Consider the following 72,089-nt stretch of genomic DNA (forward strand, 5'->3'; position numbering starts at 1 on the left):
CAATACTCGTACATATTAATTCAAACACTCGTCCGGGTTAATTCTTTTGATACTCGTCAGTAACATTCTTCAATACTCATACGTATTGATTCAAACACTCGTCCGTGTTATTTTCTTTGATACTCGTCCATATCTTTTTTCAATACTCGTCCGTATTGATTAAAACACTCGTACGTGTTAATTCTTTGGATACTCGTCTGTATCTTTCTTCAATAGTGGTCTGTGTTGATTCAAACACTTGTCCGAGTTATTTTCTTTGATACACGTCCGTATTGATTAAAACACTCGTCCGTATTGATTCAAACACTCGTTCGTGTTATTTTCTTGGACACTCATCCGTATCTTTCTTCAATACTCGTCTATATTGATTCAAATACTCGTACGTGTTACTTCTTTTGATACTTGTCCGAATCTTTCTTCAATACTCGTACGTATTGATTCAAACACTCGTACGTGTTAATTCTTTGGATACTCGTCTGTATCTTTCTTCAATAATGGTCTGTGTTGATTCAAACACTCGTACGTGTTAATTCTTTTGATACTCGTCTGTATCTTTCTTCAATATTGGTCTGTGTTGATTCAAACACTCGTCTGAGTTATTTGCTTTGATACTCGTCCGTATTGATTAAAACAATCGTCCGTGTTAAATCTTTTGATACTCGTCTGGATCTTTCTTTAATACTCGTCCGTATTGATTCAAACACTCGTGCGTGTTATTTTCTTTGATAGTCGCCCGTATTAATTCAAACACTCGTCCGTGTTATTTTCTTCAATACTCGTCCGTATTGATTCAAGCACTCGTACATGTTAATTCTTTTGATACACGTCCGTATCTTTCTTCAATACTCGTCCGTAATGACTCAAACACTCGTACGTGTTAATTCTTTCGATACTCGTCCGTATCTTTCTTCAATACTCGTCTGTATTGATTCAAGCACTTGTACATGGTAATTCTTTTTATACTCGTTTGTATCTTTCTCTAATACTCGTCTGTATTTATTCAAACACTCGTCCGTGATATTTTCTTTGATACTCATCCGTATCTTTCTTCAATACTCGTCCGTATTGATTCAAACACTCGTACGTGTTACTTCTTTTGATACTCGTCTGTATCTTTCTTCAATACTGGTCTGTGTTGATTAAGACACTCGTACGTGTTACTTCTTTTGATACTCGTCTGTATCTTTCTTCAATACTGGTGTGTGTTGATTCAAACACTCGTCCGAGTTATTTGCTCTGATACTCGTCCGTAATGATTAAAACACTCGTCCGCATTGATTCAAACACTCGTCCGTGTTATTTTCTTTGATACTCGTCCGAAACATTCTACAGTACTCGTCTGTATTGATTCAAACACTCGTACGTGTTACTTATTTTGATACTCGTCCGAATCTTTCTTCAATACTCGTCCGTATTGATTCAAACACTCTTACGTGTTAATTCTTTAGATACTCGTCTGTATCTTTCTACAATACTGGTCTGTGATGATTCAAACCCTCGTCCGAGTTATTTGCTTTGATACTCGTCCGTATTGATTAAAACAATCGTCCGTGTTAAATCTTTTGATACTCGTCTGTATCATTCTTCAATACTGGTCTGTGTTGATTCAAACACTTGTCCGAGTTATTTTTGTTGATACTCGTCCGTATTGATTAAAACACTTGTCCGTATTGATTCAAACACTCGTACGTGTTAATTCTTTGATACTCGTCCGTATTGATTCAAACACTCGTACATGTTAATTCTTTGGATACTCGTTTGTATCTTTCTTCAATACTGGTCTGTGTTAATTCAAACATTCATCCGAGTTATTTGCTTTGATAGTCGTCCGTATTGATTAAAACAATCGTCCGTGTTAAATCTTTTGATACTCGTCTGTATCTTTCTTTAATACTCGCCCGTATTATTTCAAACACTCGTCCGTGTTATATTCTTTGATACTCGTCCGTATCTTTCTTCAATACTCGTCCGTATTGATTCAAACACTCGTACATGTTAATTCTTTGGATACTCGTCTGTATCATTCTTCAATACTGGTCTGTGTTGATTCAAACACTTGTCCGAGTTATTTTCTTTGATACTCGTCCGTATTGATTAAAACACTCGTCCGTATTGATTCAAACACTCGTACGTGTTAATTCTTTTGATACTCGTCCGTATCTTTCTTTAATACACGTCCGTATAGATTCAAACACTCGTACGTGTTACTTCTTTTGATACTCATCTGTATCTTTATTATACTGGTATGTGTTGATTCAAACAGTCGTCCGTGTTATTTGCTTTGATACTCATCTGTATTGATTAAAACAATTATCCGTGTTAATTCTTTTGATACTCGTCTGTATCTTTCTTTATTACTTGTTCGTATTGATTCAAACACTCGTACGTGTTAATTCTTTGGATACTCGTCTATATCTTTCTTCAATACTCGTCCGTATTGATTCACACACTCGTCCGTGTTAATTTTTTTGATACTCGTCCGTAGCTTTCTTCAATACTCATACGTATTGATTCAAACACTCGTCTGGGGTAATTCTTTTGACACTCGTCTGTAACTTTCTTCAATACTCATACGTATTGATTCAAACACTCGTCCGTATTATTTTCTTTGATACTCGTCCATATCTTTCTTTAATACTCGTCCGTATTGATTCAAACACTTATACGTGTTACTTCTTTTGATACTCGTCCGAATCTTTCTTCAATACTCGTACGTATTGATTTAAAAACTCGTACGTGCTAATTCTTTGGATACTCATCTGTATCTTTCTTCAATACTGGTCTGTGTTGATTCAAACACTCGTACGTGTTACTTCTTTTGATACTCGTCTGTATCTTTCTTCAATACTGGTCTGTGTTGATTCAAACACTTGTCCGAGTTATTTGCTTTGATACTCCTCCGTATTGATTAAAACAATCGTCCGTGTTAAATCTTTTGATACTCGTCTGGATCTTTCTTTAGTACTCGCCCGTATTAATTCAAACACTCGTCCGTGTTATTTTCTTCAATACTCGTCCGTATTGATTCAAACACTCGTACATGTTAATTCTTTTGATAAACGCCTGTATCTTTCTTCAATACTCGTCCATAATGACTCAAACACTCGTACGTGTTAATTCTTTCGATACTCGTCCGTATCTTTCTTCAATACTCGTCCGTATTGATTCAAACACTTGTACGTCTTAATTCTTTTTATACTCGTTTGTATCTTTCTTTAATACTCGTCTGTATTTATTCAAACACTCGTCCTTGTTATTTTCTTTGATACTCATCCGTATCTTTCTTCAATACTCGTCCGTATTGATTCAAACACTCGTCCGTGTTATTTTCTTTGATACTCGTCCGAATCTCGCACCACCTTTAACTCATCAATTCTAACTTGATTCTCAAAAGACAATGACGCCATCAACGAGAACATTTGTGCTTCGTCTTGCATCAATTGCCTCAACTGCTTACCAGTCAACAAACCAACTCCTTCTTCTTCAGGAGAAGAAAACCTCAAGGACTTGTTAAAACAGTTGATATGAACATAGTTATACTCTAACCAATTCATACCCAAGATCACATCTAATCCACTAAACGGCAAACAAATCAAGTCAACAGCAAAGTCTTTGTCGAAGATCGACAAAGGACTCTTTAAACACATCAGAGAAGTAGTCACCGATCCCTTAGCTGGAAGATCGACAACCATCTCTCCATTCATGGAAGATAACATAAGACCCAATCTTTCAACACAATCAGAAGCAATAAAACAATGAGTAGCACCAGTATCAATAATAGTGATTAAAGGAGTACTATTAATGAAACATGTACCTCTGATGAGTCGGTCTCCACTAGCTGTAGGAGTCCTAGCTAAAGCAAACACTTTTCCACCAGATTGTGCCTTCTTCTTTGGACACTGGCTACCAATGTGTCCCTCTTCGCCACACGTGAAACATACCATGTCCTTATGCTTGCAATCAGACATTGCATGTCCCATCTTACCACATCTGAAACACTTCCTCGCATCAGCAGTACAAGCATTGCTCTTATGACCAGGTTGACCACACTTGAAGCATACAATCCTAGCAGGAGCATCTCCCCCACTAGACCTCTGACCATGAGTAACTCTTTGTTTCCCTTTACCAGCATCATATGGTTTCCCACGGCTTTGTTGATTCTTGCCCCTTCTATCACTAACCATCTTGTGATGAGCATTACTATCTTCCTCAAAGATCCTACAACTGTCAACCAAATCAGAAAACAAACGGATCTTTTGGTACCCCACAGCCTTCTTGATCTCCGAGCGTAACCCATTCTGAAACTTGATGCACTTGGAAAATTCAGCACCTTCGCCATCAAAGTGAGGATAGAACTTAATCAACTCAGTGAACTTGGCAGCATACTCGGTCACGGACTTGTTCCCTAGCGTCAACTCTAGGAATTCTATCTCTTTCTTACCCCGAACATCTTCAGGATAGTACTTCCTCAGAAATTCCCTACGGAACACATTCCAAGTGACTTCCTCACCTGAAAACTCCAACCTAGCAAGCGTCTCCAACCACCAATCATCAGCTTCCTTAGCTAGCATATGGGTGCCATATCTGACCTTCTGAGTAGGAGTGCAATCCATAACACGGAAGATTCGCTCGAGCTCCTTCAACCAATCAAGAGCACCATCAGGGTCATGCGTACCCTTGAACACCGGCGGATTCCCCCTTTAGAAAGTCGCCAAACTACGAGATCCAGCATTCTCGTCAGCATTCGGTTGGTTCTGCATAGCCTGAGCCATCGCTTCCAAAGCAGCAGCTATCGCAGCATCATTCCTCGCAGCCATAGCGTCACTACAACACAAAAATAATTCAGCACAAACAACAATACACGATTGTTAGACTACACTACAACTCGACACTTGGCCGGACAAGACCGACCTGCTCTGATACCACTAATGTAACACCCCAAATCTACCCCAAGCATTTATGCGGAAAATATCAGAGTATAAAAATTCTCAACAGAGTCAGGATGTCACACATTCAACATAAACATAAACCTGTCATGCTTTTTTAAACTAATACATAACACTTTCAGGATTGGAGTGAACAAAACTCATAACATGTATCTCAACTTATGAATAGCATAGTATTCATAGCATATTCCAAACTTATGTTCAACATGCAACGGATTCATAATGATTCAACAATTAAGACATAGCATCTTTTGAATCATAAAAAGCAACAATACAAACAACTCCTCAAATAAATCATAAGGTTCAATCAACAAATAACAACATCAAGCAAGTGTTCATTTTCCCCCCGAGTGCTACGTATCAGAGCAATGACACCAAAAACTCGACTATAAGCGGAAACAGCTACTCATCTGGATTACCTGCACGTTACCCACGTGGAGGCAACATTCAAACAGAAAGGGTGAGATATCAAACTATATAAATAGGATTATGATAAATCATATATTAGGTAAGGAATATAAATGAATCACCGTTTCACACAACATCAACATAAACAACACAAAGAACATCATCAAAGAATAGTCTTGATATCAACACATCGGCATCTTCAACAAATCAACACATAAGCATCACAATGCATAGACAACAACTTCAACCAACAACAACTCGAATGAGACTCAACTATGCATATGCATGTGGTACCATTGGAGTAAAACTCCCAACTTAGAACATTGCCAGTAATTCCGAGGCATAAGGCAAAGCCTTCAACACGGTCACATATTTACATCACACCGTTCAACTTTATGTTATGCTATGCTATGCGGAAACATACAACGACCACGATTCGACAACGAAACAACGACATAATAACAACACAACCACGGTCACATATCAACATCACACCGTTCCATTTTAGCCAAAGGCTCACAACACAACTTATCAATTCATAGCGTTATATACAGAATATCAAAATTTGCTATAATTCACACTATGAGGCTATTCACATAACAATGCACAAAATAATCATATTAGCAATCACAACATTAATCGCAACCCAACATCAAAAACAAAATCACAAATTGCGGCCAATTCGTAAAATAATCGCAATATGCCAAGTAAGCCAAAACAACCTCCAAACTAACATCTAACTAATTAGATATCATGTTAATTATCAAAACAACATCATTGCATTAACAATAGTTAATTCTCAACTTAATATTCAACCAAAACTCGGTTACGGTCAAATTCTCAAGATACCGTTATTTATCGAAAAACCGAATAATTAATCTAAGTCCAAATTTATTCCAATTAATATACTTATTGAAATTAATTCAACTATTAATTAAATAAACCAATTAATAATCATATTATATTTCTTTCAAATAAACATCTAACTAATTATATGTCATATTAATTATCAAAGCAATTTACATTAACCAATTACTATTTCTACTAATTGTTAATTGTTTCTAAATACCAACATATTTAGTGATAAAGTGAAACAGGGAGTATTATACCACTACTACATGCATCATGCCACTTTTGTTGTTCTAAGTTTATTGCCATACCTCTTTTATTACTTATACATACCATAATATATGCATCATATCTTAAGTAGTAGTGATACATCATGGAATAGAAAAGAAAAACAAAACAGCCACAACATAAAGCAATGAAGTAGTAGTAATACATCATGGGATAGAAAAGAAAAACAAAACAGCCACAGCATAAAAACGAAAGTGATTGGTTAATTAGTAACAGTGTTTGTAACAATTGGCACTAAAATAACAAGAAAAAAAATCAGCACTTGGTACTTATCTTTAAAAAAAACGAAACTTAAGCTAAGCACATCATGAAAATGAAGCAGCATCAAGTCATTTTAACAGTATTAGAAAACAAAATTAGCACCACACATGACTAATCTATACCCTAAACTCACATAAAATTCATCATATTCTCATTTAGGTAGTAAGAATCCCCCCTTACCTTGGATTGAGTGCAGCTCTAAGAAGATTCAATTGAAAATTGGAGAAAAAATGCACTTTAGAGCAACACTTTGGGTCTCCTCTTCAAACCCTAACCCCTCTTTTCTTTAACTCTCTCGGTTTCCTCCTTCCTCTCTCTTACTTCTCTTACTGCTAACACTAGTATTCTACTTCAATTTTAAAAAAAAAGACTATATGCTAATCATTCAATACACAAATGGGCCTAACAAAATATACCCCCTTAATACTTAGAGATGTCATTAATTAAGCCCAATATTATTTCCACACTTAATATAAAAATAATACTTCCACTTAAACTCCATTAAAATAAAATTCGATTATTTTAATATACCGACTTATTACTCAGTGTCTCACATTTCCGGTCTAAACTTAATTACTCAGAAAATTCTCAAAACGCTAAATATTAACTCATTAATATTTCTAATACTAAAAATGTTAAAATCTCCGATTAAATATCGATCCGCTATCCCGAACTAATACCGACTAAAACGCCCCAAAACGCAAAAATTTCATAAAACATCACAAATGTCTAAATTAAGAAAATAATTATTTTTCCGGGCGTTACAACTCTCCCCTACTAGAATATTTTCGTCCTCGAAAGTAGAAATTTACCTGATTCAAATAACTCGGGATAGGAATCTCGCATCTTGCTCTAACCAGACAACTTTCACCAACGTAATCTCTTTACCTCTTAGAATCTTCATCTCACGATCCACAATTCGCACAGGCATCGTCTCCACTGTGAGATTATCACGCACTTGCACATCGTCCATCTGAATCACATGAGACGGATCGAAAATATACTTTCGGAGTTGTGACACATGAAACACATCGTGCAAATTAGCAAGATTTGGCGGTAACGCCACACGGTAAGCAACTTTCCCAACTCGATCCGATATCTGATATGGACCAATAAAACGAGGAGTGAGCTTTTTAGACTTCAGAGCTCGCCCAACACCAGTCACAGGTGTGACTCTCAAAAATACATGATCACCAGCTTGGAATTCCAAATCTTTCCTCCTCTTGTCATGGTAACTTTTCTGCCTACTTTGAGAAGCTTTCATCTTATCTCGAATAACCTTCACTTTCTCAGTAGTCTCCCTAACAATCTCGGGTCCAAGTACCACACTCTCACCCGATTCATGCCAACACAACGGAGTCCTACACCTCCGACCATACAACGCCTCAAAAGGTGCCATCCCAATACTAGAATGGTAACTGTTATTGTAAGTGAACTCAATCAACGGAAGATAAGTATCCCATGAACCTCCCTGCTCAAGAACACATGCTCTCAACAAATCCTCTAATGATTGAATAGTCCTCTCGGTCTGACCATCTGTCTGTGGATGATACGCCGTACTCAACCTCAACTTAGAACCCAACGCCTCTTGCAAACTCTTCCAGAAATCGGAAGTAAACCTCGGATCTCTATCTGACACAATCCACAAAGGAACACCATCCAACTTTACAATCACCTTGACATATATCTCTGCTAACTTCGCAATCGGGAATGTGACGTTAATAGGTATAAAGTGTGCCGACTTCGTAAGCCTATCAACAATCACCCAAATCGAATCAAATCCTCTCAAGGTATTAGGTAATCCCGTCACAAAGTCCATTGAAATGCTATCCCATTTCCATTCTGGAACTTCTAACGGTTGCATCAACCCTGCAGGCTTCTGATGCTCGATTTTTGACTTCTGACAAGTCAAACAAGCATACACAAACTGTGCCACATCACGTTTCATTCCAGGCCACCAAAACAAACTCTTCAAGTCTTGATACATCTTTGTAGCTCCTGGATGAATACTCAAACTACTTCTATGACTCTCTTCAAGAATCACTTTCTTAATCTCCTCATCATCAGGAATACAAATACGATCTCGAAATCTCAACACACCATGCGCATCTAACTTGAAATCATCCTTCTCAATTCGATCGGTTCCTACCATCAAATCCACCAACTTCACATCTAGCTTTTGAGCCTCTTTGATATTGTCGAGAAAGTCATTGTTAATCTTTAACATTCCCAACATAACACTATGCGGTGTCACTTCACAAACTAAGCTCAAATCTCGGAACTGCTCAATCAAATCCAATTCCTTAGCCATCATAGCCGACATATGCAAGGTCTTTCGGTTTAAAGCATCGGCCACAACATTAGCTTTTCCGGGATGATAATTCAAACCGAAATCATAATCCTTCAATAATTCTAACCACCTTCGCTGCCTCATATTCAACTCTTTCTGATCAAAAAGGTACTTCAAACTCTTATGGTCACTAAACACTTCAAATCTAGAACCATAAAGATAATGTCTCCAAATTTTCAACGCAAAGACCACTGCAGCCAACTCTAGATCATGTGTAGGATAATTCTTTTCATGAGTCCTCAACTGCCTAGACGCATAAGCAACCACTTTACCATTCTGCATAAGCACACCACCTAACCCCATCAGACAAGCATCACAGTACACAACAAAAGGCTCTCCCGGATTAGGCAAAGTCAAAACCGGAGCCAACGTCAACCTCTTCTTCAACTCATTGAAACTTTATTCGCATCGAATATCCCACACAAAAGCTTTTCCCTTGCAAGTCAATCTTGTCAACGGAAGTGCCAATTTAGAGAATCCTTCGATAAACCGTCTATAGTAACCGGCTAAGCCCAAGAAGCTTCTAATCTCAGTAGCTGATTTCGGAGCTTCCCATTGTAACACAGCATCAACTTTAGAAGGATCCACGACAATGCCATGACCAGAAATGACATGACCAAGGAAACTAACTTCATGCAACCAGAATTCACACTTAGACAACTTGGCATACAACTGCTTCTCTTTCAGAACTTGCAACACAATCCTCAGATGCTCTTCATGCTCTTTTTCAGATTTAGAGTAAATCAGAATGTCATCAATGAATACCACTACAAACCGATCCTAGTAAGTATGAAAAATCTGGTTCATGTACTCCATGAATACTCCTGGTGCATTAGTAACACCGAAGGGCATCACCGAATACTCGTAGTGTCAATACCGAGTCCTGAACGCGGTCTTCTGAATATCATCTTCTTTTACTCTAATCTGGTGATATCCTGACCTCAAATCAATTTTAGAAAACACACTAGTACCCACCAATTGATCCATCAAGTCATCAATTCTTGGAAGTGGATACTTGTTCTTTATCGTCACTTTATTCAACTGCCGATAATCAACACAAAGTCTCATACTCCCATCTTTCTTCTTTACTAACAACACGGACGCTCCCCACGGCGATACACTTGGTCTTACAAACTTTTTCTCAAGCAACTCTTCTAATTGCTTCTTCAATTCAGACAACTCAGATGCAGACATCCTGTACGGTGCCATAGAAATAGGTCTGGTACCAGGTACAAGATCAATCGCAAACTCAACTTCTCTCTCTGGAGGTACATCAGGAATTTCATCAGGAAACACATCAGAAAATTCTCGCACCACCTTTAACTCATCAATTCTAACTTGATTCTCAAAAGACAATGACGCCATCAACGAGAACATTTGTGCTTCGTCTTGCATCAATTGCCTCAACTGCTTACCAGTCAACAAACCAACTCCTTCTTCTTCAGGAGAAGAAAACCTCAAGGACTTGTTAAAACAGTTGATATGAACATAGTTACTCTAACCAATTCATACCCAAGATCACATCTAATCCACTCAACGGCAACAAATCAAGTCAACAGCAAAGTCTTTGTCGAAGATCGACAAAGGACACTTTAAACACATCAGAGAAGTAGTCACCGATCCCTTAGCTGGAAGATCGACAACCATCTCTCCATTCATGGAAGATAACATAAGACCCAATCTTTCAACACAATCAGAAGCAATAAAACAATGAGTAGCACCAGTATCAATAATAGTGATTAAAGGAGTACTATTAATGAAACATGTACCTCTGATGAGTCGGTTTCCACTAGCTGTAGGAGTCCCAGCTAAAGCAAACACTTTTCCACCAGATTGTGTCTTCTTCTTTGGACACTGGCTACCAATGTGTCCCTCTTCGCCACACGTGAAACATACCATGTCCTTATGCTTGCAATCAGACATTGCATGTCCCATCTTACCACATCTGAAACACTTCCTCGCATCAGCAGTACAAGCATTGCTCTTATGACCAGGTTGACCACACTTGAAGCATACATTCCTAGCAGGAGCATCTCCCCCACTAGACCTCTGACCATGAGTAACTCTTTGTTTCCCTTTACCAGCATCATATGGTTTCCCATGGCTTTGTTGATTCTTGCCCCTTCTATCAGTAACCATCTTGTGATGAGCATTACTATCTTCCTCAAAGATCCTACAACTGTCAACCAAATCAGAAAACAAACGGATCTTTTGGTACCCCACAGCCTTCTTGATCTCCGAGCGTAACCCATTCTGAAACTTGATGCACTTGGAAAATTCAGCACCTTCGCCATCAAAGTGAGGATAGAACTTAATCAACTCAGTGAACTTGGCAGCATACTCGGTCACGGACTTGTTCCCTTGCGTCAACTCAAGGAATTCTATCTCTTTCTTACCCCGAACATCTTCAGGATAGTACTTCCTCAGAAATTCCCTACGGAACACATTCCAAGTGACTTACTCACCTGAAAACTCCAACCTAGCAAGCGTCTCCAACCACCAATCATCAGCTTCCTTAGCTAGCATATGAGTGCCATATCTGACCTTCTGAGTAGGAGTGCAATCCATAACACGGAAGATTCGCTCGAGCTCCTTCAACCAATCAAGAGCACCATCAGGGTCATGCGTACCCTTGAACACCGGCGGATTCTCCCTTTAGAAAGTCGCCAAACTACGAGATCCAGCATTCTCGTCAGCATTCGGTTGGTTCTGCATAGCCTGAGCCATCGCTTCCAAAGCAGCAGCTATCGCAGCATCATTCCTCCCAGCCATAGCGTCACTACAACACAAAAACAATTCAGCACAAACAACAATACACGATTGTTAGACTACACTACAACTCGACACTTGGCCGGACAAGACCGACCTGCTCTGATACCACTAATGTAACACCCCAAATCTACCCCAAGCATTTATGCGGAAAATATCAGAGTATAAAAATTCTCAACAGAGTCAGGATGTCACACATTCAACATAAACCTGACATGCTTTTTTTAAACTAATACATAACACTATCAGGATTGGAATGAACAAAACTCATAACATGTATCTCAACTTATGAATAGCATAGTATTCATAGCATATTCCAAACTTATGTTCAACATGCAACGGATTCACAATGATTCAACAATTAAGACATAGCATCTTTTGAATCATAAAAAGCAACAATACAAACAACTCCTCAAATACATCATAAGGTTCAATCAACAAATAACAACATCAAGCAAGTGTTCATTTTCCCCCCGAGTGCTACGTATCAGAGCAATGACACCAAAAACTCGACTATAAGCGGAAACAGCTACTCATCTGGATTACCTACTGTCATACCCCAATTTTTGACCCTAAGATCATACATCAATTGCATTTAATCATCGATCAAAAGCACCATTGTGAGGCTTTGTCTTTGATACTGTGATTATCTCTAAGGGGAATCATCAAGCACTTTTAGATTTTTATTTGTTTAGTGCTAACCAAAAATCAAAAAAATATGTGTTTTGTCTCTTTTGTTTATATTTTACAGGTGAAAGATCGGGCAAAAGTCAAAACAGTGCAAGAAAACAATTTTTGAAAATTTGAAGGTGGAAATCGATTTACCCCTGTGGGAAATCGATTTCCTGTGCGCAAAATTCAAAAAAATATAAGGAGGGAAGCTTGACATCATTTTGGCACCTTTTTATTTGATCACTTTACCAATTTTCCACCTCATTAAAATTAACTCCTTCATTAAACCCACTTAAACATCATTTCACCATTTAATTCCCACTTTAATTACCAATTTAATTACCAAACACAAAAAGACCAATTTGCCACTACTCTTGCTCCAATTCTATAAATAGAGACCTATACTCTCTCATTTCTCAAGCTTTGAGAGCCAAAAAAACCCCTTGCAATTTCTCTCCTCCTCCCTACCAAATTCACCAAAGCTCCTTATTCTTTCATAAAGTTTGTGAGTCACACCTTGAACCTCACAAACTTTGAGCTAAACCACCATCCATTTCACTCTTTTCTTCTTCAATTGTTGAGAGATCAAGATTTGTGTTGGTGATTATTGAAGTGGATCTAAGTTTTGTTCAAGAATTGGTAATTTTCATCATCCTTTTCCATCTACCATAATGTGATTCTTTGTTGTTTGTATTCAATGCATCTTTGATGCTATATTGGTCTTATTTGATGGTGATTTGATGGAAAATTCATGCTCCAATGGATATGTGATCATAAGGTGTTTGTATGTTTGCCTAAATCAAGTTTCAAAGTTCATAATGCCGTTTTTTTGAAAACTGTACGCAGGAAATCGATTTCCTACAGAGGGAAATCGATTTCCACTCTGTTTTTTGCGCCAGATCTGAATTCTGCAGGCAGGAAATCGATTTCCTACAGAGGTAAATCGATTTCCAGTGAGGCAGAATGCTTGTTTTTGCTATTTTTGACTTGTTTTTGGTTCTAACTCTTCTTCTACTCCATTCTTTTGATACTTTCTTTGAATCACAAACTAGAGGCCTAATTTCTCTCTAATTTCAATGGACTTAGGGCGTCGATAGGATGAGAATCCAAATCCGCAAAATTATGTGATTGAAATTATGGATGAAAGGAGCTTTTAATGTGGTTCCATCTTTTGTTTCTCTTTATTTTGATCGATGAAAGTCTTAATACTTTGAGAATTCTTATGGATTCTTGGTAAAGACTAGATCACTCACCATTTTTCTTTTCGTGCGGTATTGCTTTCGGAGAATGATCTACATATCATTCCTCTCGCATGCATTAGCACATAAAGTTTTGACCGGCCTCGTTGTAGGGTGATTTCTACATAAATCACTTGGCGATCTGCTTAACATAGCGCAATATTTCGTGTCCCGAATCAAAAAGATCAAACATGGAAGAGAATTGTATGCGGTTGATTTAAGACTTATGAAGGTTTATCGTGTAGTCGCTATGATTTTATCAAGCTTCTGATAAATGTTCATTGAAATTAAATCCGAGTACATCCTTCACTCACCATCGATCTTCATTACTAACTTTGATAACATACTTGACAAGTTTCAAGATGGTTATCTTTAACATCTAACAACTGACTTTAATTTTCGCACTTTATTATACCGCTCTTTATATTTCTCGCTTTATCGCTTTATTTTATCATTTCATCATATTTACATTCCGCTATTTTCTCTTTGTCCATTTGGACACTATGTTTATGTTTCCGCCATTTTCTTTTGTCCACTTGGACCATACTTTACTTTTATGCTAAAACACTAATAAATAACAAAAATCTAAAAAACACCTAAGGCCCTCTTTTGGACTATTGGTTACTATCCCTAGCATTTTGGAGATTCGGACTTATGGACTTAGCGCCTCTGGACCCTTATTCTGTTAATTACTCTGCTGTTATTCTGTCTGTCTGGCATTGGATTGTTGTCTGTTTATGTGTGCAGGTATTTCCTTGAAAGCCCTTGATGGTTAATTCCAAGGCATTGATATAAGGATTTTACCCGAAAACAGCCGTTACTCTGCCCGATTTTCGTCAGAATATTAATGTGCTTAATGCAAAGTGGAGCTAAGATAATAAATTCATCTGGATCCCCAAGTAATAATGTTGGTTTAGTATTGATATTCCAAAGGATGGGAAATCTACCTTGACTCATAATGTCAAGTGTTGGCTTCTTATTTCGGTTAGACCGTTTCTTTCCTTAGCTTTTATTTTACGCAATAGGATAGCCTCTTCATCTCCTCCCATTCTTAAATTTTCAAAATCTTCTCCCTTTTTCAAAAACCTTCTTATGTTTGCAATCTTTTCAAAACCTTTTCTCTTAAAATATCTTTTGCCCTTAGTGGCCTTTTCCTCTTTTCTTCAAAAGTTTAGACACTATTAATTGTCGAAACGAGTCGTTATACCCCACGATTTTGAAATTGATTGATATAATGAGATCTTTTCCGCATGAGAGAGCTAGTGGCATACTCGTTGATTTCATCCGAGTTGGAGCCCTTCTTTCATTTGCGATGCAAAGAACTTGTTTGTTCTCATGCTCAAGATCAATGGCTGAGTATTTCTCTCCGACGACGAGAAAGTGTTTATTCGTTTTTTAAAACGTTTTCCCCTTTTAAGCGGAACTACATTAGCTCTGACTTCTCCATTGCACCGAGGAGGTATGTAGGCACAAGGCTTAACGTCTTGCCGAGCTTATTTTAAAAATAAAACAAACCGTTTTTTAGCACACACGACACAGATTTTCAAAAAGGTTCCTGTGGAGTACCACAGATATGAGGGGTGCTTAAAACCTTCCCCTTGTATAAATAACACCCGTACCTGAGATCTCTTTCTTGTTTTAAAAACAAAACTTTGGGTTTTTCGTTTTTTTCCCTTTTCCTTTGAAAAAATAAAGCGCGGTGGCGATTTCAAACGAAATATTGATTCGAGTCAATCCTATGGCTTCGATATCAGATTTTCCCCGCTACAGAAAAATGGCGACTTCACTGGGGATCCAGTTTTAAGTGTGTTAAGCCTATTTTTGTTTATCTGTGTTTTTTTTATTTGTATATATTGTTGTGTGCTTTGTTTGTTTTTTTTTCTTTTTTTTCTTTTTGGTGCTCGATGGTTCCTCTGTGATGAGATAAAGTTCTAACCCGGACTTTGGTGAGTAACTTGAGATAGGAGGTGGTAAGACCAATAGTCGCATGTCAGGAGCAATCCTTACCATGAGCGTCATATGGTGGAACCCCAATCAGTGGAGGCCTCATGGAAGGTAGTAGAGGTTGTTACGAACCATCGTGATAACTATATTACTTTCAATAGTGAGTGTCCGTAGAAGCTGAATGGCCTAGAACCCTTTTAACCAATCTAAGCCTTTTTAGGATGTAGTGCAGAAACAAGATCAAGTACCAATTTGAGCTTGTTGTCATGCGATACTACGCTCAGACGAGGTCTTTTTAGGCATATTATTGGCGCCCATGAGCAATTGTGCGTGCCGGTAATATCTGATAGAAGATTGAAAACTCTGGGAACCTTTGTAGAACCCGACTGGCAGGTACAAAACTCCTTAGAACACACCTTGTGGGATGGGTAGACCCATGGCTCCATGCTCGTGACGTCGAACCTAAGAACCTGGATTGTGTGATTTTGTGTGATTTGCTGTGATCTTGCGTGCTCTTGATTGTGGTTGATGCATAAACCATGCATTCATGCATTCATAAAAATGACATTCACAAATGGTTTTCAAGGAACTTAGAGACTTTCTTTGTAAACATAACAGGTACCATGGATCAAAAGAGAAGCATCAAGAAGTACACTTTCAGGAATTCAAGCGCAAAGGAATTGAAAGAGCTAGCAACTTTGGTTCCTAATATTGACAACTTCAAAAGCCGTTATGGGAAATTGATCTCTATCTTGAAGACCAAAGTGGTGAAAAGCGAAAGAGACAACAAGAGGATTTATTTTCCTCTGGTAGTCATGAAGATTCAGTTGCATGGAAGGAAGTTGCTGATAAGCTGATGGTCGAGAATGCTCATTTGAAGGCCTTTTATGAAGATGAGTTGGAGAAGCTCCGTAGGAAGCTGCAGAGAGGAGTTGGATCTTCATCAGAAGTGTTCCCTTCTAGTTTTTAGATTTTCCATTGTTTTGTAATTTTGGATCTTTGAATCCTTTTGTAAGCTTTTCTATTATTAATGAAGAATGTTGTTATGTTTTATGTTTTTGCTAATGTTTACAATCAATGTCTTAAAGTTCCTTGAAAACCAATAAAAATAAAAATCATTTGCATTGAATTTCATGCATCATTCTGCATTTTTGGTCTTGCTTCCGAGGGTATTTCCAGAGGTCTTATTCAGTGTTCTTCATACAGAATTGAATCAAGCTGTCTCACCGGTATAACACTCGAGCTAACTGCAAGAAGAAGATGGAAGGTCTTGAACAAGAGAATCGTGAGCTACGTGAAGAGGTTATTACTTTGAGATCTGGTGTGGATCGTCTCACTGCTCTGGTTGAGACATTGATGGCTGCTCAGAATCAGAATCAGAATCAGGTTCCTCCTCCCAATGCCCAAGCTCAGGGTCAGACCACTGTGATTTCTGAAATTGCTGCTATAACTATTCCTGCTATTCCTGTTAGTGCTACTCAGCAACGTATGCCTAATGGATATCCCTGGGGCATGCCTGAAGGTTATTTGTTTGCTCCTGAGATGACTCGTCCGTTGACTCCTGTTATGGTCAACACATCTCCTGTTGTTCATACTGTTCCTTTTGTCCCAGAGCCCATTTATGATGCTGCTCCAAGTGAAATTCATGACAGAATGGATGGTTTCCAAGATCAGTTTGAAGAATTGCAGAAAGAAATGAAAGCTCTCCGTGGGAAAGAACTGTTTGGAAAGAATGTGCATGATCTTTGCCTTGTTCCCAATGTGACAGTACCTGCTAAGTTCAAGTTGCCTGAATTCGAAAAGTAGAAAGGAAATTCCTGTCCTCAGGCACATCTGGTGATGTATGTAAGGAAGATGTCCACTCACACTGATGACCAACGTCTGTTGATCCATTATTTCCAAGACAGTTTGACTGGAGCTGCTTTTAAGTGGTATATGGGCCTTGATAGCACCCATATTCGCACTTTTAATGACTTAGCTGAGGCGTTTGTGAAGCAATACAAGTATAATGCGGACATGGCTCCCGATAGAGATCAATTGCGAGCTATGATGCAAAAAGAGAAAGAATCCTTCAAGGAATATGCTCAGAGATGGCGTGAGGTTGCCGCCCAAGTGATTCCTCCGATGGAAGAAAAAGAGATGACTAAGATTTTTCTGAAGACTCTTGGTCCGTTTTACTATGAGAAGATGATTGCAAGTGCTCCTGTAGACTTCACCGAAATGGTGGGTATGGGTGTCCAATTGGAAGAAGCTGTGCGAGAAGGTCGTTTGGTTCGGAATGACAATTCGTCTGGTGGTGCGAAGAAGTTTGGTTCTTCATTCCAAAAGAAGAAGGAATTAGATGCCAATGTTGTTTCTCATGGGAGGAATAGTCGATTCAGAAATCAATCTCAACAAGTGGCGTCAGTAACCCCTGTTGTGAATTCAGTGCCTGTAGCTCCTGTTAATCAACAACCAGCAAGGCGGAATCCGTATCCTCGAGTTAATGTTGATCCTATTCCCATGACGTACACTGAACTGTATCCTGCTCTAATTCATAAGAAGTTGGTTCAACCAAGGTCACCACCTCCTGTTCCAGAGAAACTCCCTTGGTGGTACAAAGCTGATGCCACTTGTGCTTTTCATCAGAACGCTCCTGGGCATGACTTAGAGAATTGTTGGCCTTTGAAGAATGAAGTTCAGAGATTGGTTCGTTCTGGTATGCTTTCCTTCCGTGATATTGGCCCAAATGTGCAGAAAAATCCATTGCCGACTCATGAAGCGTCTGCTGTGAACATGGTGTATGGATATCTTGGGAAAACTCTTCCAGAAGTGAACGCTATTATTAAAGACGAACCAAAGCCAGAAGTGCCAAACTTTGTGACCCATGGAAAGATGATTAAGAATTGGATCGCCATTGACATTCCTGAGTGTACTCATGCTTCAAAGTAATTTGCTTTTATGTTTTTCAAAAATCCTTTCATTCTGCCCAAGATGAAAGTGAAGTTTGTTGGGGCTTTTTTCTGTTTGTTTTAAACATTAAAATCATCAATAAAAGTCATTTTGTTTCTGCATATACATGTTCTTATCTTTTTGCTTTTTCTGGAAAGTGGTAACACAAAAAAAACCTTAAAAAATGTTTTCATTTGCCATAATCTGCATGATTACATGTTTGCATATATCTTTCCTTTTTCTGAAATAATAATCACTTGTGCAGATTAATCAATAAAACCGTTGATAGTAATGACCCTGCACCCTCTCCTAACTTCGAGTGTCCTGTGTATGAGGCGGAAGAAGAGAGTGATGAATGTATTCCTGATGAGATTTCCCGACTGCTTGAGCACGAGGAAGACACCATTCAGCCATATAAAGAGCCGTTAGAAGTCATCAACTTGGGTTCTGAAGAAGATAAGAAAGAAGTCAAGATTGGGGCACTACTTGGTCAAGATGTTAAGAAGAGGATGGTAGAGCTTCTTAAAGAGTATGTTGACATTTTTGCATGGTCCTACCAAGACATGCCTGGGTTGGACACAGATATTGTGGAGCATCGTTTGCCGTTGAAACCAGAATGTCCTCCTGTCAAGCAAAAGTTGAGGAGAAGTCATCCTGATATGGCGGAAAAGATTAAGAATGAGGTCTTGAAGCAGATTAACGCAGGTTTCCTCGTCACTTCTGTATATCCTCAATGGATTGCCAATATAGTGCCTGTTCCGAAGAAAGACGGAAAAGTTCGTATGTGTGTTGATTATAGAGATTTGAATAAAGCCAGTCCGAAAGATGATTTTCCTCTACCTCACATTGACATGTTGGTAGACAGTACGGCAAAGTTTGAGGTTTTCTCCTTCATGGATGGTTTTTCAGGATACAATCAGATTATGATGGCACTTGAAGACATGGAAAAGACAACCTTTATTACGCCATGGGGGACATTCTGTTACAAAGTGATGCCTTTTGGGTTAAAGAATGCTGGCGCGACATATCAAAGGGCCATGACCACTCTTTTCCATGATATGATGCACAAAGAAATTGAGGTTTATGTGGATGACATGATTGCCAAATCCCAGTCAGAGGAAGGGCACATGGAGGATCTGTTAAAGTTGTTTCAGCGGTTGAGAAAGTATCGTCTCCGTTTAAATCCAAACAAATGCACTTTTGGTGTCCGTTCCAGAAAATTATTGGGTTTCATTGTCAGTCAGAGAGGAATTGAAGTAGATCCTGATAAAGTCAAAGCAATTCAGGAAATGCCAGCACCAAAGATTGAGAAACAAGTAAGAGGTTTCCTCGGACGTTTGAATTATATCTCCAGGTTCATTTCCAATATGACTGCTACCTGTGAGCCAATCTTCAAGTTGTTAAAGAAAAATCAGGGATGTGTGTGGAATGAAGATTGTCAGAAAGCTTTTGACAACATCAAAGAATATCTGCTTGAACCTCCCATTCTGCTCCCTCCAGCTGAGGGAAGGCCTTTGATTATGTACCTCACAGTGCTTGAAAATTCAATGGGATGTGTGTTGGGTCAGCATGACGAGTCTGGTCGAAAAGAGTATGCAATATACTACCTTAGCAAAAAGTTTACCGAGTGCGAAACAAGATACTCGCTGCTTGAGAAAACTTGCTGTGCTTTGGTGTGGGTTGCGATTAATGTTGTGATTGCTAATATGATTATTTTGTGCATTGTTATGTGAATAGCCTCATAGTGTGAATTATAGCAAATTTTGATATTCTGTATATAACGCTATGAATTGATAAGTTGTGTTGTGAGCCTTTGGCTAAAATGGAACGGTGTGATGTTGATATGTGACCGTGGTTGTGTTGTTATTATGTCGTTGTTTCGTTGTCGAATCGTGGTCGTTGTATGTTTCCGCATAGCATAGCATAACATAAAGTTGAACGGTGTGATGTTGATATGTGACCGTGTTGAAGGTTTTGCCTTATGCCTCAGAATTACTGGCAATGTTCTAAGTTGGGAGTTTTACTCCAATGGTACCACATGCATATGCATAGTTGAGTCTCATTCGAGTTGTTGTTGGTTGAAGTTGTTGTCTATGCATTGTGATGCTTATGTGTTGATTTGTTGAAGATGCCGATGTGTTGATATCAAGACTATTCTTTGATGATGTTCTTTGTGTTGTTTATGTTGATGTTGTGTGAAACGGTGATTCATTTATATTCCTTACCTAATATATGATTTATCATAATCCTATTTATATAGTTTGATATCTCACCCTTTCTGTTTGAATGTTGCCTCCACGTGGGTAACGTGCAGGTGTAGCGGGGAAAATCTGATCCATAGGATTGACTCGAATCAATATTTCGTTTGAAATCGCCACCGCGCTTTATTTTTTCAAAGGAAAAGGGAAAAGAACGAAAAACCCAAAGTTTTGTTTTTAAAACAAGAAAGAGATCTCAGGTACGGGTGTTGTTTATACAAGGGGAAGGTTTTAAGCACCCCTCATATCTATGGTACTCCACAGGAACCTTTTTGAAAATCTGTGTCGTGTGTGCTAAAAAACGGTTTGTTTTATTTTTAAAATAAGCTCGGCAAGACGTTAAGCCTTGTGCCTACATACCTCCTCGGTGCAATGGAGAAGTCAGAGCTAATGTAGTTCCGCTTAAAAGGGGAAAACGTTTTAAAAAACGAATAAACACTTTCTCGTCGTCGGAGAGAAATACTCAGCCATTGATCTTAAGCATGAGAACAAACAAGTTCTTTGCATCGCAAATGAAAGAAGGGCTCCAACTCGGATGAAATCAACGAGTATGCCACTAGCTCTCTCATGCGGAAAAGATCTCATTATATCAATCAATTTCAAAATCGTGGGGTATAACGACTCGTTTCGACAATTAATAGTGTCTAAACTTTTGAAGAAAAGAGGAAAAGGCCACTAAGGGCAAAAGATATTTTAAGAGAAAAGGTTTTGAAAAGATTGCAAACATAAGAAGGTTTTTGAAAAAGGGAGAAGATTTTGAAAATTTAAGAATGGGAGGAGATGAAGAGGCTATCCTATTGCGTAAAATAAAAGCTAAGGAAAGAAACGGTCTAACCGAAATAAGAAGCCAACACTTGACATTATGAGTCATGGTAGATTTCCCATCCTTTGGAATATCAATACTAAACCAACATTATTACTTGGGGATCCAGATGAATTTATTATCTTAGCTCCACTTTGCATTAAGCACATTAAAATTTTGACGAAAATCGGGCAGAGTAACGGCTGTTTTCGGGTAAAATCCTTATATCAATGCCTTGGAATTAACCATAAAGGGCTTTCAAGGAAATACCTGCACACATAAACAGACAACAATCCAATGCCAGACAGACAGAATAACAGCAGAGTAATTAACAGAATAAGGGTCTAGAGGCGCTAAGTCCATAAGTCCGAATCTCCAAAATGCTAGGGATAGTAACCAATAGTCCAAAAGAGGGCCTTAGGTGTTTTTTAGATTTTTGTTATTTATTAGTGTTTTAGCATAAAAGTAAAGTATGGTCCAAGTGGACAAAAGAAAATGGCGGAAACATAAACATAGTGTCCAAATGGACAAAGAGAAAATAGCGGAATGTAAATATGATGAAATGATAAAATAAAGCGATAAAGCGAGAAATATAAAGAGCGGTATAATAAAGTGCGAAAATTAAAGTCAGTTGTTAGATGTTAAAGATAACCATCTTGAAACTTGTCAAGTATGTTATCAAAGTTAGTAATGAAGATCGATGGTGAGTGAAGGATGTGTCGCTACCGCGAAAAATGGATAGAGTCGCCACTAATATATTTATCCCATAAGGGAAAGGAATACCAGAAAACCTAACTCAGAACAAGAACAAGGTCTTTCGACCAGAGAACAGGGCACGGGAGTCGGTTACGCGAGGGGAAGGTGTTAGCACCCCTCACGCCCATCGTACTCGATGGTATCCACCTATGTTTGTTTCTATTTAAAGGGTGTCTAATGTCTAAAACCTAAATGCAAATGAATGAAAAAGAAACACGGGGAAAAGAAGGAATTATTTACAAGTGTGCTCGCTTAGGCCCCGCGACCCAATGCCTACGTATCCCTTACAAGGAATCAGAGCGACCGTAGTTCGGCTCCATAGTTTCCATTTGTTTTGTGTTTTTTAGTTGAACAGCGGTTAAGGTCACAATCCACGATGCTCGACCTTTGGAGACTTATACGCCTATTTTGGAAAGGACTTAACTTGTTCTTAGGCGCCTAACAAGGCAAAAGAAAAGCAAAAGTTTGGTTTGTGTCTTTTATTGTAATTCCACGATGACGAAGACCCTCTACAGGGCTTCGCATCGCTTCCTTACTCTGTTTTAAGTCAAAGCCTTTATTAATCATTTTGAATGTTTTCTGGTTGAGTATTTTTTAAGGGAGATTTACTTTGCGACTTAGATCACACCAAGAAAAAGAGTTTTGTTTTTGACTATTTAGAGAATGCTCATCGAGGTCTACACCACAATCGATTCTCTAAATAACGGATAAGAAATACATCGAAATCTACATTCCAATCATTTCTTTTCCGTTTAGTAGAAAAGAACGTACATCGGGGCCTACACCCCAATCATTTCTTTTCTACTAGGTGAGAAAGAACGTACATCGGGGCCTACACCCCAATCATTTCTTTCTCACTATACATCAGAAAAGTCACAGTGTGATCTTTGTCAGGTTTTTTTATTAAGTATTTTAGAGTTGAAAAAGAAAAAGAAATGAGCAAGGGGAACTAACCTATTCTCTAATCTAATTGTTGTTATTCTAGTCTAAGTCTAATGTTAACATACTAATGGGATATATTCTAAGAGGAGCATACAAATGGTATTAACAACATGGGCCAAAAATATGGCTAAAAACAAGCAACAAAATCACACAACATTTATACGAAAATAATATGGAAATGGTACAAAAGAAATACAAGAAGCCATTCAAAAATTAGTACAAAATTAGTCTAAAAAAAAACTACTATTTTTATGAGTTTTTTGTTAATAAGGGAAATCTAATTCAAGCTTAACTATGTTAAAAAAATCTATTAATCCTAAAACTAACAATTTTATTGTTTTCTATGTCATTTTTAATACCTAAAAATCAAACAAAAATTATGATTCTAACTATTATTATTACCTAAAAATCTAATGAGAAAATTATGATATTTTTATATGCTTTTTATCAAAAAGAAATTTAATAACCAAAAATTATGTCGATGCCTAGATTCTAACAAGAAAGCATGTAGTCAGGGGGGTTTGAAATCAGAAATGATGTATGGATTAGGGAATCAGGCGCAGGCCCTTAGCATTTGGCCCAAGGGACTATTTTTATTCATCTTGCTTCAGATTTTAGTTATTATCATTTTTTGCTATCAACAATAATAAAAACAATTAATTAAATAAAATAAAATGAAAAATGAAATGGGATTAGGGTTGAATTACATGTGACCTTTCAGATTACATCTTCTTCCTCTCACCGCGAGAACGGCGCCGAAACACCCCCTCACCGATTCTCTCCGATCAAGTCTCTCCGATCAACTTCGGCCGCGCCGCCTCACCTACCTCGCCACTCACACATCTTCCTTTCTTCGTCTTTGTCTCACACTCAATCCTTCTCCGATTCGAATCCTCACCTTGACTTCGATGCAAACAAATTCATACGAAAGTAAACACGAAGAGATGCTCCGATGACGATTCAAAGACGTCGGCCATTAGAATTCAAGGTAATCATCTGTGTTGTTCTTTTGCTTGTTCCCTCTGATTTGCGTTTCTTATTCTTCTTCTTGAATCAATCTCTTTCTCTGTGTTCTTGCGATGTGATGATGATTGATGTGTGTTGTTGTTGGTTGATTGAAGGAATGTTGATGACGATTTACGAAGAGGGTGGAGTGCGATGGTGATTTTCAGAGAGAGAGAATTGAAGATTCAAATAGCATTCTTTTGATGAGAGAGCTCGGTTCAGAGAGGATAAAGATAAAGTTGTTACAGGTGAATTCCCTCCTTGTTCTGTTACGACTTTCTCTGATATTCTGTTACGCGACTTTCCTCTAATCTTTTCTCTTTTTCATTTTTCGGGTGATTGAATGGAGATGATGAAGGTTCAGATAGAGGTTAACAATGGAGAAGATTGGGAGTGTAGTAGATGATGATTGAGGTGGAGAGATTGAGAGGTTGAAGATGTGATTTGAGGTTGAAGAATTCAGAGAGGGAGAAGAGTGTCAAGAGAAGGTTGGAGATGATGATGAATGAATGGTGAAGAAGATGGTAGAATTGCAAAGATGAATGAAGGTGATGGGGGAAGTGGTCAAGAGAGAAAATGAAAAGGATGGTATGTGTTTGATGAATGATGGATCGAGAGTCTGAAGAAACTGAATCATAGAGCAGTGCTTTTGTTATATAGAGTCTCTCAGGTCAGTGTTTACTCTGATTTTTCTCTTTTAATCCCTCCTTCTTTCCGTTATGAGCTGTTAGATCAAATTTTCTGTTGAGAATTCTGTTAGGAGTATGATGCTGAGCTGGATTTCAGTTAGGAGTTGGTTATAGTTAGTACTAGGTTGTTGATAGGTAGTTAGGAAATTCTGTTACTGTTAGTTTTGATTGTTGTTTCTGCTTAACTGCAACTACAGGGGGCTGTTAGCTTTGAAAAGTTAGTTAGTTACAAAAGACTTTGTTAGTTAGTTATAGGGAGGTTAGAATTCTGTTGCAATTCCGTTTGAAAGTTGGTTATAAGGTTGGGATTCTGACTGGTTATTGTTAGTGGTTTGGATTTGGTTGTAATTGTGTGGAATGGGTTTTATGCGCGTGGCTATGTGTGATATAGTAGCAGTAGGCTTTGGTGAAAATGCACTTGTATGGGCTGCTGTAGTAAACGATGGAGGGACCTATTTTGAATTGTTGAGAATGTTTATTTATGGACTGTGTATGGTATGGTTTGCAGGTTTTATGTGAAATTTTCTTTTTGACTGTTTTTTGTGTGTGTGTAGAATATGATTGACTGCGCAGGTTTCCTTAAGGCTCATTGTAGACCAAAGGTTCAAGAAACATACAAAATACAATGCCGGTGTAGCAAAAGGATCGCCAAAGAACGTATTGCCCGTAGAAAGGTCACACACCAAGCCGAAAACAACACAGCCTCTTTGAAAAAGAACAGAGCTAGGCAATGTCAACGGAAAGTTTCCAAAGGAAGGACCGTCAATCTGAGACAAGCCAAGAAAGATAAGCACCAGCATAGGCGGGCCAAGAAATTTCAAACCACAAAGCACAAGTGATGATTATGCCGAAACATCTTTGCTCTACTGTAATCCAAATCAGGAACCTTGCTACCATGAAGTCTTTGGTACCAAGACAGTAAAGCCTCAATGAGATACATTTGTTATAGTTTTTGTTTACAAAACTTTCAGCCAAAGATGTAATCCACAGAAAGGCCACGAAAATAATGTGACTTGCATATGTATTATGAACATGTTTTTTTTTTTTGTATGACTTGTAATTACACCCCTGAATTTTGTATTTATGAATTTTGACTCCTTTGAGATGTAATGTTGCCTTGAGTTTTTCCTCAACTTGTTGAATTCAAATTTCCAAAACTTTTCACATTATTTTTAATTGTCCCTTTGGATGCACCACAATATCAGTTGAAAATCAGTCAGAAGATTGAAGTAGCCTTCGGTTGAGAATTAATTAGCAAGATTTGGTCCACATAAAGTCAACCTTAATCAACTGCATATCTTTGTAACGCTTCTTCTACAATGATTCAATGAGAGGTCCAGACAAACAATAACCGAGTCAAGATGGATTGTAACACAAGCAACCCAACAAAAACTAGGATCACTATACATAGCATCTTGATTCAAATAAGGTCCTTTGTACCAAGTCTTTACTACTTAGTGGGTATAATCATAAGGAGATAGAATCATCAATTTAATGCAAACACCAATACAAGTCAGCCTTAATTGTGATATCCTTGAGTATAGGACCCTGACTTTTCAATGTCCTGCATCCCATGTCGATGTTATTGATTAAATGAATGCATGAGTGTTAGATGACCTAATGGAGGTATGTATAGAATGCAAAACTTAAGCCAATTAGAAATAAAATTATATGGGCAAATTTTGGGGTGCAACAGCTGCCCCTATTTAATCGTCTTAAACCTGAAGGTGAGATTGGCGTTAGCCTTTCGAACATTCGAGGTAGAAGAAGATTAAATACTAAAGTACCAGAAAATTTGCACTCCGGGTAACGGATGGATGACACTTTTTTTTTTTGGCTGCCTCCACTTAACAAGCTTCGGCAAGTAACAATATGATATTCCCATAGGATTTCCTTAAAAGAAGGAAGAATTTGTGATGCCTATTTGCAACAGGCAAGTGCAAGAGATTGGTTTGCCATGACACTTTTTGGGGAGTATATGACAAACGTCCACAACTCGAGGGGTGGGACACTTATGACTCGTAAGTCGGGAACTAACGACTCGACGGTCGGGATTCACAATACGAGGATTCAAAAGCTGACGACTCGAGGGTCAGAGAGCAAAGGATTCACAACACGAGGGTTGGAAAACTGACGACTCAAGGGTCGGAAAGCAAAGAATTCTCAACACGAGGGTTGAAAAACTGACGACTCGAGGGTCCTCTCAACACGAGGGTTCTGATGACTCGAGGGTCGGAAAGCAAAGAATTCTCAACACGAGGGTTGAAAAACTGATGACTCGAGGGTCGGAAAGCAAAGGATTCTCAACACGAGGGTTGAAAAACTGACGACTCGAGGGTCCTCTCAACACGAGGGTTCTGATGACTCGAGGGTCGGAAAACAAAGGATTCACAACACAAGGGTTGAAAACTGATGACTCGAAGGTCGGACAACGCGAGGGTTGGAAAATCGATGACTCGAGGGTCGGAAAACAAAGGATTCACAACACAAGGGTTGAAAACTGATGACTCGAAGGTCGGACAACGCGAGGGTTGGAAAATCGATGACTCGAGGGTCGGAAAGCAAAGAATTCACAACACGAGGGTTGGAAAACTCACTGGATCTGAAGGGGTATGCCGATAACCACCGGACTTGAACGGGGAGGACTAATCAAAATTAGACCTGACCTAAGGATGCCCATAACCACGGGACTTGAAAGGGATGCCAATAATCATTGGACTTGACGGAAGGAGACTAGTAACGACTAGACTCTTATTGGGGATGTTATTAAACACTGGGTTTGCAAGGAAACATTGATGCTCGCGAAGCATAAGAACTACATGGATCCCACAGGCCAAAAGGCGGGGTGTAATTCTACAAAAGTGACAATCATTCGAATTGCCACACATAAAGTATGGATTATCCAAATGATCGAACTCAGCAAACGGGAAATAACCGTAGATACAATGATCTTGACAAAGAATGACTCTGTATCCAATCCACACTGGAGAGAGAAAGTGAGACTTCTTCTGGGGATATATTATTTTGTGCCTTTGAAGCACATACAAACTTGGCTTATGCATTGATGCATGTTTGATTTTTCCATGGCGTAATGCTCCATATTCATGGAAATGCTACGCAGTTTTGTATATGCAAGGTGAATGCAATGATTACTATATGCAGAGATAACGAGGGCCCTTTAGAGAATATTTCGCTGACTTGTCGATCGAACTTCGTCTCTGACCTCGGGAGAGGTAAACATCAGGGAGAATCCCCTTAGTGTTGTGAATTCTGTGGGGGTGCCAATAGATATTGGACTTTGACTTGCAAGATGTACTTCTTTGTTGACTTGAAGAATGACTTCTGACTTCTCACCATGTGCCATGACTTGGAGAATTTTCAGCTTGAGGAGATTCCCTCAATTTACCATATTGGAGATGAGAACTCTGATGAGGAACCATCGTTGAGAGGGTTGGAACAACTCCGAGGAGAAATAAACTCCTATACTTGGGGAAAGAATGAATTCCCAGGAGAAATAAACTCCTATGCTCGGGGAGAGACTTTTATAGGAGAAATAAACTCCTATGCTTGAGGAAAGAGTAACTTGTTGGGGAAAAGCATTATGATACTTATCAACTCTGTGATGGTCAACTGCACTTTACAAGTGAATGACGGTTCCTTCAATACAAACCAAAAAGATCATGCCCCAGGCTACTTGACTTACAAAGGTATCTGATTCACGAAGACATTTCCCTCAGAAGGATCCTTACACCACAATTACTTGAGAAAATTTGCCCCAGCATATTCATACATTTGAAATATTCTTTCTCTTGATCCCCGGATCCTTGAAGAGGTTTTTCGAATCTCGACGTAATTGCCCCAGATTGAGTGAGTTTGAGAGATTCCTCGACGTCACTACCTCGGATTGATTGAAATCAAGAGAGAGATTCCTCGACTTGATTAACCCTGATTGGTCGAATTTGAGATGTCAAACCTTGATTTGCTTGCCCCAGATGGGCTGAACTCACGAGAGAGATTCCTCGTCGTGACTACTTCTGATTATGTACATCCTATCGGAATCCTTGAGTTTTACTTCCCTTAAGATCCCACAAATCGTGGAAGTAACTTTACCACACTCAATAGAGTTCTCAAAACCTTCAGGGTAATCAATCAAAGAGAGTATCCACTGCTCATGCTCAATAGAGTCTTCAGGCAACATGCCCCTTGACATCAGTTTCCGATACGATTTCCTTTTACTCTAACGGAGCTCTCAAATCCTCTTACTTTGACACGATCAAGCTTTTCATGGATTCTCATCATGTAAACTTCCTTGATGTTTAAGCAAATGTTTTTTTTTTTTATGCAAAAGAATGTTAATTCTAAGAATGACAATTCTAATACAAAGTTTATGCTAATCTTGAAGTTTGAAGAAATGTTTTTATGAAATGAGGTAGCAACCTCTTGTGAATGAAAGATAAAGCGAGGATACGATACCAACATATATATGTGTTACGCTTCATTGGGAGTCAGTAAACACTATCTCATGGGAGTGCGTCTTCGAAATAAACCCTACTTCAATTAGGACTTTTAAGGGTTGTAACTTGGCCGGGTTCACGGTTTTCAGAAACAAAGGATTTTTAGGCTCAAAATTATTTGGTACCCACCCCCTTCATGATGTCCTCCATTCTTAAGTTCAATTAACTCAACATGAGTGTCCATCTCTCACAAGGAATTTTTTTTTGAAACGGTTGAGGAATCAACGAGGTTTTTCGGACATGGCAGTCGCTCACCTTTTATTCTTTTGATTCATTATCACACGACTTTGTTCTTGCTTTATCTTCACCATCATTTTTCTTTTTATTGCTATATATTTTTCTTTTCATTTTTTCATCATTTTTTTTTTGCTTTCTTTTTTCTCTTTTTTTTTGAACAAGTCGTGTGACCTCGCATTGTCTTTGATTCGTTGGAAGTGATTGCGACTGCCTCATTCCATGGTTGATGAAGGATTACCATTGTGGCGTCGTCATCTTTTATCCTCTTGGCGGGTGAAGGGTAACCATCACGGTTTTGACTTTCCTCAACCTTTTGAAGGATAACCATTGTTGTATCCTTAGATACATACCCTTTATGAGTTTTGAACACTTGATCAAGTTAAATGAACACTACCCTGCCCCTGGGTTAAAAAATAAGGGTTTTTTTAGAAAAGAAACTCCTACTTCAAGGCTCAAAGGGGTTAACGAGGGTCTATCTCCCTTATATCTCCAGTGTTTGGGGATTTGAAACAATGCCTGTACATCATCAGCAGGGTTTTATTCAAAAACACATGATTAGGGATTTTGCATTTTTTTTCATCATTCTCCCTCCGCTCGTTGCCTAAGCAAGCGATTAGAAAAGTTGGTATCGTAATGCCAAAACACTTTTTTTTTAGTGAAAACGAATGGATTACTTCAAGACGAACATGAACAATGTATTATGATTTTCATTCAAAAATTAACAAGTTTTTACATACTAGCAATGCTTAAACAAACAAAGAAAGATTACAAATGAAAATGCAATAGAGAACTAAATGAATGCCATTGTTGAGGAGACTTGACTCCGTATGGACTTATTGCTTCAGAAGATCCACTGAGTCAAAGGAGAACTTCAAATTTGGCCCTCAGGTGTGAAAGCGATAGCCTTGGAATCAATCAGGTCTTGAACCTTGTCTTTGAATGGCTGACAGTCTTCAATCGAATGCCCAGGTGCCCCAGCATGGTAGCCACAACTAACATTAGGGTCAAATCCCTCAGGATACGGGAAAGAAACAGGCTTCAACTGCTTTGGTTCTACCAAGGAAAGATTGATCAAGTGAGAAAACAACTTATCACGAGTCATAGGAATGGGATCAAATACTCTTTTTGGCTTTCTATGCTTCTGTTTACCTTGTTGGTGACGAATCTGCTGATAATTCTGCCTTTGTGGCACATATTGACCTAATTGATCATTTGGGATAAGCTTCTGTTGACCAAACTGAGTGGGAGGATGATTGAGAGTTGCAACACAAATTTGTGGGTCATCCTCAACAGGAGTTACTGCCACTGCTTCCTGACAAGAGATATGATCAGGAGAATAATCAGGAGATTCCTCTTCATAATCGGACACTTCATTGGTCTCTTCACCCATTTGCTTAGGGACTTCAGAAGGAGTATCAACAACTTGGACATTACCATTCCTAATACCACGCTCCATTCGTTCTCCGACAAGAACCAATTCTGCGAAATCAGAAGCTTTACATGCAGCCAAACATTGGTAGTACGGACTTTCCATCACATCCTTAAACATATCCATGAGCTCTTTCTCTAAGAGTGGAGGTTGAACTCTAGCAGCTAATTCTCTCCATCTTCGGGCATATTCTCTGAATGATTCATCAGTTTTCTGAGTCAAAGTTTGGAGTTGCATTCTGGTCGGAGCCATGTTACTGTTGTGCTTGTAACGCTTGACAAAGGCTTCTGCTAGTTCTTTCCAAGTTCGGACATTGGTTCTTTCGAGTTGATTATACCACTCAAGAGATGTGCCACTGAGGCTATCTTGAAAGAAATGCATTAACAGCTTGTCATTCTCAGCATAAGGAGCCATTTTGTTGCAAAATGCCTTAACATGAGCTATTGGACACGTGGTACACTTGTACTTCTCGAAGTTGGGGACTTTGAACTTAGCAGGAATCTTAATACCAGGCACTAGGCACAAACTAGCAGCATCTAGGTCAATGGAGTCACGACCTTCCATGGCTTTCAACCTTTCATCCAGGATGTGGAACCTTCTGTCAAACTCGTCAATCGGGAACCTGAAGGCTTCAAGTTCTGAATTATTCTCATGATGCGAAGTCTCTTTAACAGGAATTGGAATCTCAACAGTATTTCTAACATTCTGATTCACAAGACCTTCTCCTGTGTTGAGATTAACATTTGTATCTGGCCTCTGAAGAACCTGTCTCAACTCTTCGTGTCTAAAAGCAAGGGCTTGAATAGCCTCCATACAATGATTCAGGTTAATCCCCATTTCTGTCCTCATCTGAGTTAAGTCCTCACGAAGTTGTTCCATGGTTACCTTTCGAGCACGTAGCGGTGAGAAGTCAATTCGTTGCTGAAGTCAAAATCTGTGTAGAAAGGGCCCCCATAAGCTTCTGAGAGAAATATGAAATGCATGATAGTATGAATGCATGTTTCATTTCTAAGGGATCCTAAAGCCTTTTCATCAACTTTGTTTCTCTTTTATTCTCTTTTTTTTTGCATATAATATCTTTTCTCTTTTTTTTTTTTTGTTTTTCTACTTTTTTCCGTTTCCTTTTTTTTTTGGAAATAGACTTTAGAATCCCCACAAATGAAGTGGATAAAGTAATGATGGTATGCAATGCAAAAGCATGGGATCAAGGTCCATATAATATTAGTATCCACTGTACAATCCTCTGAATAACTGATGTAGGTCAGATGTAACAGGATCAAAGGTCCGACACCTTTTTGAATACTAGGAGAACCAATAGTTACCAACAGAACTTGTACCTGCACCTGCAAAGAATATGATTCCCTCCCCACTCACGGGTGAATCTAGGTCAGGGTAGGTCAAAATGGCAACCAGCGTTATCAGTCCTCCTGAGGCACCAATGTTGTTGCATCTACATGCCAACAATGATACCCCATTTGGACCTCGACTGGGCGTGGGTCTCATGATCGCACTAGACAAGACCTGACATCTCATCGGCGTCATGACTATCCACTCTATCCTAGGTATCCTATGTGTCACTCTGGCCTGGGTATTGGGCCTTTTACCTCATAGAACATCCCACCCAACCTGCAAAACAGAACAGAAGACCCCAAGGAACACAGAATATAATCCATATGCATGATGTGCAAACAGAAATAAACCTGATATGCAAGCAGAAAAATAAACATGCAAACATATATACAAGGTATAGATATAAAACAAGTAAACACCCAGTAAAAGAAACAAACAAAGGCTAGGATCGACTCGCTAGGAATGGACCAGCAATAGGTCTAGCAACATCCCCAGTGGAGTCGCCAGCTGTCGTTACCGCGAAAAATGGATAGAGTCGCCACTAATATATTTATCCCATAAGGGAAAGGAATACCAGAAAACCTAACTCAGAACAAGAACAAGGTCTTTCGACCAAAGAACAGGGCACGGGAGTCGGTTACGCGAGGGGAAGGTGTTAGCACCCCTCACGCCCATCGTACTCGATGGTATCCACCTATGTTTGTTTCTATTTAAAGGGTGTCTAATGTCTAAAACCTAAATGCAAATGAATGAAAAAGAAACACGGGGAAAAGAAGGAATTATTTACAAGTGTGCTCGCTTAGGCCCCGCGACCCAATGCCTACGTATCCCTTACAAGGAATCAGAGCGACCGTAGTTCGGCTCCATAGTTTCCATTTGTTTTGTGTTTTTTAGTTGAACAGCGGTTAAGGTCACAATCCACGATGCTCGACCTTTGGAGACTTATACGCCTATTTTGGAAAGGACTTAACTTGTTCTTAGGCGCCTAACAAGGCAAAAGAAAAGCAAAAGTTTGGTTTGTGTCTTTTATTGTAATTCCACGATGACGAAGACCCTCTACAGGGCTTCGCATCGCTTCCTTACTCTGTTTTAAGTCAAAGCCTTTATTAATCATTTTGAATGTTTTCTGGTTGAGTATTTTTTAAGGGAGATTTACTTTGCGACTTAGATCACACCAAGAAAAAGAGTTTTGTTTTTGACTATTTAGAGAATGCTCATCGAGGTCTACACCACAATCGATTCTCTAAATAACGGATAAGAAATACATCGAAATCTACATTCCAATCATTTCTTTTCCGTTTAGTAGAAAAGAACGTACATCGGGGCCTACACCCCAATCATTTCTTTTCTACTAGGTGAGAAAGAACGTACATCGGGGCCTACACCCCAATCATTTCTTTCTCACTATACATCAGAAAAGTCACAGTGTGATCTTTGTCAGGTTTTTTTATTAAGTATTTTAGAGTTGAAAAAGAAAAAGAAATGAGCAAGGGGAACTAACCTATTCTCTAATCTAATTGTTGTTATTCTAGTCTAAGTCTAATGTTAACATACTAATGGGATATATTCTAAGAGGAGCATACAAATGGTATTAACAACATGGGCCAAAAATATGGCTAAAAACAAGCAACAAAATCACACAACATTTATACGAAAATAATATGGAAATGGTACAAAAGAAATACAAGAAGCCATTCAAAAATTAGTACAAAATTAGTCTAAAAAAAAACTACTATTTTTATGAGTTTTTTGTTAATAAGGGAAATCTAATTCAAGCTTAACTATGTTAAAAAAATCTATTAATCCTAAAACTAACAATTTTATTGTTTTCTATGTCATTTTTAATACCTAAAAATCAAACAAAAATTATGATTCTAACTATTATTATTACCTAAAAATCTAATGAGAAAATTATGATATTTTTATATGCTTTTTATCAAAAAGAAATTTAATAACCAAAAATTATGTCGATGCCTAGATTCTAACAAGAAAGCATGTAGTCAGGGGGGTTTGAAATCAGAAATGATGTATGGATTAGGGAATCAGGCGCAGGCCCTTAGCATTTGGCCCAAGGGACTATTTTTATTCATCTTGCTTCAGATTTTAGTTATTATCATTTTTTGCTATCAACAATAATAAAAACAATTAATTAAATAAAATAAAATGAAAAATGAAATGGGATTAGGGTTGAATTACATGTGACCTTTCAGATTACATCTTCTTCCTCTCACCGCGAGAACGGCGCCGAAACACCCCCTCACCGATTCTCTCCGATCAAGTCTCTCCGATCAACTTCGGCCGCGCCGCCTCACCTACCTCGCCACTCACACATCTTCCTTTCTTCTTCTTTGTCTCACACTCAATCCTTCTCCGATTCGAATCCTCACCTTGACTTCGATGCAAACAAATTCATACGAAAGTAAACACGAAGAGATGCTCCGATGACGATTCAAAGACGTCGGCCATTAGAATTCAAGGTAATCATCTGTGTTGTTCTTTTGCTTGTTCCCTCTGATTTGCGTTTCTTATTCTTCTTCTTGAATCAATCTCTTTCTCTGTGTTCTTGCGATGTGATGATGATTGATGTGTGTTGTTGTTGGTTGATTGAAGGAATGTTGATGACGATTTACGAAGAGGGTGGAGTGCGATGGTGATTTTCAGAGAGAGAGAATTGAAGATTCAAATAGCATTCTTTTGATGAGAGAGCTCGGTTCAGAGAGGATAAAGATAAAGTTGTTACAGGTGAATTCCCTCCTTGTTCTGTTACGACTTTCTCTGATATTCTGTTACGCGACTTTCCTCTAATCTTTTCTCTTTTTCATTTTTCGGGTGATTGAATGGAGATGATGAAGGTTCAGATAGAGGTTAACAATGGAGAAGATTGGGAGTGTAGTAGATGATGATTGAGGTGGAGAGATTGAGAGGTTGAAGATGTGATTTGAGGTTGAAGAATTCAGAGAGGGAGAAGAGTGTCAAGAGAAGGTTGGAGATGATGATGAATGAATGGTGAAGAAGATGGTAGAATTGCAAAGATGAATGAAGGTGATGGGGGAAGTGGTCAAGAGAGAAAATGAAAAGGATGGTATGTGTTTGATGAATGATGGATCGAGAGTCTGAAGAAACTGAATCATAGAGCAGTGCTTTTGTTATATAGAGTCTCTCAGGTCAGTGTTTACTCTGATTTTTCTCTTTTAATCCCTCCTTCTTTCCGTTATGAGCTGTTAGATCAAATTTTCTGTTGAGAATTCTGTTAGGAGTATGATGCTGAGCTGGATTTCAGTTAGGAGTTGGTTATAGTTAGTACTAGGTTGTTGATAGGTAGTTAGGAAATTCTGTTACTGTTAGTTTTGATTGTTGTTTCTGCTTAACTGCAACTACAGGGGGCTGTTAGCTTTGAAAAGTTAGTTAGTTACAAAAGACTTTGTTAGTTAGTTATAGGGAGGTTAGAATTCTGTTGCAATTCCGTTTGAAAGTTGGTTATAAGGTTGGGATTCTGACTGGTTATTGTTAGTGGTTTGGATTTGGTTGTAATTGTGTGGAATGGGTTTTATGCGCGTGGCTATGTGTGATATAGTAGCAGTAGGCTTTGGTGAAAATGCACTTGTATGGGCTGCTGTAGTAAACGATGGAGGGACCTATTTTGAATTGTTGAGAATGTTTATTTATGGACTGTGTATGGTATGGTTTGCAGGTTTTATGTGAAATTTTCTTTTTGACTGTTTTTTGTGTGTGTGTAGAATATGATTGACTGCGCAGGTTTCCTTAAGGCTCATTGTAGACCAAAGGTTCAAGAAACATACAAAATACAATGCCGGTGTAGCAAAAGGATCGCCAAAGAACGTATTGCCCGTAGAAAGGTCACACACCAAGCCGAAAACAACACAGCCTCTTTGAAAAAGAACAGAGCTAGGCAATGTCAACGGAAAGTTTCCAAAGGAAGGACCGTCAATCTGAGACAAGCCAAGAAAGATAAGCACCAGCATAGGCGGGCCAAGAAATTTCAAACCACAAAGCACAAGTGATGATTATGCCGAAACATCTTTGCTCTACTGTAATCCAAATCAGGAACCTTGCTACCATGAAGTCTTTGGTACCAAGACAGTAAAGCCTCAATGAGATACATTTGTTATAGTTTTTGTTTACAAAACTTTCAGCCAAAGATGTAATCCACAGAAAGGCCACGAAAATAATGTGACTTGCATATGTATTATGAACATGTTTTTTTTTTTGTATGACTTGTAATTACACCCCTGAATTTTGTATTTATGAATTTTGACTCCTTTGAGATGTAATGTTGCCTTGAGTTTTCCCTCAACTTGTTGAATTCAAATTTCCAAAACTTTTCACATTATTTTTAATTGTCCCTTTGGATGCACCACAATATCAGTTGAAAATCAGTCAGAAGATTGAAGTAGCCTTCGGTTGAGAATTAATTAGCAAGATTTGGTCCACATAAAGTCAACCTTAATCAACTGCATATCTTTGTAACGCTTCTTCTACAATGATTCAATGAGAGGTCCAGACAAACAATAACCGAGTCAAGATGGATTGTAACACAAGCAACCCAACAAAAACTAGGATCACTATACATAGCATCTTGATTCAAATAAGGTCCTTTGTACCAAGTCTTTACTACTTAGTGGGTATAATCATAAGGAGATAGAATCATCAATTTAATGCAAACACCAATACAAGTCAGCCTTAATTGTGATATCCTTGAGTATAGGACCCTGACTTTTCAATGTCCTGCATCCCATGTCGATGTTATTGATTAAATGAATGCATGAGTGTTAGATGACCTAATGGAGGTATGTATAGAATGCAAAACTTAAGCCAATTAGAAATAAAATTATATGGGCAAATTTTGGGGTGCAACAGGATGTACTCGGATTTAATTTCAATGAACATTTATCAGAAGCTTGATAAAATCATAGCGACTACACGATAAACCTTCATAAGTCTTAAATCAACCGCATACAATTCTCTTCCATGTTTGATCTTTTTGATTCGGGACACGAAATATTGCGCTATGTTAAGCAGATCGCCAAGTGATTTATGTAGAAATCACCCTACAACGAGGCCGGTCAAAACTTTATGTGCTAATGCATGCGAGAGGAATGATATGTAGATCATTCTCCGAAAGCAATACCGCACGAAAAGAAAAATGGTGAGTGATCTAGTCTTTACCAAGAATTCATAAGAATTCTCAAAGTATTAAGACTTTCATCGATCAAAATAAAGAGAAACAAAAGATGGAACCACATTAAAAGCTCCTTTCATCCATAATTTCAATCACATAATTTTGCGGATTTGGATTCTCATCCTATCGACGCCCTAAGTCCATTGAAATTAGAGAGAAATTAGGCCTCTAGTTTGTGATTCAAAGAAAATATCAAAAGAATGGAGTAGAAGAAGAGTTAGAACCAAAAACAAGTCAAAAATAGCAAAAACAAGCATTCTGCCTCACTGGAAATCGATTTACCTCTGTAGGAAATCGATTTCCTGCCTGCAGAATTCAGATCTGGCGCAAAAAACAGAGTGGAAATCGATTTCCCTCTGTAGGAAATCGATTTCCTGCGCACAGTTTTCAAAAAAACGGCATTATGAACTTTGAAACTTGATTTAGGCAAACATACAAACACCTTATGATCACATATCGATTGGAGCACGAATTTTCCATCAAATCACCATCAAATAAGACCAATATAGCATCAAATATGCATTGAATACAAACAACAAAGAATCACATTATGGTAGATGGAAAAGGATGATGAAAATTACCAATTCTTGAACAAAACTTAGATCCACTTCAATAATCACCAACACAAATCTTGATCTCTCAACAATTGAAGAAGAAAAGAGTGAAATGGATGGTGGTTTAGCTCAAAGTTTGTGAGGTTCAAGGTGTGACTCACAAACTTTATGAAAGAATAAGGAGCTTTGGTGAATTTGGTAGGGATGAGGAGAGAAATTGCAAGGGGTTTTTTGGCTCTCAAAGCTTGAGAAATGAGAGAGTAGAGGTCTCTATTTATATAATTGGAGCAAGAGTAGTGGCAAATTGGTCTTTTTGTGTTTGGTAATTAAATTGGTAATTAAAGTGGGATTTAAATGGTGAAATGATGTTTAGGTGGGTTTAATGAAGGAGTTAATTTTGATGAGGTGGAAAATTGGTAAAGTGATCAAATAAAAAGGTGCCAAAATGATGTCAAGCTTCCCTCCTTATATTTTTTTGAATTTTGCGCACAGGAAATCGATTTCCCACAGGGGTAAATCGATTTCCACCTTCAAATTTTCAAAAATTGTTTTCTTGCACTGTTTTGACTTTTGCCCGATCTTTCACCTGTAAAATATAAACAAAAGAGACAAAACACATATTTTTTTGATTTTTGGTTAGCACTAAACAAATCAAAATCTAAAAGTGCTTGATGATTCCCCTCAGAGATAATCACAGTATCAAAGACAAAGCCTCACAATGGTGCTTTTGATCGATGATTGAATGCAATTGATGTGTGATCTTAGGGTCAAAAATTGGGGTATGACAGATGCCCCTATTTATGTTTCTTTGATCCGGAAATACGATGATTGAAAATCTTCGTTTTGACGAGATTGAAGAGACTTAAATATATAAAACACGCAATTTTTGAACCTAAGATGCAATTCAATTTTTAATGAATGCATGTGATGATGAAACAACACTGGGGAGAAAAAGAACTCCACTGGGGAAAGCACATGTCTTGTGGGAAGAACTCCAATGGGAAAACAAGACTTTGTTGGAGAAACAAAACTTTGCTGGGAAAAGAAACTTCACTGGGGAAAACATTTTGCACCAGAGAGGTTAAAGCATCACCTTTCACTAGGGTGAGAAAAGGGGGCATCCTCTTTCACTGGGGATGAGAAAATATGCATCCTCTTTCACTGGGGGATCATAAGATATGCATCCTCTTTCACTGGGGATGAGAAATATGCATCCTCTTTCACTAGAGAATCAGAATACCCGTCTATCATTAACAGAGAACACACCATCGTTCCACTGATGATAAAAATGCATCGACGTACCACTGACGATGAAGATGAAATAACATACACCAACGTATATAACATACACCAATTAAGTATGTATTTGAGAAACCTGCATTAACTAGAAGGATCGCTCGCTGGCAAATGATGTTATCAGAATATGATATTGAATATCGAGCTCAGAAAGCTGTGAAAGGAAGTGTGTTGGTAGAGTACCTCGCTCACCAACCAATTGATGATCATCAATCTATCAGAATGGACTTCCCAGATGAAGATATAATGTATTTGAGATCTCAAGATTGGGATGAACCATTGCCAGAAGAAGGACCAGATCCTGAATCCAAGTGGAGTTTAATTTTTGATGGAGCTTCTAACATTCATGGCCATGGAATTGGCGCCATTATTGTTACTCCACATGGGTCACATGTACCTTTCACTGCAAGGATATGTTTTGATTGCACAAATAATATTGCTGAGTATGAAGCTTGCATCATGGGGCTTGAAGAGGCCATTAATCTGAGAATTAAGATTCTTGATGTTTATGGAGACTCTGCACTTGTGATTAATCAGATTAAAGGGGAATGGGAAACTCGTCATCCTGGCTTGATCCCTTACAAAGATTACGCTAGAAGGTTGTTGACGTTCTTTAACAAAGTTGAATTCCACCACATCCCTCGAGATGAGAATCAGATGGCTGATGCTTTAGCCACATTGTCCTCCATGTAAAAAGTGAACTTCCATAATGAGGAACCTCAGATTACGATCAGGCGTCTTGATAGACCTGCTCATGTATTTGCAGTTGAGGAATCAACAGATGAAAAGCCTTGGTATTTCGATATTAAACACTTCCTTCAGACTCAAGAGTACCCACTTGGGGCATCAAATAAGGATAAGAAAACTTTGAGGAGATTGGCTGGCAGTTTCTTCATCAATGCTAATGCTTTGTATAAAAGGAATTATGACATGGTTTTGCTCAGATGCGTGGATAGACACGAAGCAGACATGTTGATGCATGAAATCCATGAAGGTTCTTTTGGTACTCATGCCAATGGACATTCGATGGCTAAAAAGATGCTTAGAGCAGGTTACTATTGGCTGACAATGGAATCTGATTGCTACAAGTTTGTAAAGAAGTGTCACAAGTGTCAGGTGTATGCTGACAAGATTCATGTGCCTCCGACACTTCTCAATGTTATTTCGTCTCCATGGCCTTTCTCTATGTGGGGTATCGATATGATTGGCATGATTGAACCCAAGGCTTCGAACGGACATCGATTCATCCTGGTAGCAATCGATTACTTTACCAAGTGGGTAGAAGCTACTTCATATGCTAATGTGACAAAGCAAGTTATGGTCAGATTTATCAAGAATAATATCATCTGCAGATATGGTGTACCGAGCAAGATCATTACTGATAATGGCTCGAATTTGAATAACAGCATGATGAGAGAATTGTGTGAAAGTTTCAAAATTGAACACCACAACTCTTCGCCTTATAGGCCAAAGATGAATGGAGCTGTTGAAGCAGCAAATAAGAATATTAAGAAGATTGTGCAAAAAATGGTTGTTACGTACAAGGACTGGCATGAGATGCTCCCATTTGCTTTGCATGGGTACCGTACATCTGTTCGTACTTCAACCGGGGTAACCCCCTTTTCTTTGGTTTACGGTATGGAAGCAGTGCTCCCCATTGAGGTTGAGATTCCATCGTTGAGAGTTCTAATGGAAACCAAGTTATCTGAGGCTGAGTGGTGTCAGAGCAGGTTTGATCAATTAAATTTGATAGAAGAAAAGAGAATGACGGCTTTATGCCATGGTCAGTTGTACCAGAAAAGAATGAAGAAAGCATTTGATAAGAAGGTTCGACCTCGTGTATTCAGAGAAGGCGACCTCGTGCTCAAAAGGATCTTGTCTTTCACCTCCGATTCAAGGGGCAAGTGGACTCCTAATTTTGAAGGACCATATGTTATTAAGAAAGCCTTCTCTGGCAGTGCATTAATTCTTGCAACTATGGACGGAGAAGAGCTCCCACGTCCCGTGAATGCTGATGTAGTCAAGAAATACTTCGCCTAAAAACAATAAAAGAACAGCTCGCTAAGTTGAAAACCCGAAAGGGCGGCTTAGGCAAAAAAGAGCGTCTCGGTGGATTGAAAACCCGAAAGGGCGGTCCAGGCAAAAATTAGAGACATAAACAGAATAAAATACCCGGTGGACTGAAAACCCGAAAGGGCGGTCCAGGCAAAAGTTAGGGATTCATGGCAAGTAACTACATCAGACAAGACTTAATCATCAGCAGTCATCTGTTTATCATGAGAAGTTCAACACATTTCAACGGAAGCCTTTGCTCAGGAATTCCAAGTTGAGAGAGAGAGGATAGGGTCATTACATTTCAATGTACCTTTTCCACAAAATTACCACTTTCCAAACTTTGTAATAATCCATGGGGTCTTGCCTTTTGCAAGCTACCATTCTATTAAAAAAGTTTGAGCCTTTACCTTTTATTGGCAATCTTATTTCTTTCATATCTCTCAAAATGTCATTTATTGTTGATAGTAATTTTTGAAACAAAAAGAAAATTAATTTAAACAAAATCTTTTTTGAAAAATATAAAAGAAGTTTTGTTTTGATTCATGAGTGCATTACAAGGAACAGATATGTTGATGTATTCATATACAAAAGGGGAAGAATATATCCCACTTAACGAACTTTTGGCTTGGTTCGAATATGATGTAGAACTCAGTTATTTTTGTTCTCTCAACTCCAATGATCCCTCAGTGTTGGGTAGCATTATTTTGATGCCGTCAAAAGATTGTTATAGCAGTTTTTGCTCTGGTATTCAGCTTGAGACACGCTTGATTATGCTATTTTCGTACTCCATCTCTTGAGTCCACTTCTTGTGCTAAGTTTTGGCAGCATATGCATCATTAACATGCATCAAAAACAGTCATACATTTACATTTGCTATCATGAAGTTTACTGTCAAACAGATCGCTCTTTCATTTAGAGTGTCTTAAGCAGAAAAAGCTCACTTTCCTTGAAAATCCCCACTGAACTTGTTTCTAGGTGGATAATATGTTTTAGTTCAGATGTCTACGAACAGAAGACCAGTGAGTTTCTCCCTCACTTGGTCCAGTCTTTTTTGGCAACTTCTTTCCATCTGGTCATGGATTGAACTTTGGTCACTGGATGATGAATGTTGGGATTATGCATTTGTGTTTGCATCCTCAAATCATTGAAAAAATATTATTGATTGCTCTTCACCGTCAGTGGTACAAAGGGGCATTTCTTCATACCTTCAGTGGAATGATGGTATATTTTATCGTCAGTGGTACGACGATATATCTCTTTTCTACCTCCAGTGGAACGTTGGTAGCTCACCTTCAGTGGAACGATGGTGTATCTTGTTATCTTGTTTCATCGTCAGTGGTACGTCGATGTATTTCTCTTTTCTACCTCCAGTGGAACGTTGGTAGTTCACCTTCAGTGGAACGTTGGTGTATGTTATTTTATCTCCATCGTCAGTGGTATGTCGATGTATATCTTCTCATATCATCAGTGGAACGATGGAATATTTTATCGTCAGTGGTACGTCGATGTATTTCTCTTTTCTACCTCCAGTGGAACGTTGGTAGCTCACCTTCAGTGGAACGATGGTGTATCTTGTTATCTTGTTTCATCGTCAGTGGTACGTCGATGTATATTTTCTCATATCATCAGTGGAACGATGGTATATTTTATCGTCAATGGCACGGCGATATATCTCTTTTCTACCTCCAAAGCACATTAACAATAGATATCATGTTAATTATCAAAACAACATCATTGCATTAGCAATAGTTAATTCTCAACTTAATATTCAACAAAAACTCGGTTACGGTCAAATTCTCAAGATACCGTAATTTATCGAAAAACCGAATAATTAATCTAAGTCCAAATTTATTCCAATTAATATACTTATTGAAATTAATTCAACTATTAATTAAATCAACCAATTAATAATCATATTATATTTCTTTCAAATAAACATCTAACTAATTAGATGTCATATTAATTATCAAAGCAATTTACATTAACCAATTACTATTTCTACTAATTGTTAATTGTTTCTAAATACCAACATATTTAGTGATAAAGTGAAACAGGGAGTATTATACCACTACTACATGCATCATGCCACTTTTGTTGTTCTAAGTTTATTGCCATACCTCTTTTATTACTTATACATACCATAATATATGCATCATATCTTAAGTAGTAATGATACATCATGGAATAGAAAAGAAAAACAAAACAGCCACAACATAAAGCAATGAAGTAGTAGTAATACATCATGGGATAGAAAAGAAAAACAAAACAGCCACAACATAAAAACGAAAGTGATTGGTTAATTAGTAACAGTGTTTGTAACAATTGGCACTAAAATAACAAGAAAAAAATCAGCACTTGGTACTTATCTTTAAAAAAAAACGAAACTTAAGCTAAGCACATCATGAAAATGAAGCAGCATCAAGTCATTTTAACAGTATTAGAAAACAAAATTAGCACTACACATGACTAATCTATACCCTAAACTCACATAAAATTCATCATATTCTCATTTAGGTAGTAAGAATCCCCCCTTACCTTGGATTGAGTGCAGCTCTAAGAAGATTCAATTGAAAATTGGAGAAAAAATGCACTTTAGAGCAACACTTTGGGTCTCCTCTTCAAACCCTAACCCCTCATTTCTTTAACTCTCTCGGTTTCCTCCTTCCTCTCTCTTACTTCTCTTACTGCTAACACTAGTATTCTACTTCAATTTTAAAAAAAAGACTATATGCTAATCATTCAATACACAAATGGGCCTAACAAAATATACCCCCTTAATACTTAGAGATGTCATTAATTAAGCCCAATATTATTTCCACACTTAATATAAAAATAATACTTCCACTTAAACTCCATTAAAATAAAATCCGATTATTTTAATATACCGACTTATTACTCAGTGTCTCACATTTCCGGTCTAAACTTAATTACTCAGAAAATTCCCAAAACGCTAAATATTAACTCATTAATATTTCTAATACTAAAAATGTTAAAATCTCCGATTAAATATCGATCCGCTATCCCGAACTAATACCGACTAAAACGCCCCAAAACGCAAAAATTTCAGAAAACATCACAAATGTCTAAATTAAGAAAATAATTATTTTTCCGGGCGTTACAACTCTCCCCTACTAGAATATTTTCGTCCTCGAAAATAGAAATTTACCTGATTCAAATAACTTGGGATAGGAATCTCGCATCTTGCTCTCTAATTCCCATGTCAAGCTTTCACCAGCAGCTCCTAACCAGACAACTTTCACCAACGTAATCTCTTTACCTCTTAGAATCTTCATCTCACGATCCACAATTCGCACAGGCATCGTCTCCACTGTGAGATTATCAGGCACTTGCACATCGTCCATCTGAATCACATGAGACGGATCGAAAACATACTTTCGGAGTTGTGACACATGAAACACATCGTGCAAATTAGCAAGATTTGGCGGTAACACCACACGGTAAGCAACTTTCCCAACTCGATCCGATATCTGATATGGACCAATAAAACGAGGAGTGAGCTTTTTAGACTTCAGAGCTCGCCCAACACCAGTCACAGGTGTGACTCTAAAAAATACATGATCACCAGCTTGGAATTCCAAATCTTTCCTCCTCTTGTCATGGTAACTTTTCAGCCTACTTTGAGAAGCTTTCATCTTATCTCGAATAAGCTTCACTTTCTCGGTAGTCTCCCTAACAATCTCGGGTCCAAGTACCACACTCTCACTCGATTCATGCCAACACAACGGAGTCCTACACCTCCGACCATACAACGCCTCAAAAGGTGCCATCCCAATACTAGAATGGTAACTATTATTGTAAGTGAACTCAATCAACGGAAGATAAGTATCCCATGAACCTCCCTGCTCAAGAACACATGCTCTCAACAAATCCTCTAATGATTGAATAGTCCTCTCGGTCTGACCATCTGTCTGTGGATGATACGCCGTACTCAACCTCAACTTAGAACCCAACGCCTCTTGCAAACTCTTCCAGAAATCGGAAGTAAACCTCGGATCTCTATCCGACACAATACACAAAGGAACACCATGCAACTTTACAATCACCTTGACATATATCTCTGCTAACTTCGCAATCGGGAATGTGATGTTAATAGGTATAAAGTGTGCCGACTTCGTAAGCCTATCAACAATCACCCAAATCGAATCAAATCCTCTCAAGGTATTAGGTAATCCCGTCACAAAGTCCATTGAAATGCTATCCCATTTCCATTCTGGAACTTCTAATGGTTGCATCAACCCTGCAGGCTTCTGATGCTCGATTTTTGACTTCTGACAAGTCAAGCAAGCATACACAAACTGTGCACCACGTTTCATTCCAGGCCACCAAAACAAACTCTTCAAGTCTTGATACATCTTTGTAGCTCCTGGATGAATACTCAAACTACTTCTATGACTCTCTTCAAGAATCACTTTCTTAATCTCCTCATCATCAAGAATACAAATACGATCTCGAAATCTCAACACACCATGCGCATCTAACTTGAAATCATCCTTCTCAATTCGATCGATTCCTACCATCAAATCCACCAACTTCACATCTAGCTTTTGAGCCTCTTTGATATTGTCGAGAAAGTCATTGTTCATCTTTAACGTTCCCAACATAACACTATGCGGTGTCACTTCACAAACTAAGCTCAAATCTCGGAACTGCTCAATCAAATCCAATTCCTTAGCCATCATAGCCGACATATGCAAGGTCTTTCGGCTTAAAGCATCGGCCACAACATTAGCTTTTCCGGGATGATAATTCAAACCGAAATCATAATCCTTCAATAATTCTAACCACCTTCGCTGCCTCATATTCAACTCTTTCTGATCAAAAAGGTACTACAAACTCTTATGGTCACTAAACACTTCAAATCTAGAACCATAAAGATAATGTCTCCAAATTTTCAATACAAAGACCACTGCAGCCAACTCTAGATCATGTGTAGGATAATTCTTTTCATGAGTCCTCAACTGCCTAGACGCATAAGCAACCACTTTACCATTCTGCATAAGCACACCACCTAACCCCATCAGTCAAGCATCACAGTACACAACAAAAGGCTCTCCCGGATTAGGCAAAGTCAAAACCGGAGCCGACGTCAACCTCTTCTTCAAATCATTGAAACTTTCTTCGCATCGAATATCCCATACAAAAGCTTTTCCCTTGCAAGTCAATCTTGTCAACGGAAGTGCCAATTTAGAGAATCCTTCGATAAACCGTCTATAGTAACCGGCTAAGCCCAAGAAGCTTCTAATCTCAGTAGCTGATTTCGGAGCTTCCCATTGTAACACAGCATCAACTTTAGAAGGATCCACGGCAATGCCATTACCAGAAATGACATGACCAAGGAAACTAACTTCATGCAACCAGAATTCACACTTAGACAACTTGGCATACAACTGCTTCTCTTTCAAAACTTGCAACACAATCCTCAGATGCTCTTCATGCTCTTTTTCAGATTTAGAGTAAATCAGAATGTCATCAATGAATACCACTACAAACCGATCCAAGTAAGTATGAAAAATCCGGTTCATGTACTCCATGAATACTCCTGGTGGATTAGTAACACCGAAGGGCATCATCGAATACTCATAGTGTCCATACCGAGTCCTGAACACGGTCTTCTGAATATCATCTTCTTTTACTCTAATCTGGTGATATCCTGACCTCAAATCAATTTTAGAAAACACACTAGCACCCACCAATTGATCCATCAAGTCATCAATTCTTGGAAGTGGATACTTGTTCTTTAGCGTCACTTTATTCAACTGCTGATAATCAACACAAAGTCTCATACTCCCATCTTTCTTCTTTACTAACAACACAGGCGCTCCCCACGGCGATACACTTGGTCTTACAAACTTTTTCTCAAGCAACTCTTCTAATTGCTTCTTCAATTCAGACAACTCAGATGCAGACATCCTGTACGGTGCCATAGAAACAGGTCTGGTACCAGGTACAAGATCAATCGCAAACTCAACTTCTCTCTCTGGAGGTACATCAGGAATTTCATCAGGAAACACATCAGAAAATTCTCGCACCACCTTTAACTCATCAATTCTAACTTGATTCTCAAAAGACAATGACGCCATCAACGAGAACATTTGTGCTTCGTCTTGCATCAATTGCCTCAACTGCTTACCAGTCAACAAACCAACTCCTTCTTCTTCAGGAGAAGAAAACCTCAAGGACTTGTTAAAACAGTTGATATGAACATAGTTATACTCTAACCAATTCATACCCAAGATCACATCTAATCCACTCAACGGCAAACAAATCAAGTTAACAGCAAAGTCTTTGTCAAAGATCGACAAAGGACACTTTAAACACTTCAGAGAAGTAGTCACCAATCCCTTAGCTGGAAGATCGACAACCATCTCTCCATTCATGGAAGACAACATAAGACCCAATCTTTCAACACAATCAGAAGCAATAAAACAATGAGTAGCACCAGTATCAATAATAGTGATTAAAGGAGTACTATTAATGAAACATGTACCTCTGATGAGTCGGTCTCCACTAGCTGTAGGAGTCCCAGCTAAAGCAAACACTTTTCCACCAGATTGTGCCTTCTTCTTTGGACACTGGCTACCAATGTGTCCCTCTTCGCCACACGTGAAACATACCATGTCCTTATGCTTGCAATCAGACATTGCATGTCCCATCTTACCACATCTGAAACACTTCCTCGCATCAGCAGTACAAGCATTGCTCTTATGACCAGGTTGACCACACTTGAAGCATACAATCCTAGCAGGAGCATCTCCCCCACTAGACCTCTGACCATGAGTAACTCTTTGTTTCCCTTTACCAGCATCATATGGTTTCCCACGGCTTTGTTGATTCTTGCCCCTTCTATCACTAACCATCTTGTGATGAGCATTACTATCTTCCTCAAAGATCCTACAACTGTCAACCAAATCAGAAAACAAACGGATCTTTTGGTACCCCACAGCCTTCTTGATCTCCGAGCGTAACCCATTCTGAAACTTGATGCACTTGGAAAATTCAGCACCTTCGCCATCAAAGTGAGGATAGAACTTAATCAACTCAGTGAACTTGGCAGCATACTCGGTCACGGACTTGTTCCCTTGCGTCAACTCTAGGAATTCTATCTCTTTCTTACCCCGAACATCTTCAGGATAGTTCTTCCTCAGAAATTCCCTACGGAACACATTCCAAGTGACTTCCTCACCTGAAAACTCCAGCCTAGCAAGCGTCTCCAACCACCAATCATCAGCTTCCTTAGCTAGCATATGAGTGCCATATCTGACCTTCTGAGTAGGAGTACAATCCATAACACGGAAGATTCGCTCGAGCTCCTTCAACCAATCAAGAGCACCATCAGGGTCATGCGTACCCTTGAACACCGGCGGATTCTCCCTTTGGAAAGTCGCCAAACTACGAGATCCAGCATTCTCGTCAGCATTCGGTTGGTTCTGCATAGCCTGAGCCATCGCTTCCAAAGCAGCAGCTATCGCAGCATCATTCCTCCCAGCCATAGCGTCACTACAACACAAAAACAATTCAGCACAAACAACAATACACGATTGTTAGACTACACTACAACTCGACACTTGGTCGGACAAGACCGACCTGCTCTGATACCACTAATGTAACACCTCAAATCTACCCCAAGCATTTATGCGGAAAATATCAGAGTATAAAAATTCTCAACGGAGTCAGGATGTCACACATTCAACATAAACATAAACCTGTCATGCTTTTTTAAACTAATACATAACACTATCAGGATTGGAGTGAACAAAACTCATAACATGTATCTCAACTTATGAATAGCATAGTATTCATAGCATATTCCAAACTTATTTTCAACATGCAACGGATTCACAATGATTCAACAATTAAGACATAGCATCTTTTGAATCATAAAAAGCAACAATACAAACAACTCCTCAAATACATCATAAGGTTCAATCAACAAATAACAACATCAAGCAAGTGTTCATTTTCCCCCCGAGTGCTACGTATCAGAGCAATGACACCAAAAACTCGACTATAAGCGGAAACAGCTACTCATCTGGATTATCTGCACGTTACCCACGTGGAGGCAACATTCAAACAGAAAGGGTGAGATATCAAACTATATAAATAGGATTATGATAAATCATATATTAGGTAAGGAATATAAATGAATCACCGTTTCACACAACATCAACATAAACAACACAAAGAACATCATCAAAGAATAGTCTTGATATCAACACATCGGCATCTTCAACAAATCAACACATAAGCATCACAATGCATAGACAACAACTTCAACCAACAACAACTCGAATGAGACTCAACTATGCATATGCATGTGGTACCATTGGAGTAAAACTCCCAACTTAGAACATTGCCAGTAATTCCGAGGCATAAGGCAAAGCCTTCAACACGGTCACATATCAACATCACACCGTTCAACTTTATGTTATGCTATGCTATGCGGAAACATACAACGACCATGATTCGACAACGAAACAACGACATAATAACAACACAACCACGGTCACATATCAACATCACACCGTTCCATTTTAGCCAAAGGCTCACAACACAACTTATCAATTCATAGCGTTATATACAGAATATCAAAATCTGCTATAATTCACACTATGAGGCTATTCACATAACAATGCACAAAATAATCATATTAGCAATCACAACATTAATCGCAACCCAACATCAAAAACAAAATCACAAATTGCGGCTAATTCGTAAAATAATCATAATATGCCAAGTAAGCCAAAACAACCTCCAAACTAACATCTAACTAATTAGATATCACGTTAATTATCAAAACAACATCATTGCATTAACAATAGTTAATTCTCAACTTAATATTCAACCAAAACTCGGTTACGGTCAAATTCTCAAGATACCGTAATTTATCGAAAAACCGAATAATTAATCTAAGTCCAAATTTATTCCAATTAATATACTTATTGAAATTAATTCAACTATTAATTAAATCAACCAATTAATAATCATATTATATTTCTTTCAAATAAACATCTAACTAATTAGATGTCATATTAATTATCAAAGCAATTTACATTAACCAATTACTATTTCTACTAATTGTTAATTGTTTCTAAATACCAACATATTTAGTGATAAAGTGAAACAGGGAGTATTATACCACTACTACATGCATCATGCCACTTTTGTTGTTCTAAGTTTATTGCCATACCTCTTTTATTACTTATACATACCATAATATATGCATCATATCTTAAGTAGTAGTGATACATCATGGAATAGAAAAGAAAAACAAAACAGCCACAGCATAAAGCAATGAAGTAGTAGTAATACATCATGGGATAGAAAAGAAAAACAAAACAGCCACAGCATAAAACGAAAGTGATTGGTTAATTAGTAACAGTGTTTGTAACAATTGGCACTAAAATAACAAGAAAAAAAATCAGCACTTGGTACTTATCTTTAAAAAAAACGAAACTTAAGCTAAGCACATCATGAAAATGAAGCAGCATCAAGTCATTTTCACAGTATTAGAAAACAAAATTAGCACCACACATGACTAATCTATACCCTAAACTCACATAAAATTCATCATATTCTCATTTAGGTAGTAAGAATCCCCCCTTACCTTGGATTGAGTGCAGCTCTAAGAAGATTCAATTGAAAATTGGAGAAAAAATGCACTTTAGAGCAACACTTTGGGTCTCCTCTTCAAACCCTAACAGTAAACTCGGTTTTTGCGAACTGACTCCTTGCTCTTTTTTTTTTTTTATTTTTTTTTTATTTTTTTTTGCAAGAGTCGCCACCGACTTTTATTTTATCCAAAAAAGGAAAGGCATAAAAGAACAGGAAAGACCTTTTGATAGATTTTGGGTTTGGGGGGTTGGTTATACAAAGGGAAGGTTTTAAGCACCCTTTGTATCCATGGTTATCCATGGGCTCTTAATTGCTTAGCTCACTTTTTTAAATGCTTTGTTGATTTGAAAATAGAAGAAGTGAAGATGGACAATAGGTCACATAGGTCTCTGAAGAGTTTCACCGGGAATAATGCCCTTCAAATACCAGATGAAAGTTTTGAAAATAGATGAGAAGTTTTGAAAATACGTTGCTTGAAAATGGAAGTGTTTGAGCAAGCAATTAGGAGTTACTTACTCTTAATTTATAAGATCTTTCCTGTACGTTAGCAAAATAGACAAATAGAAAATAGCAGAAACATAAATAATATGTCCAAATGGACAAAGAGAAAATAACAGAAACATAAATAATACGTCCAATTGGACAAAGAAAAAATAGCATAAACATAAATAATACGTCCAAATGGACAAAGAGAAAATAACAGAAACATAAATAATATGTACAAATGGACAAAGAAAAAATAGCATAAACATAAATAATATGTCCAAATGGACAAAGAAAAAATAACAGAAACATAAATAATATGTCCAAATGGACAAAGAAAAAATAGCGGAAACATAAATAATATGTCCAAATGGACAAAGAAAAAATAGCAGAAATATAAATAATATGTCCAAATGGACAAAGAAAAAATGACATAAATATAAATAATATGTCCAAGTGGACAAAGAAAAAATAACAGAAATATAAATAATATGTCCGAATGGACAAAGAAAAAATAACAGAAACATAAATAATATGTCCAAATGGACAAAGAAAAAATAGCGGAAACATAAATAATATGTCCAAATGGACAAAGAAAAAATAGCGGAAACATAAATAATATGTCCAAATGGACAAAGAGAAAATAGCGGAAACATAAATAATATGTCCAAATGGACAAAGAAAAAATAGCAAAAATATAAATAATATGTCCAAGTGGACAAAGAAAAAATAACAGAAATATAAATAATAAATAATAAAATAAAGCATAAAGCAAGAAATATAAAGAACAATATAATAAAATGCGGAATTTAAAGTCAATTGTTAGTATGTTAGCACGTGAATCATCTTGAAGCTAGTCAAGTATATTCACGATGTTAGTGAAGATCGATGGTGAGTGAATGATGATCTCGGATTTAAAATTAATGAAAATTTATCAGAAGCTTGATAGAATCATAGCGACTACACGATAAATTTCCAAAAGTCTTAAAACAACTACATACAATCTCTGCCATATTTGATCTTTTATTCTGATTCGGGACAAAGGAAGAAGATAAGAAACAATATCAAATAATATACAAAAATAAATATAAAACAAATTAAACTTAATTCATTCTTTTTGGAATTTGATTTTAAGTTAATTAACAAGCTAATTAAACAAATAATTATACAAATAATTAAACTTAACAAGAAAAATATTATTTTATATGTCAAAAATTAGATTATAAAAAATATAAACCTGAATCTAAAAGGAAAATATTTTTGGAGTTTTTTGATTGGTTAAAAATAATTAAAAAGCAATATTTACATAATTACTAATTAATTAAGCAATATAAATTAATTATGAAAAGAAATAAAATATTTTTATGTTAAAAATTAAATAAACATTTTATCAACTTAAAACAAAAATTAAAACATTTTTTTTGAGAAATTGAAAATATGCATAAATATGGAGTTTTTAATTCATGAACTCCTAACACTACTACATATTAAAAATTACATTGTACTTACTCTATGATGTTCCAAGAGTGGAAAAGAGTGATTGAAATTGATTGAAAGTGGCTATTTGAATGAGCCTTGATTTTTACAAGTTTATTGAAACTTTTGGAAAATATAAAACTTATGCTATGGCTTTGGTGTTTGTTGTTGTGCTCTCCTCTTGTTTTTCCCTTTTTTTTCTCCCTTTTTTTTCCTCCTCTTGAATGAAGAAAATGAAGTTCTATTTATAGGCAAAGAGTTTGATCTTGGAAGCCTTGCAAGTGGAAATTGTCATGATTGATTTTGTGGAAAAAATATGATAATGGAATATTTTCAATGAGTGTATTTCTTAACCATGGTTAAAACACTCAAGTATTATTCTCTTCAACCTTGCAATAATATATTTAAGCATCTTGAATTGGTCTTGATTGGCAACCATAAGCATCTTTGATAATATCTTTGAATTATCTCACTTTAATTAAACTTTAAATGAATAAAATTTAATTAAAATGAAATAAAAATGTCATGAACCATGGATGGGTCGTGGATGCCCTTTAAACATATGAGAATCAAGATTGAATCACAAAAGAATTGGCCTTTTTGAAAAAAAATCAAATTTTGGTCATTACTTGTTTCATGCATTTTTCCAAAAAAGGTCAACTTCATCAAGGCATATCTCCCTCAATTTTGATCCTATGAAAGTGTTCTTTAACTTTTTGGAAAGCCCAAGATGTCCTCTACAAGCCACTTTGGAAGCGTTTTTGCATTTGGAGAAGTTATTTTGATGATATGGGCTTTGACAAAAAATTGCTTTTTGTTGACTTTCAAAATGACCCGTAATGTTTTGGCTTATATCTCTTAGGCGGAAGCATTTCTTGACCTTGGTCCCAACATCAAAGTTGTAGAGAATTGAATTTCCTTGAGAATGAGCTTTGGTTGGAATTTTTCTGATAAATTATGAGAGAGTTATGGTCGGTCAAAGTTCAGTTGACTTTTAGCTAAAAAACTCTAATTTTGCAATTTTGAGTTTTGTCGATTTCTGAACTTTTCTTGATGAATTATGATCAACCATTGATCACATGATGAATCTTTTGAAAAAATATGGATGTTGACAAAAAATTGCATTTTTGACTGTCTGTTGACTTTTTGGTCAAACTGGTCGTCTGTTGACTGTTTGAGCTGTTGACTGTGCGTCTGAGCGAATCGAAGTTTGAAAATTTGTCTGGTGGTATTTTGAGACATATGGAGATCCATGAAATCCATTTGAGGTCTCAAAAACTCGTTCTCCTGAAAAAAAAAAACAAAAACCCTAGTTAGGGACTGTTTGTGTAGGAGACAGTTAGGCGTACCTGATTTTTGTGCAGTGTTGAGTCTCTGTTGACCACGTGATTATCAGAAGACTTCTAGAACAAAATCTAGGAAATTTGAAGTGCGAAAAATTGATTTGACTGATGGTACAAACACGGAGAATTGCGCTGATAGCGGGTTTGACTGGTAACTAGCTGCCCGGGTATTAACGTAACAGTTAAAGTGAAAATTTAGCAGTTTAAAGTTAATTTTTTTCTTTTTTGTTTTTGTTGTGTTAATGGTGAAAAATTTATTTACCTGAGCTATTAGAAAAACACAAACATAATAAATAAATAAAATATACTGTACGCGAACGAAAATACCGATAATAACCTTGAAAATAAATATTTAATGCACAGAAAAATAAATATTTAACACACATAATATTATCTTGATAATTAAACTACCGTACGACAGATAGTACAACATTTAATACTAACAGTACAAATATTACATAATATAATGAACAGTACGACAAATAAAATAGACGGTACACTATTTGAAAGCGACAGATACAACAAACTTTAAAAATGACGATTAATAATCCATGCTATGAACAACAGAAAATAGATGATCGGAAGTGTAACCATCGCAGGTCCGCATTTTTCAGGACTATGCAGACAGAAGAAGGACATGATCACCGTAAAAATAGTGATGACTATAAGAAAAAGTGTATCCATCCACTTTGCCATTTTTGCCGAGGAAGAAGAGAAAATAATTATGAGATAGAAGTTTGAGAAATTTGGGAGATGAGTGAAATTTGATGTGAGAATTTATGGAAAAAATGAGGAATATTTATAGAGTGAAAAGAGAGAGATAGAGACGTTGGGAGTGGAGTGTACCGTTTGAATAGTAGTAGGATTTGAAAAAAAAAAGTATGGTAGGTTTTGAAAAGAAAAAGGGTATAGAATAAAGCTAGGATTTGATTTTGAAAAAAAAAAGATTTGAAAAGAAAGAAAGAGATTTTGAAAAAAAATAATATAGTATAAAAATAAAAATTAGTGGGAAATAAAACCAATAATAATTTAATTGTTACCAGTATAATCTGAAACCCGGACTCCGCGCCTGCAAATTTTAATTCTGCACGAACTGCGTCAGCATTATTTATCTGAAAATAAATCTCAAATAAACAGTGTATGAAGTGATAAACAGTATTTGGCGTTTATGAAAGGATAAATTTAACAGCGAACCAAAATACTGTATAAAAAATTCTAAAAATTGAGTATTCATAAAATCAGGATATTTATGAAATAAAAATCCAAGATTGTATAAAAATCCAAATTTTTAGACAGAAGTCTGTTGACTTCTTTTTTTGAAAAAAAGAACGCGGGCGAATTTTGGGGTATAACAATAATGATCATAACACTTAGAAAATGATGGGATCTCAGAGGTCAAAAATTGGGGTGCAACAGATGCCCCTATTTAAGTTTCTTCTATCCGGAGACACGATGATTGTAAATCTTCGTTTTAACGTGATGGAAGAGACTTAAATATATAAAAAAAAAACACAATTTTTGAACCTGAGATGCAATGTAATGCTTATGATTATGAATTCACATGATTTCTACGAGATGGAAACAGGACACCAATGGGGAGAAGTAAACAGACTCCGCTAGGGAAATGGTATACGTCATCTAGGAATAGAATCAGACTTCACACAAGAAAGAAACAGTTGACAAAAGCTTTCAAGATAAAACATGATTGAACTTTGAGAAGAGAATATCTGAGGCATACATGAATGTGGCTACATAAAATGAATATCGAGGTAAAACATGATTGGACAACATCAAATGACAATCAAGGTAAAACATGATTGGGCAACATCGAATGACAATCAAGGTAAAACATGATTGGGTAATCATCAACGGACAATCAAGGTAAAACATGATCACAGGTCCATCAAGGTAAAACATGATTGGATGTCATTAAGGATAATCAAGGTAAAATATGATTGGATAATCATCAACGGACAATCAAGGTAAAACATGATTAGATAATCGTCACAGATCCATCAAGGTAAAACATGATTGGATGTCATTAAGGGATAATCAAGGTAAAACATGATTGGATAACATCAAATGACAATCAAGGTAAAACATGATTGAAAAATACCAAATGACAATCAAGGTAAAACATGATTAGAGAATACCAAGTGACAATCAAGGTAAAACATGATTAGAGAACACCAAGGTCAATCATGGTAAAACATGATTTGAACTTTAAGAAGAAAATATCAAAAGCGTTTTAAGATAAACCATGAATGCAGCAGCATCAAACGACAATCAAGATAAAACATGATTGAACTCAGAGACATTCAAGAGTGACATTGAATGAGGTAATAACACTTTATTGGGAATTGGGACATCCATAGAAGCTTTGAATAAAAGGTGACAAAGTTCTGAAAAATTGTCAGAACAAACAAGACATATCATGAAGAATATCAGATAGATACAGACAAAACGAATCAAAAGGATAAATTTGTTTGGGTAGGTGCCAAGTAAGTTGGACTTTGATCTCAAGGTAAGATGTTGACAACAACAGGACCTTAGAAGAATGTAAATGAGCATGATTTTGTTTTTATGCATGATGTTAAAGTTTTCTATGCATGATGAATGCTCAATGCAATGTAGTTATTCATGACGACTGGGATTGACTCTTTTGTGAGGCAAGATTGGAGCTTTGATTCCTCAACACAGGAACTCTAAAAAAAAACCGCTTGGAAAGAAGATGCATGAACAAACTTCTTGTCACACTGATAACTGTATCAAACAAATGATCCTTTAAGAATAACTGATAAACTAGGCTTGAGTATTGCTGAAGAAGATTGCCCCTGATTGAGTAATTGTTGCAAGTTAACTGATCATGGCTTCAGTTGAACTATGTTGGGGATGAACTGATCACGGATTCAACTCTTGAAATGAATGTTGGGAAGACTTGCCATAGTATACATCTTGAAGAGGATATTCTGATCAACAAATCTTGATTAAACATCTGAACAACAGGATCTTGAAGGAACGTGCCCCTGATAGGATCACTGATCAAGTTTCTCGACTGTTTGAACTTCCCGAAAGATAAGTACTTACTTTCAAATAAAGTGTTCATTCAAGAATGGTAATTTTAATGCAATGCTCAAAACATATTTTTGAAATCAAAATCACTTTGTAAAGAAAATGGAATCACTGGTTAAAACATAAAGGTTAAGACAATCAACGTGAAAGATAAAGCAAAGATATGGTATCAACATAAATGATTGGTAAATCTCTTGGGAGTCAGCTTACGCAACCTTGTTGTAGTATGCTTTCAAAATAAACCTTGCTTCAATTAGGGCTTTTGAAGGTTGTAACGTGGTCAGGTTCACGGTTTAAAAAAAAATAAAAGGTATAAGGCTCAAAATTTTTGTAACCCACCCCATCTCCGTGATGATCTTCATTCCTAAACCCAGTTAATTCAAAATATGCATTCAGGTACCAAGAGACTTTTGGAATTTTACCTGTTGTAATGATGATAGTTCACAAGCCAAGAAAACTTGGAGATGCCAGTCACTTCTTCCTTTTGATAGTCACAACATTTTGTGGTTCAAGAATTTATTGACTTATCTCTCCTTTTTTTCTTTTGATATCCCTAACTTTTGCCTGAACTGTTGATTTTGAACTTACAGTCAGCGGGATGCCTTAGTTTTTGCCTAAGTCATTTTTTGATTTTGACTTAGCAGGCTTTTCGTCGATTTTATTTTTCGATACTTTTTCCTGAAAGATAGTGACTACTTTGCTTAATGATTATAATGAACCATTATCAGCTTTTGATTGGCATCTCCAGTACTTCTTTGATGTAAGCGGGGGAAAGCTTGTGATTAAAACACTTGTTAAAAGGTGCATTGAATGATTCTCTTAAAATAGAATGCACAAACAAATTAACTGGGAACTACTCTGCCCCGGGTTAAAATATGGGTTATTTCGTACAGAAAGAAACACCAACTTCTAGGCTCAAAGGGGTTGACGAGGGATTAACTTCCTTATTTCTCCAGTGTTTGGGAAGTGAAACAATGCCTGTACATCGTTAGCAAAGTTTTATTTGAAAGCATACAGTTCAACAACTTGGGTATTTCGTTGTCATCATCCTCCCTCCAATCTTTGCATAAAACACAAGTTTGATAGAGAAAGCAAAAAATTTTTTTTTTTTTTATTATTATTGTTTTTCTTTTTTTTTTTTGTAAAAGAAGCATAAACATAGACATAGTAGATGAAAATGAATTCAAACATACGATGCTCATTTCATTAAAACTAACATTCAGGAATAAACAAAGTTTAAAAGCAAACAATACAACTGAGGAAATACAAACAGTAGAGAAACATGGCCTAGTGACTAATCAGTGACGAGGATGAGCTGTCCTGTCTTGATACACTGGCTTTAGGGAGATAATTGTCTTTGACTCGTTTTCAGCCATTCTGATTCGGCAAAGGATTAGTGACAACATTGGGACCAACATTCTTAAAAGATAGAATCTTTGATCTAACCAACTCTTGAACTCTCTCCTTCAAAGGGAAACATCTTTCTAAATCATGGCCCGCTGCCCCTTGATGGAAAGGACAATGAAGATCAGACCTAAAACCTTCTGGAAGAGGATTCCGAGGAGGAGCCATAGCTCTTGTTGTGATCAATCCTTTATGAACCAATGCAGGATACAATTCAGTATAAGTCATAGGGATGGGGTCAAAGTCAACCCTATTACGAATCTGATTTTGGTTAGCAACCTCAGGTCGAGGAGCTTGAACTCGCACAGGAGCAACAGCAGCCACATAAGGTTGATCACCATTATGAGGTTTATGACGAGATCTTCTGTCTTCTGACACAACATTCATCTCATTTTTCTTTTGAAAGTTTACATAAGGCTTCCTCGCCCCACTAGAGGTTTCAACAACATGAGTAACTTTCCCATTCTTGATTCCTTCTTCAAGTCTCTGACCAATGGTTACCAAGTCTGTGAAGTTGGAAGATACATTGCCGATCATCTTCTCCCAGAAGAAAGGTGAGAGAGTATCCATAAACATGCCTGTTAGTTCCTTTTCAACTAAAGGTGGCTCTACTTGAGAAGCAAGCTCTCTCCAGCGTTGAGCGTATTCCTTGAAAGACTCTTTCTCTTTCTGGGACATGCTTTGTAGTTGTCGGCGATCAGGTGCCATGTCCAAATTATACTTATATTGCTTAATGAAAGCATCAGTTAGGTCTTGGAAACATTGAATACGACTCCTCTCGAGTCCCATATACCATTTTAGCGAAACTCCGCTCAAACTATCTTGAAAACAATGGATGAGTAGTTTGTCATTTTGAGTGTAAGCAGCCATTTTGCGATAGTACATGATCAAATGGATTTTTGGACAGGTGTTTCCTTTGTATTTCTCAAATTCAGGAGTCTTGAATTTTGCAGGCATGACGACATCAGAAACCAAACACATATTCTTAGCAGCAACCCCAAAGTAATTATTGCCTTCCATGGCTCTCAATCGCTTTTCCAAAGTCTGATACTGTTCTTTGACATCTTCAATATCTCCAGCATCCCCTTGGCTTCCATTCTGGGAATTGGCAGCTTGGTATTCAAATAAAGGATTCTCATAAGCATGTTGAGCAACAGTATGCACAATGGGCTGAGATTCAGTCATGATAGGAGCACGAATAACTGGGTTTGAAGTTTGACCCATCACAGGTCGTGACGATTGACCAATACCAGGAGTCTTCTCATAGGGAGGAGTAAAATCAGGTGGCAAACCAAACTCAGGCCATGTTGAAGGTGGTTGTTGAGTGGGTTGAGGGTCAATATCCGCACTTGGGACTTCAACAATGACAGTCTTCTGAGGCGGTTCCCCTCTAGCGATCAAAACTTGCAGCATTTCAGTGAGCTTGGTCATACTTGACTTCAAATCCTCTATTTCCATCCTGACCTCTACGTTATGTTGCTCTTGATACTCCATTCTTAATCTGACGTTGGCTCTAGTTCCGTACTTGTGTGAGGGAATCAGCTTGACGGTAGACAGACAACTCTGAGGATGGAGACAGACAAGGATAAGTTTCATGGGTAACCTGGATGTATGTATGCAAATGATGCAATTGTTGTTTATATTAGTTGAGTTTCAAAGAACTTAAGATATTAATTTGCAAACATTCAAGCATTGGATTAAAGCATTGGTCAAGTTATCATCAAAATCAATCATCCATTTTGGTGGATTAGAATTTTCACCCCATCAACACCCAAAATCCATTGAGTTTGATGAAACTTACGATGTTTACAAAAAAGACCTCTAAGTTCATTGAAAATCAAAGGAAAAGATTTTTATGAATGTATGAATGCATGAATGCCACATATACAGAAATGGTAACACAAACATGGTGCACATAAGATAGGTTCAAAAGTTCAACGTCACGAGCATGAGGTCAAAGAACCAAACATGGGATAGTACTAGGGGTTAATCACCTGCACAACATGTTCTACTGATACGTCAGAGTCCACATTCTTCTTTCGGATATTACCGGCTTGCACAACTGAACTTGTGAGCTAGCAATATTCTCAAGAAAAACTCGTCTGAGTGTGGCTCTCCGCATGACAACTAATCCAAGTCTTCACCTGAATAGTTTCTGCGCCACAACCTAATAAGGCCAGGATGGGTTGGGGTTCTACGGCCAACTCAGCTTCTACAGTTCAATGAAAGCAATAATGTCTTCGCAACTGAACTTGCTAAACATATACTACCAACAAGGAACCTCCACTGAGCGGAAGGATTCTCATGCCAGCTTTTTAAGGACTGAACTCCTTGTATGCCATACATGACTATACCCTCCACCTAATTCTTATGTGTACTTAATCCGGGTTAGGATTTGTCCATAATGTATCTCTTGTAACAGAACCACACATATATCCAGAATAGCAAAAAATAACAAAATAAACAAGTATAAGCAAATATTAAAGTGAACAAAAACTCTAAGGTAACCCCTCTTTTAAAAAGATTTTTCAAATCCCCAGCAGAGTCGCCAGTTCTGTAAACTCGGTTTTCGCGAACTGACTCCTTGCTCTTTTTTTATTTTTTTTATTTTTTTTATTTTTTTTTTGCAAGAGTCGCCACCGACTTTTATTTTATCCAAAAAAGGAAAGGCATAAAAGAACAGGAAAGACCTTTTGACAGATTTTGGGTTCGGGGGGTTGGTTATACAAAGGGAAGGTTTTAAGCACCCTTTGTATCCATGGTTATCCATGGGCTCTTAATTGCTTAGCTCACTTTTTTAAATGCTTTGTTGATTTGAAAATAGAAGAAGTGAAGATGGACAATAGGTCACATAGGTCTCTGAAGAGTTTCACCGGGAATAATGCCCTTCAAATACCAGATGAAAGTTTTGAAAATAAATGAGAAGTTTTGAAAATACGTTGCTTGAAAATGGAAGTGTTTGAGCAAGCAATTAGGAGTTACTTACTCTTAATTTATAAGATCTTTCCTGTACGTTAGCAAAATAGACAAATAGAAAATAGCAGAAACATAAATAATATGTCCAAATGGACAAAGAGAAAATAACAGAAACATAAATAATACGTCCAATTGGACAAAGAAAAAATAGCATAAACATAAATAATACGTCCAAATGGACAAAGAGAAAATAACAGAAACATAAATAATATGTCCAAATGGACAAAGAAAAAATAGCATAAACATAAATAATATGTCCAAATGGACAAAGAAAAAATAACAGAAACATAAATAATATGTCCAAATGGACAAAGAAAAAATAGCGGAAACATAAATAATATGTCCAAATGGACAAAGAAAAAATAGCAGAAATATAAATAATATGTCCAAATGGACAAAGAAAAAATGACAGAAATATAAATAATATGTCCAAGTGGACAAAGAAAAAATAACAGAAATATAAATAATATGTCCGAATGGACAAAGAAAAAATAACAGAAACATAAATAATATGTCCAAATGGACAAAGAAAAAATAGCGGAAACATAAATAATATGTCCAAATGGACAAAGAAAAAATAGCGGAAACATAAATAATATGTCCAAATGGACAAAGAGAAAATAGCGGAAACATAAATAATATGTCCAAATGGACAAAGAAAAAATAGCAAAAATATAAATAATATGTCCAAGTGGACAAAGAAAAAATAACAGAAATATAAATAATAAATAATAAAATAAAGCATAAAGCAAGAAATATAAAGAACAATATAATAAAATGCGGAATTTAAAGTCAATTGTTAGTATGTTAGCACGTGAATCATCTTGAAGCTAGTCAAGTATATTCACGATGTTAGTGAAGATCGATGGTGAGTGAATGATGATCTCGGATTTAAAATTAATGAAAATTTATCAGAAGCTTGATAGAATCATAGCGACTACACGATAAATTTCCAAAAGTCTTAAAACAACTACATACAATCTCTGCCATATTTGATCTTTTATTCTGATTCGGGACAAAGGAAGAAGATAAGAAACAATATCAAATAATATACAAAAATAAATATAAAACAAATTAAACTTAATTCATTCTTTTTGGAATTTGATTTTAAGTTAATTAACAAGCTAATTAAACAAATAATTATACAAATAATTAAACTTAACAAGAAAAATATTATTTTATATGTCAAAAATTAGATTATAAAAAATATAAACCTGAATCTAAAAGGAAAATATTTTTGGAGTTTTTTGATTGGTTAAAAATAATTAAAAAGCAATATTTACATAATTACTAATTAATTAAGCAATATAAATTAATTATGAAAAGAAATAAAATATTTTTATGTTAAAAATTAAATAAACATTTTATCAACTTAAAACTAAAATTAAAACATTTTTTTTTGAGAAATTGAAAATATGCATAAATATGGAGTTTTTAATTCATGAACTCCTACCACTACTACATATTAAAAATTACATTGTACTTACTCTATGGTGTTCCAAGAGTGGAAAAGAGTGATTGAAATTGATTGAAAGTGGCTATTTGAATGAGCCTTGATTTTTACAAGTTTATTGAAACTTTTGGAAAATATAAAACTTATGCTATGGCTTTGGTGTTTGTTGTTGTGCTCTCCTCTTGTTTTTCCCTTTTTTTTCTCCCTTTTTTTTCCTCCTCTTGAATGAAGAAAATGAAGTTCTATTTATAGGCAAAGAGTTTGATCTTGGAAGCCTTGCAAGTGGAAATTGTCATGATTGATTTTGTGGAAAAAATATGATAATGGAATATTTTCAATGAGTGTATTTCTTAACCATGGTTAAAACACTCAAGTATTATTCTCTTCAACCTTGCAATAATATATTTAAGCATCTTGAATTGGTCTTGATTGGCAACCATAAGCATCTTTGATAATATCTTTGAATTATCTCACTTTAATTAAACTTTAAATGAATAAAATTTAATTAAAATGAAATAAAAATGTCATGAACCATGGATGGGTCGTGGATGCCCTTTAAACATATGAGAATCAAGATTGAATCACAAAAGAATTGGCCTTTTTGAAAAAAAATCAAATTTTGGTCATTACTTGTTTCATGCATTTTTCCAAAAAAGGTCAACTTCATCAAGGCATATCTCCCTCAATTTTGATCCTATGAAAGTGTTCTTTAACTTTTTGGAAAGCCCAAGATGTCCTCTACAAGCCACTTTGGAAGCGTTTTTGCATTTGGAGAAGTTATTTTGATGATATGGGCTTTGACAAAAAACTGCTTTTTGTTGACTTTCAAAATGACCCGTAATGTTTTGGCTTATATCTCTTAGGCGGAAGCATTTCTTGACCTTGGTCCCAACATCAAAGTTGTAGAGAATTGAATTTCCTTGAGAATGAGCTTTGGTTGGAATTTTTCTGATAAATTATGAGAGAGTTATGGTCGGTCAAAGTTCAGTTGACTTTTAGCTAAAAAACTCTAATTTTGCAATTTTGAGTTTTGTCGATTTCTGAACTTTTCTTGATGAATTATGATCAACCATTGATCACATGATGAATCTTTTGAAAAAATATGGATGTTGACAAAAAATTGCATTTTTGACTGTCTGTTGACTTTTTGGTCAAACTGGTCGTCTGTTGACTGTTTGAGCTGTTGACTGTGCGTCTAAGCGAATCGAAGTTTGAAAATTTGTCTGGTGGTATTTTGAGACATATGGAGATCCATGAAATCCATTTGAGGTCTCAAAAACTCGTTCTCCTGAAAAAAAAAACAAAAACCCTAGTTAGGGACTGTTTGTGTAGGAGACAGTTAGGCGTACCTGATTTTTGTGCAGTGTTGAGTCTCTGTTGACCACGTGATTATCAGAAGACTTCTAGAACAAAATCTTGGAAATTTGAAGTGCGAAAAAATTGATTTGACTGATGGTACAAACACGGAGAATTGCGCTGATAGCGGGTTTGACTGGTAACTAGCTGCCCGGGTATTAACGTAACAGTTAAAGTGAAAATTTAGCAGTTTAAAGTTAATTTTTTTCTTTTTTGTTTTTGTTGTGTTAATGGTGAAAAATTTATTTACCTGAGCTATTAGAAAAACACAAACATAATAAATAAATAAAATATACTGTACGCGAACGAAAATACCGATAATAACCTTGAAAATAAATATTTAATGCACAGAAAAATAAATATTTAACACACATAATATTATCTTGATAATTAAACTACCGTACGACAGATAGTACAACATTTAATACTAACAGTACAAATATTACATAATATAATGAACAGTACGACAAATAAAATAGACGGTACACTATTTGAAAGCGACAGATACAACAAACTTTAAAAATGACGATTAATAATCCATGCTATGAACAACAGAAAATAGATGATCGGAAGTGTAACCATCGCAGGTCCGCATTTTTCAGGACTATGCAGACAGAAGAAGGACATGATCACCGTAAAAATAGTGATGACTATAAGAAAAAGTGTATCCATCCACTTTGCCATTTTTGCCGAGGAAGAAGAGAAAATAATTATGAGATAGAAGTTTGAGAAATTTGGGAGATGAGTGAAATTTGATGTGAGAATTTATGGAAAAAATGAGGAATATTTATAGAGTGAAAAGAGAGAGATAGAGACGTTGGGAGTGGAGTGTACCGTTTGAATAGTAGTAGGATTTGAAAAAAAAAAGTATGGTAGGTTTTGAAAAGAAAAAGGGTATAGAATAAAGCTAGGATTTGATTTTGAAAAAAAAAAGATTTGAAAAGAAAGAAAGAGATTTTGAAAAAAAATAATATAGTATAAAAATAAAAATTAGTGGGAAATAAAACCAATAATAATTTAATTGTTACCAGTATAATCTGAAACCCGGACTCCGCGCCTGCAAATTTTAATTCTGCACGAACTGCGTCAGCATTATTTATCTGAAAATAAATCTCAAATAAACAGTGTATGAAGTGATAAACAGTATTTGGCGTTTATGAAAGGATAAATTTAACAGCGAACCAAAATACTGTATAAAAAATTCTAAAAATTGAGTATTCATAAAATCAGGATATTTATGAAATAAAAATCCAAGATTGTATAAAAATCCAAATTTTTAGACAGAAGTCTGTTGACTTCTTTTTTTGAAAAAAAGAACGCGGGCGAATTTTGGGGTATAACAATAATGATCATAACACTTAGAAAATGATGGGATCTCAGAGGTCAATACACTAGTATTCTACTAACACTAGTATTCTACCTCAATTTTAAAAAAAAGACTATATGCTAATCATTCAATACACAAATGGGCCTAACAAAATATACCCCCTTAATACTTAGAGATGTCATTAATTAAGCCCAATAATATTTCCACACTTAATATAAAAATAATACTTCCACTTAAACTCCATTAAAATAAAATCCGATTATTTTAATATACCGACTTATTACTCAGTGTCTCACATTTCCGGTCTAAACTTAATTACTCAGAAAATTCCCAAAACGCTAAATATTAACTCATTAATATTTCTAATACTAAAAATGTTAAAATCTCCGATTAAATATCGATCCGCTATCCCGAACTAATACCGACTAAAACGCCCCAAAACGCAAAAGTTTCAGAAAACATCACAAATGTCTAAATTAAGAAAATAATTATTTTTCCGGGCGTTACACTCGTCCGTATCTTTCTTCAATACTCCTCCGTATTGATTCAAACACTTGTACGTGTTAATTCTTTTTATACTCGTTTGTATCTTTCTCTAATACTCGTCTGTATTTATTCAAACACTCGTCCGTGTTATTTTCTTTGATACTCATCCGTATCTTTCTTCAATACTCGTCCGTATTGATTCAAACACTCGTACGTGTTACTTCTTTTGATACTCGTCCGAATCTTTCTTCAATACTCGTACGTATTGATTCAAACACTCGTACGTGTTAATTCTTTGGATACTCGTCTGTATCTTTCTTCAATACTGGTTTGTGTTGATTCAGACACTTGTACGTGTTACTTATTTTGATACTCGTCTGTATCTTTCTTCAATACTGGTGTGTGTTGATTCAAACACTCGTCCGAGTTATTTGCTTTGATACTCGTCCGTATTGATTAAAACACTCGTCCGCATTGATTCAAACACTCGTCCGTATCTTGTAAGTATCAGATATGCCTAAGAGGGGGGGTGAATTAGGTTTTCAAAAATTAATCGGTTTTATGAGAAAGTCTTTTCTGATTTTTGGTTAAGTGTTTGAAGGCTTTTGATGGTTTTTATCTTTTTCTTGGTAATGGTGATGAAAGCGGTTAAAGCGAAAAGATAAAGAACACAACGATATATACTGGTTCCCCTCACAATCCGAGAGTACTCCAGTCCCCTTTCAAACACGAAAAAGATTTCACTATAGTTAGAATTATTGTACAAGCCTATGCCTACTATCTAACCTATAGGGTGATCAAAGGTTCTTAACACCTTTAAAATCAATCAACACTAATGTGGATGAAGAACAATCCTCTTCAAACACACCACTTACTTCCAACAATCCTGGATAGTAAGGAAATAATTTTCTTTGAATTTTTACAAGAGATTTAGATGAAGTTTGTATAGCACTATCAATCTTGGATTGATCTTCTTCTTCAAATAAACAATTCTCAAAATGGATATAAGTGTTCACAATGTATGCATGAAACTTTGAATGAATTTCTCAATGAAAATGTGTATAGAAAGTTTCACTTGAAAGTAAGAATTTGATGAACACTTGGAAATGTTGAAAGATGAAGATTTATGAAAGTTATGAATTGTTAATGAAGAAGGTGATTAATGATTATGAAAGATGTAGTATATATAATGTGCTAAACACCTCTTTGAATGGTTATTTTTCCATGAAGCAATGCAATGATTAAGTGGTATGAAAACAAGTTCGTTTGAATGAAATCATGCAATGGAAAAACACACTGGTTCAGTAGGAACCGGTTCCTGCCTGGGACAACCCGGTTCCTGCTGAACGTTACAGCAAAAAAATTCAAATTTTGAACCGAGGAACCGGTTCCCACCTGGGGACAACCAGGTTCCCCATAGTAAACCACAGAATGCTGAAAACTGAGAATGCTGGGAACCGGTTCCCCCATAGGGACAACCCGGTTCCTAAAACCTTTATTTTGAATTTTAACTTTGAAAAAGGTTTTAAATGATCTTTTGAAGGATGATACTTTGTAGTATGTTTATGATATGCATGAAAATATATTTGTGAACAATTATATGTCAAAGTGAGTATTGTTTGTACCTTTGCCGTTTTAGCTCGATCCTTGAATCTTTATTGTTTCTTCAAGACTTTGAAATGATGTGTTTCTTGCTTAAAACTTGAAATACTTTTTGCACATCCTTTTATGAAAGCTTGATGTCCATATTGTCTTCATCAAAACAAACTATGCTTGAGAAGCTTGTATTTACATTCTCCCCCTTTTTGATGATGACAACTAAGTCTTGAAAATGTTTTTGAAAAAGTTGTTTTGTGATTTTGAAATTATGTTGAACAATGCAAGACTCCCCCTATGTTAGAGACTCCCCCTAAATCCATGATTCCTTCTTTGATTTATGGACATGAGTTTCATTTGTTAATGTTAACAATGGCCTGCATTTTTTCTTTGAAACAAAACAACACACAAAAACACATGCATATTCTTCTCCCCCTTTGTTATTATCAAAAAGGATGGGGAAAAAGAAAAAAATTGATATGAAATATAAACACAATGTGAAATACCACAAATATAACACAAATTAAAATACTACAAACATAACACGATTTAAACGATACGAAACGTAGTTTTTTTTTTTTACGATTACAACATAAACATAAATAAGCCTAAACATCACGAAACATAAAGGGAACAATGTCTAAAACATAAAGAAAAACCAACAATAAAGTAGAGCATAATAATAATAAAGAGCACATAATTCAATCACTTTCATCCATTTTCTCTTCATCATCATCATCTTGTTCATCTTCTTCTTCACTTCCTTCCTCTCCCTCATAATGAGCAAAGATCCGCCTTTGAGTCCGTTGAATTTCCCGCATTTGTCTTCTCATAAGGTTATGCTCATAGTTGTTCTCCCGCTTGTTGTTATCAATAGATGTTTGAATGGAGCAAAGCTTGGCAAACATCATCTCCATTGTGTATCCACCTTCGGGAGGTTGAGGGATTTGTGGCACGGCCGGTTCGAAGTCAACTTTGTAGAAAAATCTACCTTCACGATCCGTAACAATTCCTGTATTTTTAAGAGCGGTAGCGGTGGTAATAACACACTCTTGTTCATCCATATTTTTCTTCGGTTCCCTTTGGAGGAGAACACCAGCATTCCGAACAATATGAGAGATGGCCCTTGCATAAGGTAAGCCTCCTTTAAGGGAAGCCATAAGCTGCATGTGGCGCATAATTGAAAGAGCCCAATTGACTTCAATGCCACGTCTTAGAGCAAGCAAAACCATCAACTCGAACTCATTGACCCTGGAATGGTTAGAATTCTTTGGAAATAAAACATAAGCAATGATAAGAGGGAGCATCCTATCACTCACCGATAAGCTTGAACCGAACATGTTAAACTTGGTAGCAAGCTGTTGGCAAACTGTGTCGCGTTGGGTTGGTCGGCACATATCCACAAAAACATCAATCTTACTATACGGTTGCCAATCCTCCGGAATGTTACCTTGAAGGAGCACTAAACCCTCATATGGAATTCCTAATAGTTTCCCAAACTCCTCAACATCTAAGCAAATCTCTTTTCTTGAAACTTCGGATACCAAAGTGAACTCATCAAAATCATTGGTCACTATCTTAAGGTTATGGTAAAATTCCCTAACCAAATCCGGGTAATAGTCTCCATGATCACTCACAAAATTTGCAACACTGGCATTAGCTAACCTAGCATTTAAATTAAAGCTATGAGTTGGGAAATCATGAAGTTTACCGTACTTAGCCGGAAGGAGTTTCCGACTACGAATGTTGAATGTGAGTCTCCGACTCTTGACAGTTGGTTGGAACTCTTGATGATCTTCACTTGTCTCTCCAATCTTATGCTTTCCCTTTGCACTTCTTGAAACTTTGGGTGCCATTGTTGAAAGGAGTTGAGAGTTAGGGTTTAAGTTGGGATTTTCGGATTTGGTGAGTGGAGGAGGATTTGAGTGAGATATGTGTAAGAATGGAGGATTATATAGAGTTTTGAGGTAGTGGGTGTTTTAATTTTGAGAGTTATGGAGCTTTTAATTTGGTTGACAATGGAGGTGGAAGGTTTGAAGAAGATGAAGATGAATGTTGAATGAGAGTAAATGTGAGTGAATGAGAGTAAAAGAGAACAAATGTGTGGTGTGAAGTGATATAATATATATTGAAGTAAAATAAATAGATAAAAGAAAATGAGTAAAAAAATAAAAAAAATAACCACACAAATGCGTAACAGCCAAATGAAAAGAAAAAAAAATCTGGAAAAAAGTACGTGGGAACCGGTTCGTCCCTACATGGGAACCGGTTCCTGAAGCACATAAAAACAACGCCTCTGGAAATTACTATGGGGAACCGGTTCGTCCCACATGGGAACCGGTTCCTGGACTAAAAAAGTCCAAAATCTTTAATTTTATGAAATTTAAAGCATACATATCATTCATAAATACCAAGATATAATATATGAACATTTATAAAGCACTTTTTAACACACAAAATGTTAGAAACGTGTACCTTTGATTTATGATAATGACGAACGAATTTAAACATCACCTTCATCTAAAATTCCAAGCTCTCGTCGAATTTTGTAAAATGATTCTTTTGGGAGAGGCTTGGTGAAGATATCCGCAAGTTGATTATGTGTATCTACAAAAGTGACTTCAACATCTCCTTTAAGCACATGATCGCGAAGAAAATGATGTCGAATGTCTATGTGTTTGGTTCTTGAATGCATGACCGGATTCTTTGTGATATTTATAGCACTTGTATTGTCGCATCGAAGAGGAATGCATCCGAGATCAAGTCCGTAGTCACGAAGTTGTTGCTTAAGCCAAAGAATTTGTGCACAACAACTACCTGCTGCTATGTATTCCGCTTCGGCCGTACTAAGAGCAACACATGCTTGTTTTTTACAAGCCCATGATACTAATGCATTTCCAAGAATGTGACAAGTACCACTTGTGCTTTTACGATCAGTTTTACATCCTGCATAATCCGCGTCAGAATATCCAATTAAATTGCAAACACTACCTTTAGGATACCATAAGCCAACGTTGGTCGTTCCTTTGAGATACTTCATGATCCTTTTAACCGCCATAAGATGTGATTCCTTTGGATTTGCTTGAAAGCGAGCACAAAGACAAACACTAAACATTATGTCAGGACGACTTGCCGTCAAATACAATAAAGAACCAATCATACCTCGATACTTGGTAATATCAATTGGAGTACCGGATTCATCTTGATCAACATATGTACCGGAGCCCATTGGAGTATTCATTGCTTTACAATTGTCCATATTAAACTTTCTCAATAGTTCTTTACAATATTTAGATTGATTGATAAAGATTCCATCTTTGAGTTGCTTAATTTGTAGTCCAAGAAAGTAGTTCATCTTTCCCATCATAGACATCTCGAATTCTCCTTGCATCATCAATGAGAATTCCTCACACATTTCTTTGTTAGTCGATCCAAAAATGATATCATCAACATAGACTTGAACCAATAAAGTGTTACTTTTGATTTTCTTAATGAACAAAGTTTTATCAACCTTACCCTTTTCGAAACCTTTTTCACACAAAAAATTGCTAAGTCTATCATACCATGCTCTAGGTGCTTGCTTTAATCCATAAAGAGCCTTTCTCAACTTAAAGACATGTGAAGGATTCTTGAAGTCTTCAAATCCCGGGGGTTGTTTGACATAGACTTCTTCATTGATGTAGCCATTCAAGAATGCGCTCTTGACATCCATTTGATAAAGCTGAAAATTTAATGAACATG

General features: G+C 36.8%; 2 protein-coding genes across 2 annotated transcripts in view; both read right to left on the bottom strand.

The window, feature by feature from the left end:
* Positions 1-4,817, bottom strand: part of LOC131597271 (uncharacterized) — an 80,423-nt gene extending 75,606 nt beyond the window's left edge. The window contains exons 1-3 of the mRNA XM_058869978.1: positions 4,713-4,817; positions 4,093-4,637; positions 3,815-3,990 (exon numbers count right to left, since the gene is read on the bottom strand). Coding sequence (XP_058725961.1) covers positions 3,815-3,990; positions 4,093-4,637; positions 4,713-4,817 — 826 coding nt within the window. The remainder of the gene's footprint in view (positions 1-3,814; positions 3,991-4,092; positions 4,638-4,712) is intronic.
* A 7,340-nt stretch (positions 4,818-12,157) lies between these two features.
* LOC131599204 (uncharacterized) lies at positions 12,158-48,722 on the bottom strand. The gene is made up of 2 exons (XM_058871648.1): positions 48,252-48,722; positions 12,158-12,417 (listed from the first exon to the last, which is right to left on the bottom strand). The coding sequence occupies exons 1-2, from the start codon at positions 48,619-48,621 to the stop codon at positions 12,401-12,403; spliced, it is 387 nt and encodes a 128-aa protein (XP_058727631.1). The 5' UTR covers positions 48,622-48,722; the 3' UTR covers positions 12,158-12,400.
* Between the last annotated feature and the right edge of the window lie 23,367 nt (positions 48,723-72,089).

The sequence above is a fragment of the Vicia villosa genome, linkage group LG4, assembly GCF_029867415.1.
Source record: "Vicia villosa cultivar HV-30 ecotype Madison, WI linkage group LG4, Vvil1.0, whole genome shotgun sequence".
NCBI classification, from domain to species: Eukaryota; Viridiplantae; Streptophyta; class Magnoliopsida; order Fabales; family Fabaceae; genus Vicia; species Vicia villosa.

Excerpts from the sequence above, each read along its gene's own strand:
- LOC131599204 (XM_058871648.1), bottom strand. The coding sequence starts at position 48,621 with ATGGTTAGTGATAGAAGGGGCAAGAATCAACAAAGCCGTGGGAAACCA.